We start from the raw sequence: 71,688 nt of genomic DNA, 5'->3' as shown, positions 1-71,688 counted from the left end.
AGCATGTGGGATCTTCCTGGACCAGGGCTCCAACCTGTGTCCCCTGCATTAGCAGGTGGATTCTTAACCACTGTGCCTCCAGGGAAGTCCCAGAGACCTCTCTTAAAGAGTAGCTAGTGGTGGGATTTCAGGAACCACAACAAGCAGGTGGGAGAAAGATAATAGTAGGGATAGGAAGGAAGAGGAGAACTCTTACGACTCCACATGGGCAGCACTACAGCAGCTGTTACTGTGTGGGCACAGACCCAGCCAGAAATGACCGTGGCTCCCATGCACTGAACCGATCCAAGTCCTACTCTTGGCCAAGCTTTCAGCCCTCATTCCCCCTCACCAGTACCCAACAGGCTAATGGTGACACAACAACTGCCTTTCTGTTTTGGGGATCTCACGGTGGAGGAGAAAAAAAAATGGTGCATATAATGTTAGAATCAGAGCACTCAGAATATTAGGATCCCAAATGGAAGATGTTAAGCAGATTCTGGTCCTTAACACCTCCGCTTTTGTAATACCCATCCGCCTCCGAGCATGCCCTTGCCCTCCTTTTCCTTCCTGTTGAAATCTTACTCATCCTTCACGTCCCATTCAAGGTGAAGCTGCCCTGGTCGTTCAGATCCAGCAGAACTCAATGCTCTGGACCCTTGTAGCACTTTGGGTCTTCCACTACCACTAGACCATGAGCATCTTGAAGCAGGGATCATGTTCCCCGGGGACATGGGTGCAGAGAGTGTCTCAGAAAATATTTGCCGGCTGGACCTGGTTAGTGTCCAAGCTGGAATCATGAAAAGCACTCCGTCTCCAAGTTGGGAGGGAGCTTAGAGACCAGGGATGGCTCCTCGCTAAAGATGCCCAGGGTGAGCACACTGACCACTCCCAGCCATATTGTGCACAGAGAGAACCAGGAAGAGCCGGCAAAGACTAGGGACATTGTTTGATTGTTTGTCTTTTTTTTTTTTTTTCAATTATAAAATAACTTCTGCTTATTGCAAAAAAATTCAAATAGACGTAAGACCATAAAACAGAAAGTCCCCTCCTCCCACTCCCAGGAGTCAACAGCTATTAACAGTTTGGTGCAGGTCCTTCCAGGCATTCTTCCTTATGCATAAACAAAAACAGAATTTTCTTTTACAAAACTATGTTCATTCTTTATTTCCTATGAGTTCTGTAAATTCCTACAAATAGAATTTGTTGGTCAAAAGGCTTGCTCATTTTAAATGTGTTGCTTTCCTAAGTAAGTGTTTTTTTCTTATAACATGTTCATCATAGAAAATTTGGAAAATACAGTCAAGACACACAGAGTAAATATTACCCATCAACCCCTGTTCAGAGATAACCACTGCTAGCGTTTGGGTGATAAGGTCTACAGGTTTTTTTTCCATGTGAGTATTATTTACCAAAATCGAACACACTCTCCTATTGTTCCATAGCCTATTTTTTTCTCCACTGAATTTTTTTCCCATGCTGTTAAATAGTCTTCTACAACATCAGTTTAATACAGTAAGGTTGTTTGACCTTGAGGGCCCCCCTAGAAGCCTGCTCTTCCTAAGCCCCATTCTGAGTAGGGAACCTGCTACAACAGTGGGCCAGAACCTGTTGCTCCAGGGTGTAACCTTGGCCTGTCCCTACTTTTAGGAAGGGAAGGCCCAGGAAGGCCTTGAGCACCTGCTGCCTCCACCCCTCCTGAGCGAAGGCCCCAACACCTCACTGATGGGCTCAGAGCCCCCCTGTAACTTCTCCACTGCTGCCCACCGGTGCAGTAAGTAGATACCTGCCTTGCCCTTTCCTCAGCTGCTTTCCTGGACCCTGGGCTCCTCCAATCCTGGGGGGTAGGGGACTTGGGTGATCCTGACCTTGAGGTGGAGAAGGGCCTCTGGAATCAAGTGGGGGGTGAGGGGAGGAGTGCCACTTGCCGTTGCACTTCAGCCAGCTCTTCGGCCAGCTTTCCCTCATACTGACCAGATTGGGGGAGGAACAGGGGCAGATGGAGGTGGGGGGAGGATGGGGGAAGGAGCTGAGCCACTTGAAAGTTTTCCAAAGCAAATACCCAATTTCCCAACCCCAGCCCATGCTCTGCCCCAGGAATTTACCAGCCAAATAGTGTGGAATTAAGTGTTATCTTGCACAAGACGCTTCTCCACTCTGCGGGAAGTTTAGGGGTGGGTCTCAGTCTCCTCACCGACATGCCACAAGGTTCCTAAGGCACATTCCCAGCTCTGAAATTCTGTAACCCAATTCGAACCCATGTTTCCAAATGCTCTCTTTTCTCTCCAAGCCCCTGAACACCCTTATGATTTGTTAAATCTAATTGTACGCCAGGCCTTGAGGGATCATTAACAGAATGCATGTTATTAGCTGTCATCTCGTTTAATCCTCACAACACGCCTGAGAGGAGGTACCATTTTATTCCCATTTTACAGATGAGAACACTAAGTCCAGAGAGTTAAGATGATTTTCCAATTAAGTGGTAAAGCTCAGATTTGAACCCAGGGCTGTGTGACTCCCAAACCCACACTTGTTATTATCCTCCCATACCCATACCACTGTGATGTGTGCAGGGATCATTCTTCCCTAGCTACAGTTGAGGAAACTGAGGCCAGAGAGAGGAGGTGAATTCCTCAAGGTCACACAGCATGTTCATGGCAGAGCTAGGTGAATCCAGGCTTTGTGCCTCCCAGCCCACCCTCACCTCCTACATAGCACTGACCAGTTTTCACAGAGGGAAGCTGGTGAACCAGAAACAGTCCTTGGACTGGAGCCAAATGCCCAGAACTGACTGGGGGTGGGGCAGTCAGGTGGGGAAGGCCGTGTTTGTTCAGCCCAGCCTGGGTCCACCCTCCCCCAGCTCCAGGGAAGTGTTGACTTTGGGCAGGTCCCGAAGGAGAAAAGGTAGCATTACCTGTGGGTGGGGGGAGGGCTGGGCCAGAGGAGCCCCATCCCCACTCTCCTCCTAGAGAGTCCCACTGTCCTCTCCACTCCCTCACTCTCCCATTCAGTCACTTACCTAACAAATCCCTACTGAGTGCCTACGATGTGCTAGCACTGAGATGAGCAAGGACAGGTGCATCTCAGGTCTCCAGCAAAGAGCCAGCAGTGGCCAGGCAGTCACAGCACACGTGCGGAGGGCTGGGCTAGAACAATAGGGGAGGTGCAGGAACTCAGAGAAGAGGGGCCTGCTGCAGGAGGTGCCACAGAAGCTGAAACCTGCAGCATGAGTAACAGCTGGAGAAAGTGTTCCAGGAAGAGGGAACAGCATGTGCTAGGGATAGGAGTCCGGAAATGAGGTCATGTAGTTAAGGGTTGAATATGAGGCAAAGGGGCAGCCCCTGCATCTCACCTTCTCCATCTGGTAAATGGGAATAGCATCTTGCCAACCTGTATAAGTCAAGGTATATAAAGCACCTGGTGTTATTAGCATCACTTCTCTCCCTTTTAGTCCACAAACATGTACCAAGCAACAAGTGCCAAACACTGGGGGAAAAGTACTTTTGGCTGCTTGTCCAAGGTCACTCAATCTTTGCCTCCAAGCCTGTTCTTGCTCTGTACCATGCCTCCTCCAGACCTAGGAGCCCAGTATTGTGTGGGTCACAGCTACTGAGGGCAGGGGCACAGCCTGCCCCTGGGGAGCAGTCTACTACCACTGCCCTGATGCCTCCATCCCTTCGGCCAGATGTGGGTGGCTTGCAGGCTGCGGTGATCATCATCCCAACCCTGCTCTCCTCGTCCACTCTGCTGGTCATAAGCTGCATCTTATGGAAGACCTGCCGTCGGTGGTCTCGGGTCACCCACCCCAGCCTGCCATCCACATAAGGGGCCCAGGTAAGTCACTCAAGGACCATAAGGACAGGGAGGTTCTATTTCAGCTTTATTCTTTGTCTCCCTTAAGAGGAGAAACTCTCCTTACTCTCTTGAGGCAACAGGGGATGATGTGCTGAGCTGGATGAAGCCTCACAGAGGCCACAACCACGTGTGGGACCTCATAGTCTCCTGTGCCCTTGTCCAGGTTCTGCTGGAAATTACTCATCAACCTCTCAGGGCGAGGAAGCCCATTCTGCAGCCCCTGTAACTGTGGCCTTCGGTGACTATGAGACCAAGGCCAAGACCCTTGGCCACACGCTGCCCCCCTACTTCCCTGCGATGCCCCCTGCCTCGTGGGGCCTCCACAGGGAACCTGACCAAGGAGCAGGAAGTCCTCCTCCAAGGACTGGATGAGAGCACTCCTGGTTTCACCCCAGTTGGGGTGTGGCTTATCATATTATCCAAGGCTTGCAGTCCTTAGAACTTTCCACTTCTCATATTTTTAAACACTCACATCACCAGTGCTTTCCTGAGGTCATGGTGTTTCAGCTTGTTACATGGTTCTTAGGGGGAACACAGCCCTTAGGCCCCTGACAGGCAAGGCTTGGATGGCATGGAAATAGCCAGATCCCTGGACCCCTGCCCGGCCTGGAGCCTCCTCTCTCCTTGTCTACCGCCTGAGCCCTGGGATTCAGAGGAGCAACAAAGTGAGGAAATGGGTTTCATGCAGCTAATACAAAAGCCCAGAATTCTCACCACTGCCCTAAGATCTCAGGATATCTGCTCTGTCTGCCAGCCACAGGTTCACGGCTTCTTCCATTCATCCAGTGATACTCAGGTGTGTACCATGTGCCGGGCATGCCAGGTGCTGGGTTTATAACAACAAATGAGACCCAGGCTAGTAATCTAGTGGCCGTAACAGAACAATGACGACAGAGTATGAGAAGCGCTTGGATGGGGTACAGGAGTCTGGGGGAGCATAAAGAAGAGACCACTAACTAGCCAGGGGAGGAGGGTTAAGGAAAGTTTCCAAGAAGTGGCATCTAAACCGAGAACTGAAGGATGACTAGGAGCTTGCTGGAAGGAAGGTGGGAAAGGATAGTACCGGCAGAGGGAACAGAAAGTACAAGGTAAGGTGTTGGCAAACTATGGACCACTTTCTAGCTTTATAAATAAAGTTCTATTGAGATATAGTCATGTCCATTCACTTATGTATTGTCTCTGACTGCTTTCGCTCTACACAGCAGAGTGGAATAGTTGTCAAAGAGATGCTATGGCTCACAAAGCATAAAGCATTTACTATCTGGCCCTTGACAGAAAAAGCTTGCTGACTCCTAGAGGTTAGAGTGCTTATACTACCTTTTAGGAACATAGTAGCTGGAGGGTTGAGGGTGGGAACTGTGCAGTAGGCAGCTCACAATGAGTCCTTCTTTCCTCAGCCACAGTGGATTGATCCAGGAGTAGACACACCTGATTTAAACTGATCTAATCAGATTCTCTCTTCCTAGGAATTTGAAATGTGGAATATGAGACCCAGAAATGGAGCTGAGTTACATCAATGTCTGTGAACCTCTGCTGCTGAGGCCCTTAGAGCTGCCCTGCTCCTTTCCAGACCCACTCATCAATAATCCCTTTGATTCTGAAGCCCCTTGCAATCAATTCCCCAAACTTTTAATTTTCATTTCTTTCAAAGTCAGTTTCTGTTCATTTTAATGAAAAAACTTTAACTAAAATTAACATAGTGCAGAGAGATGAAACTGGTGGGGTATACAGTCAGCATGGTCCACTATATGTATAATATGAGCCACATATGTACTTTTACATTTTCTAGTAGCTACATTTTAAAAGGTAAAAAGAAATTAGTGAAATTAATTTTAATAATATTTTATTTCACCCAATATAGGCAAATATTATCATTTCAGTATGTAGTCAATATTTTAAAATTGCTAATGAGATGTTTTACATTCTTCTCTTTGAACTACACCTTTGAAATCTGGGGTGTATTTTACATTTATGGCACATCTCAAATCAGACTAGCCACATTCTGAGTGCTCCATAGCCACATGAGGCTGGTGGCTAACATAATGGACAGCACAGATTAGGACCTTCAAGGCAGCAAAGGACCTGCTAAGAAATCCTGGCTTCATTCTGAAAGCAGTGGGCATCCCCTGAAGAGATTCAAGCCAGGAAGTAACATGATAAGATATAGATAGATAGATAGATATAGATAGATAGATAGATAGATAATTTTAGGAAGGTCACTCTAACTTCCACTTAAAGAATGGACTGGACAGGAATTGAGGCTAGAGTTAGGGAGATCGGCTAGGAGGAGTTGAAGAGAGAGGAGAGGTAAAGATTATGATGGTAGACTTTGGCAGCAGCAGCAGGAATATTAAGACACAGTTGAACTCAAGAGAGGCTTAGGAGGCAGGAGCAACATGCCTCATCATCATTGCTGCCCCTACACACTAAATCTACTTCCCACCTGCACATCTTTGTGTATCTCCTCCCCATCACTCCATCCCACATATCTTCCCCCTTTCCTCTCTGGTGACCAAAGAGGCAAATCCTCCCCAATCTTCAAGGCATAGTCCAGGGTAGTTATGCATACACAGTGGTCCACAGTAGGAGATCAATTCACAAAAGTTTCTTTCCTCCCTCAATGAAGTCTTCTGTGAATGCTCTTGTCCACACCTCACCTCCAATCCTGAAGTATGAAAGACAGGAATATTGGCCCAATCTAGGGTAAGCTGGAGGTCCTGTCCTGAGAAGTTGCTGGCAACTCTAAGAGGAGCTTTCAGCTGCATGGGTGAAGGTGGAAAGTTATACTTAACCAGAGTTGTGGTTTTGCTAAGAGAGTACACATACAACAAATGAAAAAGAGGCAAGGAAGTAGAGGGTGAATGCAAGGGAGTGATGATAAAGATTAACCATGGAATTTCAGCCAGCATGGGAAACTCTAAGTGCTATTCACAAATATTCCAGTTCTCCAATCCCACCCCTTGCTTCTGGACTTTGGGTAGAAATGCACTTTCCAGTCCACTTGAGGCTAGGTATGGCCATGTGACTGGTTCTGGCCAATCAGATTACAGATTCTTGATGGAGCAGTTAATTGCCAACATGACTCTCCAGAGTTCTCTTTTCCTTCTCCCATAGTGACCAACATTATTTGAGATGGTGGCTTTTCCGTCACCCTGGGTTTCTGACTACGAAAAGCAGAGCCTTCTGTTGACCCACGATGTTCAAGTTGTGCAAGCAAGAAATAAATCTTTCTTCGTTGTATTAAAGCTTAAAATGTAAGCCTTAAATATAAGCCTGAAATGTTGGGAGTATTTGTTGCTGCAGCAGCACCTAGCCTATCCTGACTGATATAACTGGAGGAGAGGACATTAACAGGGAGAGAGATAATGCAAAATGTAGGATTAATAGATTTCACTTCCTGGCATGGAAGGATTGATGGGGTCAGAACAGGAGGGAGAATAATTGGAAAGACATGCGGTATTGTTTAGAGCATTAGATTCATGATAAGGTCTAGGGTATGACCATGGAATGAGTGCCTGAGGTAGAGAGAGGACAAGATCTCTGAAGCAAGAAACTGAGAGAACAATGTTGGAAGGATCATCTCTGTGTATATTGAAATCGTCAAAGATGAAGACAGAAGCAATGTAGGAGAGAGTAAGAACCAGAAGCCAAAAATCTTATTGTTTCTCTTCCTGCAATGAAGATAGGAATGCCATGAAGGCAGAGACTCTTGTGCTCACTTTTACATCCCCAGTGCCTGGGATAGTGCCTGGCGCAGAGAAGGCACTTAATACATATTTGCTGAATGAATGACCAGATGAAGGGGAGAGTAATATACCATACACTTTTTTTTTTTTTTAATGTGGGATCTTCCCGGACCAGGGCTCGAACCCGTGTCCCCTGCATTAGCAGGTGGATTCTTAACCACTGCGCCACCAGGGAAGCCCTACCATACACTTTGACAAGAAAACCTAATTCAGGGAAGAGAGTTCCTTCCAGTTCTTACTCCCTTGATTCTATTTTTCTGCAGTACTTTTTCCCCAGACCACAGTGACTGTTCTCTTTGTCCAACCTAGAGTCTGCTTGCTGATCTATCTTGTTGTTGCCAGAAATCTCAAGGAGCTACTTTTTAAACTCATCCCCAGTGGCCTGCATGCTGGCAACTCTAGCTAACACCACCCCCCGTTTTACCAAACACTGGTGTTGTTCTCTCCTCCGCCTCCTCCCTCATTCCCACATCCAACTCCATTGCCAAATGTCTTTCCTTTGTTTCCAGACCTATCTCAAATCCGTTCCCTGCTCTTTACCCACAGAGCTGCTGCCCCAATCCAGATTCTCATCATCTCTTCCCTGACCTAGAACAAGTGTCCCCTCCTAATCCCCCCCTGCTTTCTCTTTGCTTCTAATCCCTCTCTATTATCTAGTTAACTATTGCTGCATTAAAATTACCTTAAATTTTTGTTAAAACTTAAAACCACAAATATTTATTATCTCAAAGTTTCTGTGGGTCAGAAATCTGGGCATGGCTTAGGGGTGCCTCTGGCTCAGGGTCTCTCACATGGCTGCCACCAAGTGTTGGCCAGGGCTACAGTCATGCCAACGCTCACCTGGAGGAGGATCTACCTCCAAGCTCACTTATGTGGCTATTAGAAGTCCTCAAGTCCTTGCTAGTGGACAGAAACATCAGTTCCTGGACACCTAAACCTCTCCATAGGGCAGCCTGCAACATGGCAGATGTCTTCCCTAAGAGCACGTGAGCAAGAAAGAGAGGGTGTCAAAGACAGAAGTTACGGTCTTTCTGTAATCTCATCTCAGAAATGGTAACCCATCACTTCTAACATATTCTATTCATTAGAATGGAATCAATAAGCCCAGTCCATACTCAAGGAGAGAGAATCATATCAGTATGTGAACACTATTGTTTGGGATCACTGGGGACATCTTAGAGCCTGCCTACCACAACCTCATCACTGCCTCCTAGTGAGCCACCTAAAGTGCAAAGCTGATCTCTTCTCTCCCTTTCTCAGAAACTTCTGTTAACTTGCTGATACTGGGACATAACCCTTCATAATATTCCTCAATCACTATTTCATTCTCATCTTCCATCCTGTACTCCAGTTCCTAAGAAAGAGCTCTGAATTATCGCACTTCTATCCCTTTACACACCACTTCCCTGGTTTGGAATGCTTCCCTCAACCTCCCCAGACTTTTCTACCTGGCCAACTCCTACTCACCCATCAAGGTTTCTGCTTCCATCCATTGCTTCTGCCAAGTCCATCCTAACTTCTAGCAGGCAGTTATGTCTATCCCTAATCAGACTTCCCTTGGCACCCTGTGCTTTCCACTAACACACCACTTAGCACACCAAATTATAATTATCTCCACTTGGATCTCAAAGTCGACATGTTCAGAAGTTCGTTTCTGCTGATTTTTATATCAATGAAATTTAGCAGGAGATGGATCTTGCAGCCTCACCATCTTCAATGGAGATGTATAGGACAAGTTATAGAACCTCACCATCTTAATTGGCATTATTAAATGCCCAGAGAGCAGTCATTTGGTAATAGTGTCCTACTAAATAAATACATGTGCTGCTCTAAAGGCAATTCTGGTCCCCACAGGCTTCCATAGGAAGAGGGCTGGGTGAGTATGACTGAGAGGTTCTTCCAGAGTAGGCAGAGATGCTTCCCAACCTGCCTCCACTAGTTACTATCTATTCTAGACAAGTTACGTCATATCTAAGCCTCAGTTTCCTAATTTATAAATGGAAATAACCTAAGTGGCTCCTATGGTGACCACAGATCAGCTGCTATTCTGAGCATTTTAAATATGTTAATTTATTTAATCCTTAGAATTAGGATATGCGGTAGGTATATTATTCCATTTTACAGATGCAGAAACTGTGGCACAGAAAACACAGGTAATAACTGGCAGAGCCAGGATTCCAACACAGGCACTGAGGAGTCGGAGTCTGTGTCATAAAATCCACTTCACAGGTTAGTGCGGATTAAACGAAAAAGTGCGAGTCAAGAGCGAGGGCAGGGCATGGCACACAGTGAGTACTCTTTATTATTTTAAAACGTAAAACACCTTAGCCTGAAAGTCAGGAATTCTTCCAAAGCCCATGATTTTCTGCGTGAATTCATCGGGTGTCTCCTGTAGGGAATGAAATGGATGAGTGGGGAAGACACTGGGGACGAGCCTCCCAAGATCGATACAGCTCTCTGGTCCCGTTACTCAGGGATGCTCCTACTTTGTAAGGGGAAGCGGAAGTACCGGGTGGGCAGAAGCCCAGTTCCGGTGTTACTGAGGGCCTTTCTAGCCGGGCAGGGGCACGGTCGCCCCCTTGCCTGCCTCCTGTGTGCCAACGGGACCCCTTGCTCGTGGGGGCCCGCCCTCGGCGAAGGTTCGATTTTCCCCTGGTGAAGGCTGCGGACGGCGTCTGTCCGTCCTTCAGCCAACGGACTCGGCTGTCTCTTCTCGCTGTTCGGTGAAGTCCTCCTCCGCTCAAGCAGAGGGCGCCAGAAGACGGGCCTCGAAGCCTGGGAGGCTCTCTGACACGGAAGTGACGTCACGCCGCCGGAAATCCGCGTCCGCCGGGACTCGGGGGTGTGACGGGTAGTTGAAGCGGCTGAAAGCCGAGCGTGTAAGGTTACGCTAGGAGGTGATTAAGGGCATCGTTTCCACTCCGGTTAGGCTCGGAGGCTCAGATGAGACAAGTGAGCTCCTGGAGACCGGGGCTTGTTCATATTCACCCAGCGAGAACCTCTCCCGAGACCAGCGCGCTTCGCACACGACTCCTTTTAGCGGAGGAACGGCCTTGGGGTGGTTTGCTCCGCCTGAGGAGGCCCTGAGGCAAGTGTCACAGGAATACCCGCATTGCACAGATGGGGAAAACGAACCCAGAGAGAGACAGGGACTTGCAGGGTAGGGTTGCCGGATTTAGCAGCTAAAATGCAGGACGCCCAGTTAAAGTTGAAGTTCAGGGGAACAACAGTGTTTTAGTATAAGGATACCCCTAATAGTTATGGGTCATACGTTTACTGAAAAAGTAGCCGTCGTTTTCTGAATTCAGATTTAACTGGGCTTCCCATATTTTGTATGGCAGTCCTACCTCACGGTCACCCAGCTGAGTGGAAGAGCAGGAAGAGCTTTTGAGACATCCTGTATGCCTCCCCACCTAAGGCTCACTAGTATGTGGACCCGCGCTCCTCCTGGGTGCAACCCTGGAAGCCTGCAGCGACCCCAGCCCGTTCCAGTTAGTGGCCTGCCCTTCGCAGGATCTAGGCTGCCGTTCAGGAGCTGAGGAGAAGGGGCCAGATACCCCTGCCTCGAGGTTCAGGGGTAACCCCCCCCCCCGCCATCCTCCAAGACTAGTTTATTCAAAAGACACTAAGCACTTACTCTGTGCTAAGCACAAACCCAGGCTCCAGATGACATTGGCAAGTAGGAGAAATATTCCCTCTCTTTGTGGAATTAACAGATTTGCGGGGAGACGAGTAGAAAGATTACAATACATTGCGATCAACAGTTCTTTAATATGGGTAAATGCAGCACGCTGTGGAAGCACAGAGGTGCAATATCCAGGCAGAGAGTAAGAGAAAAGGGAGATACCCCAGCTGAGACTTGAAAGATTCATTCAACTTATTTGTTGAATATTTGTTTGTGGGCAGTGCTTTAGGCACTAGGAACACGGCAGTAAACAAACACACCTCTGCCCTTAAGAGCCTAATTCTAAGTAAAATGCATGTCAGATGATGAGCTGTGGGGTGCAGGAGTAAAAGGTGAGGCTACGGAGGGGATCATGGGATACTGGGGTGGGAGTATCACAGTTTTAAAGAGTGTGGTCAGGAAGGCCTCACTGAGAAGGTAACATGTGAGCAAAGATCTGAAGGTGTGAGGGAGAAAGATCATGGAGCTATTTGGGGTTATAAGGAAATGTGCCTGGTGTGTTAGAGGAACACAAAGAGAGGAATGATGTACTGCCTCCAGTATGATAGCTTTCTCAGGGATTTTCAGTGACAGCTTTGACAGTGTGTTTCTTGCCTTAAATACTGCCTTTAGAATCTAACTTCTGTAAAATGTGACTCCACGTAATTAGCTGGGGGGGCCACTTTAAATAGGGTGTACAGAAAAGGCCTTTCTGAGAAGGTGACATTTAACGTGAGCCCTTTAAGATAGGGATGAGTCAGCCCTGGAGAAGCTGGAAGAAGAGCTATTTAGGCAGAAGGAACAGCAAGGGCAAAGGTCTGGAAGATAGCTAGTGGGAAGCAACCGCATAGCACAGGGAGATCAGCTCGGTGCTTTGTGACCACCTAGAGGGGTGGGATAGGGAGGGTGGGAGGGAGGGAGATGCAAGAGGGACGAGATATGGGAACATATGTATATGTATAACTGATTCACTTTGTTATAAAGTAGAAACTAACACACTATTGTAAAGCAATTATATTCCAATAAAGATGTTTAAAAAAAAAAGAACTCAGTAGACGTGAGGAACTGAAAAGAGGCCAGTAGGCCGGTGCATGGTGAGAAGAGTGGCAGGAGATGAGGTTGGAAAGTGGGCGGAGATCTAAGGCAATTTAACTTTCATTGGCATCACAGTGGGAATCCACCGGAGGGTTTTCAGCAGAGGATTGACAAGATCGGATTCATGTTTCATAAAGATCCCTCTGACTGTTAGGAGCCTATATCAGATAATTTTGTAGGTTAAGTTTACACAGGCTTAGCTACTCATCCCCTAGGTGCCAGGAAGAGGGTTTAAAATGGAGCAAAGGGTTGACTGGGAACTCACATCCTGTTGCCTTCCGTATGGTCCCTTTACAGCTGGAATGAGTGGCGGGGGGTGGGGGGGACACCCAGAGAGCCACCATCTTCCTCCTGAGCAGGGGTGGACAGAGATGACGACTTGTGTCCCTTGGACCCCCATCAGGCTCCCTGGCTGGACCCGCCTTAAACAGGCTGGGGGGTGAAGGAAGTGCATGCTACCACCAGTGCACTAGGTCTTCCTTGGCCCCTTTTGAATACACTTTCAATTATCCTCTCAAAGGCCCTGTCATGCTTCTCTTCCAGAAGCATATAGGGCTCCCTGCTGCCTGCAGAATTAAGTTCAGACTCCTTGCTCTGTTGTTCAGATTTGTAGGACTGAGCCCTTAACCTGTGGGATCTGATTCTATCTCTTAGGTAGGTAGTGTCAGAATTGAGTGGAGTTGTAGGACGCCCGGCTGGTGTCTGAGAATTGCTTGGTGGTGTGGGAAAAAAAACCACACATTGTACTAGGCTTACCCAGTGAGAAGCTCAAGTGAAGATATAAAAACAATCGCAATGGGGGCTTCCCTTGTGGCGCAGTGGGTGAGAATCTGCCTGCCAATGCGGGGGACACGGGTTCGAGCCCTGGTCTGGGAGGATCCCACATGCCACGGAGCAACTGGGCCCGTGAGCCACAACTACTGAGCCTGAGCGTCTGGAGCCTCTGCTCCGCAACAAGAGAGGCCGCGATAGTGAGAGGCCCGCGCACCGCGATGAAGAGTGGCCCCCACTCGCCGCAACTGGAGAAAGCCCTCACACAGAAACGAAGACCCAACACAGCCAAAAAAAATAAAAATAATAAATAAATAATAAATAAAAAATTAAATAAAAAAAAAAAACAATCGCAATGAAATGTCTAGACCAGGCAAGTCCACAGAGATGGAAAATAGATTCGTGGGTGCCGGGGCTGGGGGAGGGGAGAATGGGGAGTGACTGCTGGTGGATATGGGGTTTCCTTTTGAGGTAATGAACATGTTCTAGAATTAGGTGGTGGTGATGGTTGCACAAACTCTGTGAATATACTAAAAACCACTGAATTCTACACTTTGAAAGGGTGAATTTTAAGGCATGTGAATTATATCTCAAATTTTTTTTAATTGCAGAAGAAGAATCTTTAGGGTCACCAGTAGCAGCTGGGGGAACTCTAAAATCTGAACTTTGCTAAGCGGCTCACACACCCCAGTTGCATAGCTTGAGACCCTAGCAATGTGAAGTCCTGAAGAGAACTGCCAGTATCTGAGGAGACATGAGCATCAGAGCCGTTGGCACTGGATGTGGCAGTAGTCTGTGGCCAACCATGTTCTAACAATTACTGCCTGAATAAGCAAAACCAACCAGCACATATTTGCATTACTCTGATTGCCTTGCTGACCTGCAAGGAGAGGAAGGGTACAGGGTCTCCTCAGAACCTCCCAGGGACCCACCTCTTTGCTCTTTATCTTTGGTATGAATTTCCAAAAGCGGTGTCAAATATTCAGTTTTCCCCACTTTGGGCCGGGACTTAAGCTGGCTGTTGGGTTCACACAGAAGCCCCTCACCAGCCATGAGCTGCAGCCCCGGTGCCGCACGGAGACAACCGTGACCCCGACCCCAGCCCCTGACAGCTCCCCCTTCCTCATGAAGCCAGGCATGGAAGCTTGTGAAGACGAGAGAGATGAGTCAGGAAGCTGGGTGGCAGTGGGAGGTGCCCACACTGCAGCGGGTCAGGACCGAAGCAGAGGGCATGGGGTTATCATAGTAGGGTGGGGAAGTCCTGGCCTCACGCAGGCTGCTTCGTGGATTGAACCGCCGGGTTCCACTGGCGTATTAAACAACCTAAATATTTATTCACTTCATATTTACAAAGGTGGGAAGGAGACCAAGGGAGACCCCAAGAACACCCCCATACCTGGCTGACCGGGCCCCTGGCGCTGCAGAGGAGGCAGACACAGCTGGAAGGGACAGGATTTATGTTGCATACTTGAATTACAGGGAGCGTAAGACTGTTCCTATTTACAGGGCAGAAACACTGCAGGGGGAGCGCGGGGCCGGCAGAGCGAGCGCCGGAGTCCTGGCCAGAGGGTGCTCCTGATTGCCACCTTCCCCTCCGCTCCCGGAGGCATCTCTGCGGCCCCGCTGGGGTTCTCGGGGTGGGGGGGGGACGGGTCCCGCTCACATGATGCTTGCCGGGGTGAAGACAGGGCCCATGCACAAGGTGTCTGTGATCTCCCAGCCACAGGACAGAGGCTTGCACATGCCCTCGGCGTCCTCGTCCTGTTCTGCAGGCAGCAGCTGCCCTCGCAGGGCTTCCCTGCAAGTGAGAGGGGGTCCCTGGAGGCAGCCAGCACGGGGCCCGCAGGCCAGGAACTCCTGATGGCCACTGCACTGGAAGACCTGGCGCCACTGGGGCCGCAGAACCCAGGGGCAGGGGCGGGGGGAGGCCTGCCGCCCCTTCTTCCTCCGCTGCTCCCTTCTCCCCATAGTCTACCCCCACAAGGGAGAGGAACCCACACTCACTGATATGCCCACTATTGTGCCAGGCACTTTACTTACAGTATCTAGTATCCTCCCAAAACCCTGTAAGGGTGACATTATCGTCCCCATTTTACTCTGAGGAAATTGAGACTCAGAAGTTACCTGCCCAAGGTCACATCTTCTACCCTAGAAGGTGGTAGAACTAGGACTCAACCCAACGCTCACTTCAGTGCCCACATTCTTCATATCCCAAGCTTAGTACTTTAAAAAAATCATCTGCCTCCCCTCAAAAACTCTACAGGCTGTTTCTCCTACATCCCCACGCTAATAAACGGCTCCTGCTCTTGCCACAGGTTGTCTTCTTCCCACAGCCAGGAGATCCCTGCTGAGCCTAGTTCCTGAGCATCCTCAACGGTACCTGCTGCTCTCTGTTCCCGCTGAGACCACCATCTCTAGCCGGGAAAGTGCAGTCTCCCTGATCTGCTCTTGCCCCCTCTGGACAATTCTGACCCAGGTTCACTTCCCAAAATGCAAACCCCTGCTCTTGAGTCGCCAGCAGTTTCCCTCCACTCTCAGGCCCCACAAGATCTGGCCCCTGCCAGCCTCTCCCATCACACACAACAGGGCTGCCTGGTTGCCGGCCACAGCAGCCATCTTCTGGGCTCACGTCTCATCCTAGGCCTGTGCACATCCGGCCTCTGCCTGCATCATCAACCGTTCGCTGAGTCCCACAGCCCAGTGTACTCCTTCATAGCAACAAGGGTTCAATGCCTGCTTCCCTGACATTCCTCCAGCTATAGCAGGGTAGGGAATACGTCTGAGTTACTCACTGCCTCGTGGCCCCAACAGCAGGCTGGCACATGGTAAACACTTGGTGAGGAGGGGTGGACGCCGGGTAGGAGGACAGGGAAAGAGCACTGGCTTCAGCGTCAAGAGGCCTGGGGGTAGGGGCAGCATGACAGCCTGTCCTTTACTTCTGCCAAGTTCTGCTTCCCCACAAAACCCTCCCTCTTCCATCTACATCTTCCCTTCCCTCCCTTCATGCTTCCAGCCTATTCCAGTCCCCCACCTGCAGGAAGGCCTCCCTCTTTGCCAATATGTGCAATTCAGCAGCAAATCAGTAGTCAGTATCTTTGCAGAGTCCAGTCAGGCCGTTCCCTTCCAGGTGGGAGGTCCTCTGGGCCAAGCACCCTCTGTCTGAGCCTCTGTCTCCTTATCTTTCAAAATGGGTTTTGAAAGATAAGTTTCTTAGAACCCCTCACTGGCTCCCTACTGCCTTCAAGATCAAGTCCAACCTGGGCCTCCATGGTCCTTCTTGATCCATTCTTCCCCACAGGCCACTCCAACCAGCCAGAGCTACTAAAAATTCTTTGGATGGACTGGACTCTGAAGCCCCTACCCCTTCTGGCCCAGACCACCCTCCTGTCAGCTCGCCTGGCCCTCCATACCCATCAGGCCTCCTGAGAAGCAGCCCTGACCACCCTCCCCAGCCCGCTGGCCCTCCCTCCCTAGTGACCTTGGCACTCTCTATGCCAGGGTCTGTGTATGCCGGTCCGCACCTTGGCTCACCACGTTCTCAGATGCTCTTTTACCCCCCAGGACCCAGCACAGAGCCAGACTCTAAAGTAGGACGTTTTGATGAGGCCCCTTTAATATGGGGAATTTTTTGACATGGCCATTTCAATACATCAAAATTTTGTGTTCCTAAGTAATGAGTGCATCTGACTCCCTGCAACCTCATCCGACTGTGTTTGCTGGTGATGGTGCCAGGATGGGATAAGGAAGTCTGTGTGATTATTGTTTTTTGACTTTGGTTTTTTAGGCCTTGTCAAAACACCCCTGATGTCAAAATGGTGGCATCAGCCTATCCTGTGCCCCTGCAGGGAGTAGAAACAACAGGTTTGTTGACTGGATAAATGACATGCAACTTTGATACTGAGCCCCGTCAGGCCTGGCATTTGGTAGCACTGTTCCGGCGGGGGTGGGCGGGGGTGGGGGGTGCAGGGAAGAGGCTCAGGAACCCAGCATGTCCCTGGGGACACAGGCTGCACTCACTCCTGAGGGCCCAGCATAAAAGCCCCTCCCAACTGCCCCAGCCCCCAAAGAGGGGGCCTCTTCATCACCGACCAGCTGTGCGACCTCAAGCAAGTGACCTCTGTTTGTGTGGGTAAAAGGAAATTGTCAAAAGGTGCCTAATGTAGGGCCTGATAGAAAGTTTCAACAAATGTGAATTTCTTTCCATCTGGCCTCACTGGATCCCACTGCTGGCCTGGCGTGGGCAAGCTCAGTGAGCAGGCGAGTCTTTGTCTTTCCCGGGTCACAAAGCAGCCACCCAAGTGATCAGCTCTATCTACATCTGCCCTTGTCTTCCCTGAATCCACCCAGTAGTTAGAGTGGTCTTTCAGGCTTCGAACCAGTCCCTGCTTGCTGCTGCTCAAAGCTCTCAACTTGCCTTCAAGGCCCTTCCCAGATCCAGCCCTGCTCCTTCTCCAGCCCTGACCAACCTCGTGTAGTTTCCTGAAGTTATGCTCGCTCCCTGTTCCTTCTGCCTGGAACCCCCTTCCCGCCCCTCCTGCCACCTAACTCCCACTCGTCCACCAGGCTTTGGCTTCATCCTTCCTTCCTCAGGGAGGTAGATCTGGGCCTTGGGATGGGGGTGGGGCTCTAAGCCTCCAGAGCCTGCCCCCCTCCCTCCAGCACTGCATTATCAGGAGTGTCTGTCTGCTTCTGTGTCTCTCACGGGACTCTGAGCTCCTCAAGGGAAGCTCAGTCTCATTCACGGCCACAGCCAAGTACAGGCCTCACTTGGAATCAGCAGCCAAGAGCTACTTGTCACATTGGGTTACACAGGAGCAGGGACCCAAACCTGGGGTTCCCCTCATTGCTTCTGCCCAGGCTGCTCCCTTCTCCCCCCACTCCATTTCCCAGCAGGGCCCCCTTACCAGGCCACCCGGGACATGGCATAGGTGATGCGGCAGGTCTGGGCGCCCCCGAGGAGGGAACCCATGCCCACGGTGTAGGCGCCCATGTTCTCAAACACCAGCCAGTCCCCTACATGTAGTTGCGGCAACCACAGGCCCTCAGCTATGCAGTCACAGCCATCGACCACTGGGCCCCATAGGCTGCTGCTGTACAGGGGCTGCTCCATGGATGGTTTCTGCAGGAGAGAGCGATGACAACGGTCAGCTTTCCTGGGCATACGTGCACAGCCTGAGCACCCCCTCCCTCCGAAGCCTGCATGGCTCCCAGAGCCAGTAGAATAAAGACTTGATGGGCCTCCGAGCCTGCAGTTAAGGCCCTCCCACTTCTCTGCATTCATTGCTTCCTACACTCTGAAGCCACAGTGCCTGGTCTTACATCCAGGCTCCAATACTTGCTAGCTGTGTGACCTTGGGCAAGATACTTTATCCCTCTGTGCCTCAGTTTGCTCATTTGTAAAATGGGAATAATAACAGTACCTACCTCACAGGGCTACTGAAAGGATAAATGAGTATAGGTAGAGCATGTAGAACAGTGTCTGGCACGTGGCAAGGGCCCAGTAAGTTAGCACTATCTTTACTATTGTTGGTGTTGCTGTCAGCTCCCAGCTTCGGCCTTCACTGGTGTGTCTTCCGCTTTCCAGACCCTGGGTGGGTCCCCCCCTCTGCAGCCCTTCCCCCTCCCTCAAATCAGAGATTGTCCTCTGGGCCCAGCCCTGGGGCTCCTTCTTCTATGCAGGCCTCCACGATCCCCTCCTTCCATGCCAGACCTGGTAACAGGAGCCAAAAGCACACCAGTGAGTTAGACCCTCCCTCCCTCCCTCCCTCAGGCTCTCAGTCTGGTGAGGAAGACAGGCCTCCCACAGACAGTCACAGGGTGACCTGCCAGAGGTCACAGAGGACCTCACAGGGTAGATAGAATTACTCCCATTTCAGGGAAACTAAGGTTCTGAGAGGTTAAGTGACTTACCCAAAGGCACAACTAACAATGACATAAAATTTTTATTTTTTTTTAAGTGACTTCCAAATCCAGGAAAGAAATCTGTAACATAGGCCATTTGCGGACAACCAAGATATCAGTGCAGTTTGTCACAGTGTAGGGATCCTGCCAGGCAGGTCCTAGAGGAGGAGTCATGACTGAAAGATGGACAGGAGCGAATCCTGGCTGAATCGTGCCCTCGAAAGCCCCTCGTTCCAGTTAGTCCAGCTGCTCTGGGCTCCCCAGGTAAACCCTGCTTCCCTTGCCCCACCCCCAGCCATCCCCATGCTATTCCCTGAGGCTCCAAACCTACCAACTCCTAATTTTCCTTTAGATCTCAGCTTCCTCATGGAAGCTTTCCTAAGGCTCCCCAAGCTTTGTCGTCATAGCATGTACTATGATTTGTGATTAGATATTTATGAAATGTATCACCCAGGCCTATCTTCCCTGTCAGACAATAAATTCCATGAGTCCAGAGATCACGACAGTCTTGTTTACCCCCATCTCCTCCAAGCCTAGCAGTCTGGCATACAGTAGGTGCTTTTGTCAATAATATTTCTTAAGTGAATGAATGAATAAATGAATAGGGAATACATGAGTGATGAGAAAGAGAAAGAGCCAAAAAGAAGGTACGAATGGAAGCCATCAAAGAGCCTAGAAGGAGGCAGCGGAGGAAACCAATGGAGGATGAAGGAAAGGTGTTTCAGTACCTCAGCCAGGAGCAGGAATGAGTCAGACTGAGAAGAGTCATGGGTGCCATAAGCAGAAATAATACTCATAGTTGACAAAAAGTTAATGCATAAGCCATTGTCTCATTAATAAAGAAAAACATGCATGTTATTAAAATCAAACATGAGAACTATCCTATACGCATTAATTCATTCAATAGGTACTTATTAAGCACCTACTATATGCCAGGCTCTGATCTAGGAGCTGCGGATGCATCAGTGAACACACACACAAAAAAACAAAGTTCTTGTGCTCATGAAGCTCACATCCTAGGAAAGCGAGACAAACCAATACATCCTTGTTCATATAACTTAACAAGCTTGTTCACAAGCTTCTTGTTAATGAGTAAAATTCATCTTAGTTGCTCTGAATTATTTCCCTTAGCTCCAGTTGTTAAAAAACAATAAGCTAGGGACTTCCCTGGTGGCGCAGTGGTTAAGAATCCACCTGCCAATGCAGGGGACACGGGTTCGAGCCCTGGTCCGGGAAGATCCCACATGCCGTAGGGCAACTAAGCCCGTGTGCCACAACTACTGAGCCTGCGCTCTAGAGCCCGCGAGCCACAACTACTGAGCCCGCGTGCCACAACTACTGAAGCCCGCGTGCCTAGAGCCTATACTCCGCAACAAGAGAAGCCACCGCAATGAGAAGCCCACGCACCACAACGAAGAGTAGCCACCGCTCGCCCGCGCGCAGGAACAAAGACCCAATGCAGCCAAATAAATAAATAATTTTTAAAAAATTAAAACAATAAAACAAAAAAAAACAAGCTAACTTTTAAAGAATTGTGAGAGGAAATGCTATATAATTGTATCCATGAGGATCCTTAAGAAAATAGGTTCCAAAGATTCTTCCACAATAAAAAAGAAAAGGAACCCTTGAGTTATAATCAGAGTTCTCTCACTTCTTAATAGTGGTATAAATTAAAAATGGATGGAAAAGAAAGATTTTAAAACTTCACAGGAAATAATGCAATTATCATTTAAAACCAAACTTTAAAAAAAAAAAAGGAATATGCAAAATAAATGTTCCAAAAGCATGTGGGGACAGGCTTGTAAGTCTCAGCTCTGTTGATGAGTCAGAACACTGAATGGAAATGGACAGGCACCTATAAAAATGTAAGATGCCCAGTCTGCTACTAGGGCCCCCTCTGAGAGAGAGGGCAGGGGGTTTCTACTTTACAAAGCATGCCCACCGCTACTTCACACCTCATCTGGGAGGCAGTTGCAATTCCCATGTTACAGATGAGAAAACTCAGAAGAAATGACCTGCTCCAGGTTCTGGAGGGGGTTAGCAGCAGAATTCCAGGTGATCCCAGACAAGGTGCCTCCTAGCTGCACCTGAATGGCTGCTTTCCTCAAAGAGGCCCAATAGATGAGCAGACCCACAGATGAAACAAGGTGAAACATTTAGAATGGCACATGGCTCTGATGGAATCCCTAAATAGTTCTCCAACTTTTAAAGAATAAATCAATTAACTCCTATACTGCATAAAGTGTACAGAAATATTTTCAAAGGGAAAAAAAATGGGATGAGCAAGGGCTGCACACAAAAAGGAAAAAGAGGAAACAGAATAAAAGCCTATGATCAAAATCTCACTCGTGGGGGCTTCCCTGGTGGCGCAGCGGTTGGGAGTCTGCCTGCCAATGCAGGGGACACGGGTTCGAGCCCTGGTCTGGGAGGATCCCACATGCCGCGGAGCAACTAGGCCCGTGAGCCACAATTACTGAGCCTGCACATCTGGAGCCTGTGCTCCGCAACAAGAGAGGCCGCGATGGTGAGAGGCCCGCGCACCGCGATGAAGAGTGGCCCCCACTAGCCGCAACTAGAGAAAGCCCTCGCACAGAAACGAAGACCCAACACAGCCATAAATAAATAAATAAATAAATAAATAAAAATAAAAATTTAAAAAAAAAGAGCATTTCTAAAAAAAAAAAAAAGAAGGGATGGATTTAAACAAAAAAAAAAATCTCACTCGTGAACATACAGGCAAAAATCCAAAATGAGGGGCTTCCCTGCTGGCACAGTGGTTGAGAGTCTGCCTGCCAATGCAGGGGACACGGGTTCGAGCCCTGGTCTGGGAGGATCCCACATGCCGCGGAGCAACTAAGCCCGTGCGCCACAACTACTGAGCCTGCGCGTCTGGAGCCTGTGCTCCGCAACAAGAGAGGCCGCGACAGTGAGAGGCCCGCGCACCGCGATGAAGAGTGGCCCCCGCTTGCCACAAATAGAGAAAGCCCTCGCACAGAAACGAAGACCCAACACAGCCAAAACTAAATAAATAAATAAATAATTTTTAAAAAACAAACAACAACAAATCCAAAATGAATCCCTAGCTAATCAAATCCACACTCATATTCAAAGAATCACTTTCAATGATCAGATAATTTGTCTCTAAATGGAAGGCAGGGATGATATGAGCAAGGCAATCACTGGCTTCATCATAATATGGAAAATATAGATCAACAATTCAAATTAAATTTTCCCAATACATGTCAACATGGCGTTCAATAGCCTATAGCATCTCTTCTTGATTAAAACTACAGACAAAACTAAACCCCACAATGATGAGAAACTATTTAAAATAAGGAGCCAACTCTAACTTAATGGAGATACACTAGAATGGCTTCATTTCAGAACTAGAAGCAACCTTAGTAATTAAAGTTAAGCCCCCTCATTTTCCAGATGAAGAAACGAGAGAAACAGGGCCCAGAGAGGTTAAGTAATTTGCCTAATGTTACTCAGCTACTATATGGCAGAGCCAGGACTCAGACCCACATCTTCTGACTCCAAGTCTGAAGCTTTCTGTCATCATTTCTATTTTATATAGCATGAGAAATGCTGGCAATGGCTAGCAGGGAAAAAAGAAACAATATAGAGAAAATGAAGAAATAAAATACCACATTGCAGATAACACTTGCCCACCGGGAAAACAAAGGGGAGAGAGGTAGTTACTAGAGGAGCTCAGTGAGTTTCAGCATGCAAGCCAGTGTCTTAGCTCAAACACACAGGGGACCGTCTTCACTCACGACAGTAATGAAAGCATTACTAAACTCAGGGATGTACTTGGGCCACAATAATACTTATTCAAAGAAAATAATAAAACCTTAAAAGGAGAGATAAAATACAAGAGCTCTACCCTCTCCTAGCTAGAAAAGCTTTGTAAAGCAAAAAAGAGAATTCTCTCCAATGTAATAGGTAGATTAAATATGCTACGACTAATTAAAACTCCCAGGCTATTTTTCGAAACGTTAGAAACAATATGACAAAAAATAAACATGAGGCTATCACAGAATATTAATAAGTAGCAGTGACAGACTCAATTTTTTGTTAAATGTTTAATTCATACAAAAGGACATTTGTATCATGTGTAAAATAAAAAGAATAATGATAAAATGAATATCTGTGTGCCCACTGCCCAGCTAAAGAAATAGAACATTTCCTCTATCTTTGAAATCCCCATCCCAATGACATGTCCCTTCCCAAACCCCTCCAGAGGTAACCATTATCCTGAATTTTGTTTTCATTATTCTTTTGCTTTACTTTCTTTTCCATAAGTATACCTAACCCTAAACAATTTAGAATTTGATTTTGCACTTTTTTAAATGTATATGATTGGAAATATAGGGTATGTAATCTCTGCAACTTGCTTTTTTGTTTATTTGAAACTTACATTCCCAAGATTCATCCAACTGATGCATGTAGATATAATTCACAATAAGCTGCATAGAATTCATTGTATGGAATACACTGTAATTTATTTAATTATTACCCAGCATCAAGACAACATTAAGGTTGTTTCCAACGTTTTGTATTATATAAATTGCTCCTGTGAACATTCTGACATCTCTTCAAATACACATGCCCAGAGTTTCTATGCAATATATACCTACGAACTTGCTGGGAGAGTATACACGTCTAACTTTACCTAAATAATGCCAACTTGTTTCCCAAAGTAGAAATACCAACTCCACCTAGCCAGTATCTAAGAGATCCAACTCTCTATATGCCACCAACACTTGATATTGTCATGCTTTTAATTTTTTTCTAATCTAGTTGGTAGAAGATGTATCTTGTTTTACTTTTACTTTGCGTTTCCTTGATTACCAATGAGGTTGAGCACCTTTGCATTTTCTATTTGGCTTTCCTCTTCTGTGAACTGCCTGTTAAAGTCTTTTGCCCCTATTTCTATTGCTTTCTGCTTCACTTTTTTTCCCTTATTTTCGTAAGATTCTTATTTGTCTCTGTTTCCTTTTTAAGAATCCTTCATATATTCTGTCTACTAATCCCTTATCAATTATATATGTGTTTCAGTATTTTTCTCCCACTTTATGATTGCCTCCTTCCTTTCACTAACAGATGAGCTGAAACTCTTCATTTTAATGTAGACAAATATCAGTCTTTTCCTTTTTGGTTTTAAAGATATTCTTCACTGTTTTTTCCTATTTCAAGGCCAAACTGATACTCTCCTATATTGGTCTCTGGAATTGATATATATGTATGGTGTAAGATAGGGATCCAGTTTCATTTTTTGCATATGGACAATCAGGTGGTCTAGCATCATATATTAAACAATTCCCAACGATATGCTTTGCAAGTGCTGTCAAAATCAAGTTTCCAGATATATGTGGATCTTTTTTGTGCTCTCAACTATGTTTTGCTGGTCTATGTTTTTATGCCACTCTCCAAACCAAACTATTTTAATAAACTTCTACTATTTTAGTGGTTACTCTAGACATTTACATTTTAACATGCATACCTAACATAAAGTCTAAAATTAATCGATATCTTTACCTTCTGCTCAAACAATTCAAAATCTTAGAAGACCAACTTGGTCACTCTGCCTCCCAACTTACATTCTATTGCTATCCAGTGTTTTAGTCTATCTCGTTTGTGACAGAGGCTGCTAGTTGCCTACCCCCAGCAATTCCAACCTTCAATGTTTGCTGGGCACATGTCCACCTAGAATAAAGACTGTATTTCTCAACTTCCCTTGCAGGTAGTTATGGCCATAAGATAAAAGCATAAGTACTTTCAGGAAATTTCCTTGAAAGACAACTGGCAGAGGGACTTCTCTTATTTCCTATAATGGCTGGAGCTTCAAATTGCACCTACCAAGATGGGGGCAACACCTAGAAACAGGTACAACTGAAAGCCATATGGTTCCATGTGAATATGAAACCACTATACCAGCTCTGAATTGCCTGCATCCAGACAGTTGCATAAGAGTAAAATAAACTTCAGTGTCTTGTTCTAGTCACGTAATTGTTGTTGTTGGTGGTGCTCGTACCAGTCAGTGATCCTTTAAATATACCCACATATTTACGTACCTTTGCTCATCATTCCTTCCTGCAACTCAGACCATCCATCTGGATAATTTTCCTTATGTCTGAAATATATCCTTTAGAATTTCCTTTAGTGAAGATCTATCTCTCAGTATTTGCTTGTCAGAAAATGCCTATGTTTCATACTCATTCTTGAAAAACAATTTTGCTGGATATAAAATTCTAGGTTGATAGACTGAAGCTGCTATTCCACTATCTTCTGCCTTCCATTGTTACAGGAAAAAAATAAGCTGTAAGTCTAATTAACATTCTTCTACAGGTATTCTTCTATCTGTCTCATTTCTCTCACTAGTTTTATGATCTTCTCCTTGTCTTTGGTATTCAGTTTCACTAATATGTTGTCTAGGTATGGATTTATTTTTAGGTAACATACTTGGAATTTGTTGGATTTCCCAAATCTAAGAATAAGTGTTCCTCTCTTTCATTTTATTAACTCTCTGCCAGCTATTAATTTTTTTAATTTTAATTTATTTATTTTGCCTCTCAGCTCCAAATCCACTCTTCTTTGCCCTGGTTTGTGATGCTGGAGTAAGACATTTCTTCTTTACTATCCATCTCTATGTTAGGCTTTGTCAATAGAAGTTGCTGGAAAGACACTGCAAGAACAGATCAGGAAGAAGGGACTTTCCTCCTTTTAGCCTGATGTTTTCTGTGTGGCCACCTCTGGCTCAGGGTATGAGGGTCTGGTTGCATTCACTTCAGTGGCCCCCACAGTTCAACTTTGGCCTGCACAGTCCAACAAGCTTCCCTCCACTCCGCAGCAGGCTGCTGCTTCTGTGATGCAGTTGTGTTGGGAACCCTCTGAAAGTTTCTTTGCCACTGGTAGGCTGCATAGCCACAGCCTCTCTTCAAAGGTTTCAATCTCAGCCTTGGAGGGAGAAGCCCTCCTCTAAGTTTCTTCCTTTTTCACTCTCCCTTACCAGGGGTAGTAACTGCTTTTATCCTTTTTAGTAATTAACCATCTTTAAAGTTAGCAATTCTTTATATTAAAATTCCCCTGTTCAAATTACTTGTCTCGTTTCTGTATCCTGATACAATCGCTTCCTGAAACTATGATTAGACATTATGCCTTCTCATTCTATCTACCACTTCCTTTGCCTTTCTTATTTTCTATTCTATCTCTGTCTCTTTGTGCTACATTTGCATAGTTTCTTCAGCTCTATCTTCCCATTCCCTAATTCTCTCTTCAACTGTCTCTAATATCTTTCTTACCCTGTGCATAATTTCAATTTTCATATATTTCATTTCTAGAAGTTCTATTTGGTCCTTTTAAAAATCTGCTAGTTCATGTTTTTATATTTGCTTACTTTTGGGTCATATTTTCAATTTCTTATTTCTTTAAACATTGTAAATATTTTTATTTTTAGCATCTGATAATTCCAGTACATGTAGTAATTGCAGGTTTGAATCTGCTGTCTATTGCTTCTGCTGGTTTCCCCTCATGGTGACTTGTTTCTTTGTGTTTTGTGATTTTTTATTGTGATCTCATGTACCTTGGAACTTTATCTGTGAGAATTTTTAAAAGCCTAGGTTGAGGAGTCCTCCTCCAGAGAGAATTTGTGTTTGCTTCTGCAAGATAAAATGAATTCTAGGCTTGAGGTTTTTCAGACCACACAGTTAATACGAATTTGGGCAACAAACCCAAGAAAAGGCCAGCTTGTGGTTTCAAATTCTCATTTTTTTGCTCTCTTCCAACTACTAATAAGATCAAAACAGACAAGTTTTCTTGCTGTCCTCCTCTGTGGGAGTTTTTCCTAATATTCTCTTACACTAATGATTATGTACTTTTTCAGGGTTCCCAGGTTTATGTGAGGGATCCTATCATATTCTCTATCTTGACTAGTCCCTAGGAACACACACAACTATGAAAACTGAAGATCAGTGCTAAAAGGATTCAGTATACACCTCCCAGAGAGAAAGCCAGTTTCAGAGTTAGGTTTTCTCTCTGGATTAATTAATTCACTTAACACATATTTGAATAGTCACTGTTGTATGTGCTTGGGACACACTAGTGAACAAAATAGACAAAGATCCTTGTCCTCACGGAGTTTATAGTCTAGCAGGAGGGAGGAAAACAAAATAAAGAAGTTATATACTGTGTTATAAAGTAATTTAAAAAAACAGACCAGGTGGGGGGTACAGGTATAATATTAAATAAGGTGTAAGGTGTCAGGGTAGGCCTCCTTTAGGGCAAGGACCTAAAGGAGGTGAGGAGTGAACCAGTGTGGTACCTAGAAGAGAAGTGATCCAGGCAGAGGGGAAAGCTGGTGCAAAGATGCTGAGGCAGGAACATGCTGGGTGAGTTCAAGGAACTGCAAGGAGGCTGGTATGATTAGAGTGGGGTGAGCAAGGTGAAGAGGGTGGGGGAGGTGGTCAGAGAGGAAACAGGGTCAGATCACAAAGGGCTGCGGGAGCTACTGGAAGGGCTCTGGCTTTAATATGGAGTGAGACAGGAGCCAAAGAAGGGTTTTAGGTAGAAAAGAGACATGATTTGACTTTCATTGAAAAAGGATCCCTCAGGCTGGTGAGTTGACTGGCTTTTACTCTAAGTGAAATGGAGATTCCTGCTTTCACTTATTTTTTGACCTCTGAAGATTCCCTGCTATCTCTTAAGTCAGGACACAGTTTTCTTTGTTGTCAGTGGGGAGGCTGTTTGGAGTATCTAGTCTACCACATTGCTGGAAATAGAAGGCACCCTACCAGTTTTCTAAACATAGCACAAAGCTGTTGTCAAAAGAATGGGATAAAAACTAGAGATCATTGAAAAGAAAATAAAATTAATGTACAGTATGGCAAAGCAGAAATAAAACAAAAAAGCGTTAGAAATCATTACTTAAGAATTTTTAAGACAAGAACTAACCAGATCCAGACCTGACAAGTTCTACTGCAATATATTCCATACGGATTCACACTTTTTAAACCAGAAATAATTAGAATAAAATACAATGACAAAATCAATTTTCACTGCAAAGTAAAGGAGCTGTTACAGTGGAGGATTACCGGACTGAATGTCAATATTATGACATAGTATGAGTGTGTTTCGTGTTTGGTAATTGCAATCATTTTTGCTTTTGTTGTGGTCATCCATGTACAATGCTTGGTGTCAGTCTATTTATCTCTTGTAAAAATAAAATACAGTGTGTGTGTGTGTGAAAAAAAAAAAAAAAAAGAACAAAAATGCAGCTCTAGAAGCAATTCAAGCCCACCTGTTGTTTGTACTTATCCCAAGGGAGAAAAGTACCATGCACTGGTTATTAATCCCAGGGGAGGACACTTCTGCCTACTGCATCTTGGTATCAGAGTCACAAAGAAAAACACAATACAGTCAAATACAGATAGAGTCAAAAAGATACAGAGTAAGATCAGCTTCCATAGTAAGCATCAGTCCCCCATGGTCAGTGGGTCTCTCCTGAGAGCCAACACAGGACAGTTGGCCTATGTGCATCCCTCTTGTGCTGCAGTGGAAAAACCCTTTCCCCTCCCAGCAGAGGGAACACCTCAAAAGATTTGCTATCTCTCCTTATAAAAGGGAGATGTTAAACTAATTAGGCCTGTTTGATATGTTAAAGTACTTGAGAAGCATTGTCAAATAAAAAGTGATGCTAAAAAAAAAAAAAAATACAATGACAAGTAAGAAAGCCCAATCTTGGCAAGGGGGCGTGTCTCTGTACAGAGTGGGGCAACTAGAGCTTGTACCCTGAATTTTGCTTCCCAAGATTCTCGTAAAACTCCCATGGTACTTGCCCCCTCTGGGTCCCTCCCCACACCTAACTATACCTTGCATTTATGAAGTGCTAATACCCATTTATTGAACTGCATCTTTATACCCTAAATATACGTCATTTTAGACCACTCAGTGAACATTTAAAATGTTTATAGAGTCCACCTAACATATCAGTAAAGAAAACCATGTCTCATTGTATATAATTTTTTTTAAGTTAAAAACAATGTGCACTATGACACTTAAAAAAACAAAAACAGGAATGAAAGTAAATTTTAACAATTGTTGTCTCTGAATGGTGGGATTAGTGGGTTATTTTACTTTACTGTTTGTGCTAAATTTTTCTCCATAAATATTCTATTTGTTATATATATACACCATATATATGGTAATCTGTAACTCACAGAGCAGTTAGAGACAAATTTCCTTACTATTAATTGCAGCACACTTAGTTAAGATATATGATAGTGTGTTGTGTGTTGAAACTTCTATGAAAGAATAACAAAGAATCACAAAACTAAAATAATAAACCATCAGATTAAGAAAAAATATATGTATCAAATATTATATTAAATACATACACACATGCATATGCAGGCTCATCTTCATTTGCAAGAAAAAAAAAAAAAACTTTAAGACCTCCCAAATTAGGCGAACAGAGGATATAAAAATATATTGACGGGACTTCCCTGGTGGCGCAGTGGTTAAGAATCCGCCTGCCAATGCAGGGGACGTGGGTTCAATCCCTGGTCTGGGAAGATCCCACATGCCGCGGAGCGACTAGGCCCGTGAGCCACAACTACCGAGCCTGCGCTCTAGAGCCTGCAAACCACAACTACTGAGCCCATGTGTCACAACTACTGAAGCCCGCGCACCTAGAGCCCATGCTCTGCAACAAGAGAAGCCACCACAATGAGAAGCTCACGTGCCGCAATGAAGAGTAACCCCCGCTCGCCACAACTAGAGAAATCTCGCGCAGCAAGGAAGACCCAACACAGCCAAAAATAAATAGATAAATAAATTTATTTATTTTTTAAAAAAAAGGATCACTTAAAAAAAGAAAAAAGACATTGACATCAAAGGGAATAAAATAAACCAAAAAAAAAAAAAAGCTTTATCCTCGTCAAAGAAACAAGAATGAAAGAAATATTGAGGTATACCATTTCAGATAAATTAGCCAACAAGAAAAAGGTCATGGACTTCCCTGGTGGCGCAGTGCTTAAGAATCCGCCTGCCAATGCAGGGGACACGGGTTCGATCCCTGGTCCGGGAAGATCCCACATGCCATGAAGCAACCAAACCCGTGCGCCACAACTACTGAGCCTGCACTCTACAGCCCACAAGCCACAGCTACCAAACCCACGCACCACAACTACTGAAGCCCGCATGCCCTAGAGCCCACGTGCTGCAACTACTGAGCCCAAGTGCTGCAACTACTGAAGCCTGCACGCCTAGAGCCCGTGCTCCGCAGCAAGAGAAGCCGCCACAATTAGAAGCCTGCACACCGCAGCGAAGAGTAGCCCCCGCTCGCCACAACTAGAGAAAGCCCGCACAGCAACAAAGACCCAACACAGCCAAATAAATTTTAAATTTTTTAAATATAAAGGAAAAATAGAAAAAAGAAAATGGTCACAGCACATAATGCTGGTGAGCTTATTGTGAAATGGTACAAATGGTAGCAATACATACTGGTCCAAGCTTTGAGGAAAACAATCTGACAATACGTATCAAGAGGCATAAAAATGCTCAAATCATTTTACCCGGTAGTCCTATACAAGAGACGGGGGTGGCGGAGGGGAAAGCTGGGGCGAAGTGAGAGAAGCACTGACATATGCACACTACCAAATGTAAAATAGATAGCTAGTGGGAAGCAGCCGCATAGCACAGGGAGATGAGCTTGGTGCTTTGCGACAACCTAGAGGGGTGGGATAGGGAGAGTGGGAGGGAAGCTCAAGAGGGAGGGGACATGGGGATATATGTATGCATATGGCTGATTCACTTCATTGTACAACAGAAACTAACACAGTATTGTGAAGCAATTATACTCCAATAAAGATGTATAAAAAAAGAAAACAAAATAGTTTTTAAAAGGGAACATACTTTAAGCATGTGCATTGAGCCAGCATACAAAGAGACTAACAAAGAGCATTCTAGGCAGAGGGAGTACTCATAGAAACATGAATAAGAATAACCAAAAATTAGCAACGCCCAAATGCCCAATGATGGTGAGATTTTACAAGGAGGCGGTGATTTTATAGAGAGGCCATCATTTTATAGGAAAGTATCAATAGTCAAGAGCTTGCTCTTTGGCAGCAGACAGGTAATCAAAGATGAATAAGACATGAACTCTGCCCCCAAGGGTCTACAGTTTATTCCTTTATCAACTGTGTGACTTTTGAGTCAGTTGCTTCACCACCCTATGCCTCAGTTTTCTCATCTGCAAAATCAACTATAAAAACCATTTATGACGGGAGATGTGAACACTAACTAGATGACAGGGGATACTATGGAACTGCTCATTTTTTAGTTTGGTGATGTAACTGTGTTCTTTTTTTAAGTCCTTATCTTTTAGTGACAACTACTAAAATATTTTTGAAAAAAGTTCAATAACATTTGTTCTGTAGTTTTTGTACTTTTCTCATGACACTGTTGTAGTTTATGTACTACTCTCTCTCTCTCTCTCTCTCTCACACACACACACACACACACACACACACACACACACGTTTCTACCCAGCAGGATTGTATTTCCAAGACACAGGCAATTCTTCCTCACCTACTGTCTTCTGAAGACCTCGGCACAATGCCTTGCATGTGGAGGGTACTCAAATATTTGCTGAATTTTTAAAAAAGAAAAGAAAAGAAACAAAAAGGAGCCATGCATATTCCAATGATGAGAAGAAAACCCTGAACCAAGGATTATGTTTAATATGAGTTTTTCTACCTGAGGTCCAAAAACAAAGTGTCTGGGCATGAAGAGCAGGGTACAAAGCTGCCATCCTAGCTAGTGAGGGGCACCTTCCTTGGGGAAGAACGTGCAGATACCCCTGGCCAGGCTGGGTCCCTCTGACACACTCCCAGCACAACTGTAGCTAACTGACCATGTGTGCTGTCATCTACCCAGTGTCTGTCTCCACGGCCACACCGCGGGCCCCACCCTGGGTGTGGTCAAGTGGCAGGACTCCTAAGTGGTTGACAGCCTGAAGAAGAAACCTCAGCACCCACCAGAGGAGGAGCAGCACAGACCACAGAGAGGGTCAGTAACATCCTGGAGCCCAAGTCAGGAACACCAGCTAGAGACTGATCAGCCAGAGCGCCTGGAGCAGGTGTGGGGCTGGGCTGGGACTACAGCCCCGCTCGCATCATCTGCGGAGCTGATGAAGGGAATGGGGAGAGGGCCAGGGACGGCCTGCCACAGAAAGAAGGGAGCAGAACCAGGACTGGGAGGGGGACTGGAAGGGAGAGTAACCAGGAAGCAGCTGCTGCCTGCTGTGTAGCCCGGGGGCTTGGCTGGCCTAGGCCTGGTGCTTCCTCTGTGTGGTAGGATGTGGGAGACCACAGGAATGCAGGCAATGCTAGTGCATCACCGTAGAAAACTGAATTCCTGAGCACATCGTGAAGGCTTACTCAGACAAGGCAGCTATGGAATGAATATCCATCGAGTCGCGGGCGGGGTAGGGGCGCCTGGAGGAGAGAGGGGCTCCCTCTGCCAGCAGTAGAGGAGGGGCAGGAAGAGCTACAAAGAGGAGCTAACATCTGATTGCCTCTGGAAAAACTAGTCAGCATGGAAACGGAAAGAAAAACAAAAACACATATTGAAAGCTCACGATGGTCTAGATGCTAGTTAGGCACTTAAGTTTCCTTCCCAAAGCAAGACCACACAAAGGCCTGGAGATGTGAAAATCTTACAAGTGTGTCTGATTTTCTTTCCCCTCTTAACAACGCCCGCTAAAGCTGCCAGAGGCCCTGGGCTGGATTCTGCAGGCTAGAAGGAATGTTCTGTCTATTCCTATTCCCTTGTTAACACGGAAAACTCATTAAAGATGAATTTTTACTTCTAGGAATTTACCCCAGAGCAGTGATCAGAGATGGATGTCAAGATAGACCGACAAAGCTCAAAAACAGGAAACCAAATGGACAATCACTAGAGTTAGATTGGCTAAAATATTACGTAGTCATCAAGAAGCGTGTTGTCAAAGATTGGTTAATGGCAATGCAAAGAGCTACACCCCATATTAAGTGGGAAAAAAATCAGGTTACAAATTGATATGATCCCAACTTTATGGGAAAAAAGTATAATACATTTTTTAAAAGATTGAAAAGAAATCTAATGTTCAAAGAGTCTATCTCTGTGGTGGAATTATGGGTGATAACGTTCTTCATTCTTATTGTCTGTTTTCCACAATGAATGTGTTACTTTTTAAAAATTAGATAACAATACACACACACAAATGTTATTTAAATGCACCCACCCAATTGAAAACAGGCCCAGTGGGGTAGGCTTACCTTCTGCAGGATGGGGGTAGGGCAGGTGTTGTCAAACAGGACTGAGTTGAAGATTCCATACTCGCCCTCACCGAGTTGGTACAGGATGGTCTTGGGGGCGGAACCGTTTTCCTCTGCAGGGAGGGGAGGGGAGCGGGAGGGGAGGGGAGCGGGAGCGGGAGGGGAGGGGGCGGGGCGGCACAAGCAGCACATGAGGGGTTGGAACAATGGCGGGCTCAGCAAGGGGACAAGCTACTGAAGCAAGAGGGCTGCCCCTTCCTCGGCTATGAGGTGGCCAGCCTCCTCCTGTGAGAGGAGGTTCACTACTGTGTTGGAAACACCTTGCAGCTGAGCAACCCTGCCCAGGACACACTCCCTGCCTGCATCTGAGCGCCTCAATGCCCCAGCAAAGGCAGGAGAGCAGCCCACCCAAACTCAGGACCCCAAGAGGTTAAGCCACCTGCTCAGAGGCACACGATGGGGCAGTGCATGAGCTGGAATGAGAAGCCAGGTCTCCCGGCTGGACTAGAAAGTATAATCCCCCAGATGTGTAAAGGAGGCCAGAATTCCATCCCTACACACACACACACAGAAGACCTTCCACCTGGAGCCCACCACCCCTCTCCGAGGAAGAGCACACTGACCTCAGCCTCTCCTGCCTGGGGGTCCCAGAGCAGAGAAAAAAGCCCCAAGATCAGAGTCAGACCTCTCACTCAAGAGGCTGCTGGGAGGACTGATCTATCTGGAAGGTCAGGGAAGAGCGCTGATGTTGGCAGTGTGGACAGAAGAGCCTTGAGTCAGCCCAGCCTGGACTTGAACCCTGGCACTGCCCCTTATCAGCTGTGTGACCTTGGGCTAGTGACTCAACCTCTCCGTGCCTACGTTCTGTCGTCTATAAAGTGGGCTTAGACAAATATAAGTTGTCATTAATTACTTTCAAAATGTTGTGAGAAGCAGTAGGGTGGGTAAGAGCCTGTACTTTGGAGAGAAGACAAACATGGGGTGAAATGCAGGCTTTACCACTTACTAGCAATTAAGCAATTCACTTGTATTCTCTCTGGCTCTCAATTTCTTCATTTGTACAATAGGGTTAATAAAGCATCTGTTCTCCCTAAGGTTGCTCTGATCTCAATCTTCACAAAATATAAACATGCATAGGAAAAAAAAAGATGCTAAAGAGTGTCCTGGGGTGAGGAGACTTGATTGTAAATTTCCCTAAAGCAAGGACCCATTTTCCAGATTCCCCCACCCCTTAAAATCAGACCCGGCTCAGCCAGCCACTGTCCCTGGCTTTAGGGAAGAATGGGGCTCTGCTGCCCACCTGGCACCTACCCTCCCTGCCAGGCTGTTCCAGAAGAACCTCCTTCTTGGCGATGATGCTGGCTGCCAAGGTGAAGGCCGAGGTCACATAGTAGCGCCCCAGCTTGGCAAGGATGTCCACACCACAGCCCTCCGGGAAGTACAGGTCCAAGGCTGAGTTGACCACAGAAGAAATCTGAGAGGATGGGGGACAATTACATGTTTGAAATGTGGGATTTATGCTGAAGACTTGCTGCAGCTCCAAGTCTATTTCTTGAAAGCCTCTCTGATTTCAGGTTACCCCAGCTGGTAACCACGGACAGCTGGAGAAGAAGGTAGGCAGAGACAGAGCTGGGTCAAGACCCTCACACTTGTGTAAATCACCCTTCAATGACCCTACAATGGGAAAAGACACTCTTAATCTAACACTTGGTACTCAGATTCCAGAAGCCCTGACGTGGATTTTTCTTTCCTAAATAACCAATATGCTAAATAACACATTTTTTAAATAGAAACTACAGAGAAGGAAAAAGAAGATCAAAGTCACCCCTAATTCTATTACCCAGATTAACCTAATCAGTGTTAACTTTTTGGAGTAGCTCCTTTAATTCCTTTTTATACAAACCTAAAAACCTGATTTTTATACAAACCTAAAAACATGATAGAGCTATAATTATATGTTTTTATAAACTGTTTCACTCAATAAACTGAATGACCTCCCCATGTGTGTAAATGTTTTCACCATAAGAATATACCATAATTTAACCAATCCCTGAGTGCTATATGGACCAAGGAAGTCCACTGGACTTCTGTTATGAAGAATGCTGCAATGCTCATCTTTGAAGCTAATTCTTAGTGTCCATCACGTATTATTTTCTTAAATTCAGTTCCAAGATGTGAGTATTCCAGGACAAGGCACTTACTAAGGAAAAGCGACCCCTAGTGGTTCCAGTCGGGATTGCAATGACACGTTTTTCCTGATTTCACCTTCCAGATGGGAAGGAGACAGACGGACTAGGAGTGGACAGAAGGTTGGCTTTTCCTTCCCCTGCCCACTTGACTTCTCATCAGTCCGCCGGAGGGTGAATAGGGCACACCCAGACCCTCAGAAAGCCTTATGACTTATGCAAATATGGCCTGGTTAAGCCTCAAATAGGTGCATGGACGGAGTCAGGCAGAGCTGGGTACGCAGCCGGCTCTGCCGTGGACTCAGGAAGTGAAGTAACGTCTGCGAGCCTCAATTTGCTCAGCTGTAACATAGGGTTAATAATAATATAATCCAGGTAAAGCACTAAGCACAGCACGTAGCACATGGGACCCACTCCCAGTGGGCTTCCTGGGATCATTATAACCCTCCCCGCCCCCATCCCCACCCCCACCAAGCCCAGTGTGACACTTGCGATCCCAGGGTTACCTCTTCGAATCTCACTTTGGCCCCCTCCACTCCAGGGAAGCCGCCGCCAAGGTCCAGGATGTGCATCCTGTGGCCCAGCTCAGCACCCATTTCAAATACAAGCCGGGCGTCTGCGATGGACTGAGTGTAGGCCTGAGGGTCAGGACAGCCACTGCCAATGTGAAAACTGGGAAGGGAGGAAGAGCTTCGGCTTACACACAGGGGCCCAAGTACCACCACCTCAGTCCCAGCCAGGAGCAACCTTGGCCGAGCACACTGGATGCTGTGCCCATTTTCCAGATATAGTGACTGTGGGCATAAAAGGTTAAATGGGCTGCCAAGGGCCATGTGGCAAGTGAGGAGTGGACAGGAGACTAGATCCAAGGTCCCTTGGCACTTGGCGCCCCCCCCCCCATCCCTCCATGCTGCCCCCGGGGCTGAGCCTTCTGGGGTGAGGGCTAGGGCCCCAGATTCAGCCACATCTGATGTATATCTCACTCAGCAGTCTGACATGCTGTGCTTCAGTTTCCCTGTCTATAAAGTGGGGATAAGATCCCACAATTATGGGATAGTGTCCATGAAGCATTTAGCAGAGTGCCTGGCCAACCTAAGTGCAAAAAAAAGGAAAGCTATATTGTTAGGTCATAGTTCTTGCTTCTTCCATATCCCCTACCAGAAAAGAGGCAGAGCCAAGGTGTGCCTGGACGACATTTGGCCTCAGGCTGGGAAAACTCCTGCAAAGCCAGGTCCCTCCTGGAACCTCCTGGGACAGGACCTTCTGCAGACTGTGGGGTTGGGGCAGTGGGACACTCCAAACCTTCTTTCCAAAGGGAGGAAGCTCTCAAATGGCAGAATTCTAGGCCCAGGGACAGGCCCTCCTTGGAGACACTGAGGGAGGTCTCACACAGAGTTGATTAAGTCCTGGGAAAGAGGCAGTGGGCAGCGGGCGTGGGTGGTGATGGCGGGGCTCCTGGGCACTCACCTCACACCCACCACCTCTACGTGGTTCCTCTTGGCATCTTCAAGCAGGTGTCTGCAGGATTGCAGCGACACTCCGAACTTGAGGCTCAGGCGGCTCCGGGAGTGGGAGTCATCGGTGGCAATGCACAGAACCATCCTGAGGAGACACGCAGCACCTCTGCGGGGGGCGCCAGGCCTCACCCCCCCACCCCGCCCCCGACCAAGCCTTCTCCAAGTCAAGGGGCGTGAACCCTCACGGCTCAGAGCTACCCAACCCCACAAGCCCCTGGACCCCTTCCTCTACCTGCACAGCCAGTCAGCCTCTGAGTCCTGTCCAGTCCATTCCCTAAATGTCCCTGGGCCCTTCCCTGGGGCCCTGCCTTGGTCCCAACCTCACCAGTTCTCCTCTGGGCAGCCCCACTTCTCCGAATCAGCCTTAACACCAGCCAGGCTTTTCCAACTTCTCTTCTATCGGGGGGACCATTTTTTAAACACAGTCTTATTGAGAACCCCGATATCCCCAATATGTAAAACAGACAAAATGGAAGCTGCTTTGGGTGAACTAGAGTGGCCCGCCATCTGGCTCCCCAGGGTGTCCAGTGACCAGGTGAGAGGCACAGCCTGAGCAAGATGTCCAGCCCTGACCCCTCCCAAAGCCCACGTGCGTTGGGGTCCCTGCCCTGTGACAAGCGTCATTCACTTCTCCTTCTCCCCTTGCACATGGTCTGTTCCAGCCACACCAAATTTCTGCTTATCCCTCAAATGCCCCATGCTGCTTCTGGCCTCCATGCGTTTGCTCACGCAGTTCACTCTGACACACTGTTTATGCCCTCCCCAGATGCTGGTCACTCCTCAAGGCCCTCCTTAAATGCCACCTCCTCTGTGAAACTTCCCCAACCACCCCCTCTTGCTTCCTCTGCCGTGACTTTGACCTCCGTAGTACCGTGGGCTTTGCTCTGCCTGGCCTGTAATCCATCATTTCTACCTCTGTCCTAGTCAGGCTCTACATCCTGGGTCCAGTCCAGGAGTGCCTGCCCCAACCTCCTGTGACTCTGGCCGGGTCCAAGGCAGGGTCCTCAGCCCTGGCCCCATTCCTCCCACTCCCTCTGCCCTCACACGCAGCCCAGCCTCCCACATGAGTGCTTCTCAGCTTACTTGGCACTGGGGTGGCTTTTTACCACCTTTGCCAGCTCCATCTCGTTGTCAAAGCTCAGCAGCCGGACCCCATGCTTGGCAGCATACTTGATGTGTGCAATTTGCTTACAGGGGTTGGCGTAGATGATCTTACTGGCGGGGACACCAATATGCTGGACCAACTCCATCTCTGCCTGTGGGATCCCAAAGGTGGTGGTGAGGAAGCACCAAAGCCTGCTGGGCCCACAGAGGGCAAGGAAGCACAGATGAGGCGCAAAGTCATGGCTGTGCCTGGGGAGGTCCATAAAAAGTGGGCCTCACTTTTAGACAACAGGTATACAAAAATCAGGACGCACGCTGGTTCACCATTGACAGGCAGGGCTGCCATGTACAGCTGTGTGGGTGGTTTACTGCACAATCCTAGGGAGGGAGGGGTCCCGTTCAGAGAATACATGGTAGATTTGTATGTTTATTACGACTTCCTAACAGTAAAGCATCTTGCTCTAACAAAATCAGTATATTTATTTACAACGATTAAGTGTCTTAAGGAAAGGATACATTTTCTAATTCACACAAAGGCACTCTACAGATTCATGGTAGCCCTGAAAACAGGTTTCTGACACATTTTCCTGGCAGATTTAAATGTTTAGAGACTATCACTTGATGTATTAGAAAGTTCACCAGACCAATAGTCTTTTTGACACAGGTCATCCAACATCCACACACCTGCTCTGTGCATGGCATGGTGCTGGGTGGCTCCAGCAAGGCCCTCTCCCCACAGGGCCTCCTCTTCCTCACCTTTCCAGAACAGTGCTCCACCTGATTGCTGCATTAATGATCCAGACAATGATGATGATGATGGTGAAAGCAACCATGGTCACAGAGCACCTACCACAAGCAGGCACTGAATGAGAGGCTTTACATCAGGTGTTGGCAAACTTTTTCCATGAAGGGCCAGAAAGTAAATATTTTAGGCTTTGTGAGCCATATAGTTTCTGTACAACTACTCAAATGTCTTTGTAGCACCAAAGCAGCCACAGATAATGCATAAGAGAATGAGCATGGCTGTGGTCCAATAAAACTCTACAAGTCCCACCATCCATTGTTTGCCAACCCTTGCTTTACTTATTTATTTATGTATGTATGTATTTATTTATTTATTTATTTGGCCTCGCCGCACACCTTGTGGGATCTTAGCTCCCTGACCAGGGATCAAACCCGTGCCCCCTGCAGTGGAAGCACAGGGTCCTAGCCACTGGACTGCCAGTGAAGTCCCCAACCCTTGCTTTAGATTCACTCTTTTATTTACTCCTTACAATACGCCACCAGATGTTATTAGCTCCATTCTATAGAGAAGGAAACATGCTCAGAGAGGCTATGCAGCAAGTAGGAGGCAGAACCAACTTTCAAACTCAAGCCTGACCCTCCATGATTAAGAAGGTGGCAGTTCGGAAGCACGGTAGGAGACACAGGGCCATCTTTAGCCATCCCAAGTTTGTAATAAGACTGTAATTTTAATGCAGCAACTTTTCAGCAGGAGGTATTTATGTGCATTATCTCATGCAATGCCTATAACTATCCTATGAAATATTTATCAGCCACGTTTTACGGAGGACAAATTGAGTTCAAAGAAGCCCACTTGCCTTGGTGACATAGCCAGTGAGTAGCAGAGGGAGACACAAAGGTCCACCTCCAGAGCTGGAACTGCTGTCATCACAGCTTGCTTCCAAAGACCCCACGTCTGAGCAGTTATGAAAATGTGCTTTTGCTCCCTGCTTCACCCAAGAGGTGAGAGGAAGCAGCAATGGTAATACTTTGGGGACCTGTGGTTTAGCTTTGATTAAAATTATTTAAATAATAACCATTGTCATTCATTAAAGGATTACTGTATGCCAGCCATTGCATTAAATATTTTATAGACATTCTCATTTCATCGCCATATTAATCTTATGAGGCAGGAAACAGAGGCTCAGAGAGGCCTTAAGTGACTTGTCCAAAGTCACATGGCTTACAAGTGGCACTGCTAGAATTCTAACCCAGGACCGTACGACTTTAGCACACCAGCTCTTAACCACAGCACTTCAGTGGAGAAGACACCTTGATGCTGAATTGGCAAGTGTGTCTCGAGCATCTATTGAGTTGCCAGGCTTTGAGACAGGTGCTAATGAAAACAAGTGGTGAGTAAAGCAGACAGGGTCTCTGACCCTGTGGAGGTTTCAGGCAGATGGGAAAGAAGGGGAGGAATGAATGAACACTGAATAATAATAGGATTACAAATGGATAAGAGCCATGGAGAAAAAGTACGGGATACTAGAGAATGTGGGATGGGGAAACCTGGATGTGAGGGGGTGACGGACAGCTTTCTGAAGGTCAGAAATTTAAGCTGAGGAGGAGGTGTGGAGAAAAGGGAACCCTCCTACACTGTTGGTAGGAATGTAAATTGGTGCAGCCACTATGGAAAACAGTATGGAGGTTCCTTAACAAACTGGAAATAGAGTTACCATATGATCTAGCAATCTCACTCCTGGGCATATATCTGGAAAGGACAAAAGCTCTAATTTGAAAAGATACATGCACTCCAATGTTCATAGCAGCACCATTACAATAGCCAAGACATGGAAGCAACCTAAGTGTCTATCAACAGATGAATGGATAAAGAGGATGTGGTGTGTATATATATATATATATATATATACACACACACACATACACACACACAATGGAATATTACTCAGCCATAAAAAAATGAAATTCTGTCATTTGCAGCAATGTGGATGGACCTAGAGATTATCATACTAAGTGAAATAAGTGAGGGAAAGACAAATACCATATGATATCACTTATATGTAGAATCTAAAATATGATACAAATGAATTTATTTGTAAAACAGAAACAGACTCACAGATATAGAAAACAAACTTATGGCTTCCAAAGGGGAAGGAAGGGAGGGAGGAATAAACTGGGAGTATGGGATTGACAGATGCATACTTCTGCATATAAAACAGGTAAACAATAAGGATTTACTGTATAGCACAGGGAATTATATTCACTATCTTATAATAAACTATAATAGAAAAGAATTGAAAAAAGAATATAGATATATACATATATATGTATAACTGAACCACTTTGCTGTACACCTGAAACTAACACAGTACTGTAAATCAACTATACTTCAATTTAAAAAAAAAAAGAAAGAAAGAAATTTAAGCTGAGCCCCATAGGAGGCCTGGGCCAGGCTGAAAGGGAAGGAAAGAATGTTTCTGGTAGGAGAAGTGGCCTGTGCAGAGGTTCTGAGGCAAGAATGTACTCAGCCTGAGGGAGGAACAGAGAACGCTGGGGTGGCCTGGGCAGGGTGACCACCGTGGGGGACGATGAGCTTGGAGGGATGCAGGCGGAGCCAACAGGGAGACCAAGAAGGCTGCTGTGATTTATATTTGACCCTGCCAGTGGTGGGAAACAGCTTGAGGGGTCTCAAGAGGGAAAAGGACATGATCAGATGGGCATTTTGAATGCAAGGTCTAAATGCATGTCACTGTGGCTACCGTGTGAAAATGGACCAAGGAAGGGCCTAGGAGAATTCTGGGAGACACTCACAACCTCCCTGGGAAACAGGACAGGCTGCATAGAAAGGGGGGTGGTGTCATCTGTAGGCATGGCTGGCAAACTTGGTGAGGGACTGCACGTGGGGATGTGGGGTTAGATGTCTGAGGGGGACTCCTTGCCCAGCAGGCCCAGGGGCCCCTCTCAAGGGGAAGATCATGAGTGCATTTGAACACACTGGGTTCCAGGCATCCTGTGGCAACAAGTCAGCACCTGGATACGTAGGGTCTGGGCTGGAGATCAAAACAGGGGAGGTGGTGGCATATTAGGGGTATTTGAAGCCATGGGAGGAGATGAAATCCCCTACAAAGACAGAGAGTTTATAAGAGAAGGGAGCCTGAGCCGGAATCCAGAGGAACTCTCCCAGTTAGAGAGCAGGAAGAGCCAGCACAGGACCGGCAGAGAGGGGAGGAGAGAGCATCTCCAGAAGAGGCAGAAGGACGCAGAGGTTTCTTATGCCATTCCTGTCAAAGCAAACCCTGTCTTGCAATCCACATCTGTGCAGAAGGAGACCTCTCCACTGTCAGAGGCACCCCAGGAGGGTGGAGCAGGCTTCCAGCAGCGTCCACTTTCACTAGATATGCTTCTAAAATCTTTAAAACCAAGAGCACGTGTTGTTGTTGAGTACAAGCATACCTCGTTTTATTTCGCCTCACTCTGTTGTGCTTTGCAGATATTGCAATTTTTACAAATTGAAGGTTTGTGGCAACCCTGCATCAAGCAAGTCTATTGGCACCATTTTTCCAGCAGTGTTTGCTCACTTCACGTCTCTGTGTCACATTTTGGTAATTCTTGCGATATTTCAGACGTTTTCAGTGTTACTGTATTTGTTATGGTGATCTGTGATCAGTGATCTTTGATGTTACTATTGCCACTGTTTCGGGGTCACGAACCACGCCCATATGCCCATACAGTGAACTTAATGGATAAATGTGTGTTCTGACTGCTCCACCCCTCAGCCATTCTCCATCTCCCTCCCGCTCGCTGGGCCTCCCTATTCCCTGACATACAACAACACAACCATATTGAAATTAGGCCAGCTGATAACCCTACAATGACCTCTAGGTATTCAAGTGAAACGAAGAGTCTTCTCTTAAGAAACTGCCACCCTACACTTCAGCAACCACCGCCCTGAGCAGTCAGCAGCCATCAACATTGAGGCAAGACCCTCCACCAGCAAAAAAGATTACGACTCGCTGATGGTTCAGATGATGGTTAGCATTTTTTAGCAAGAAAATATTTTTTACTTAAGGTATGTACATTTTACTTAAAGTATTTTTTTAGACATAATGCTATTGCACACTTAATAGACTACAGTATAGTGTAAGCATAACTTTTATATGCACTGGGAAACCAAAAAATTCATGTGACTCACTTTATTGTGATCTTCACTTTACTGTAGTGGTCTGGAACCCAACCAACAATATCCTAGGCTAGGCCTGTGTTTTTAAAAAGAATGTGTTTCAATGGATGCAACTAGAGATTATCATACCAAGTGAAGTAAGTCAGAAAGAGAAAGACAAATACCATATGATTATCACTTATATGTGGAATCTAAAATATGACACAAATGAACCTATCTATGAAACAGAAATAGAATCGGGGACATAGAGGATAGACTGGTGGTTGCCAAGGGGGAGGGTGGGTAGGAGAGCGATAGATTGGGAGTTTGGGATTAGCAGATAGAAACTGGTATATATAGAATGGATAAACAAGGTCCTGCTATATAGCACAGGAACTCTATTCAGTATCCTGTGATAAACCATAACGGAAAAGAATATGAAAAAGAATGTATATATATGTATAACTGAGTCACTTTGCTGTTCAGCAGTAATTAACACAAAATTGTAATTCAACTATACTTCAATAAAAAATAAATTTAAAACCTAAATTTAAAAAATACTAAAAAAACAAAAAAAGAATGTTTCAAATGGGGAGTTGTTACTCAATGGGTATAAAGTGTCAGTTCTGCAAGAGGAATCAGTTCTAGAGATCTGCTATACAACATGGTGCCTATACTTAACAATTCCTTATTAAACACTTAAAAATTTGTGAGGGTAGATCTCACTTTAAGTGTTCCCACCACACACACACACACACACACACACACACACACACACTTTTCATGGTGAGATCAAAAGCTAGGAGGACCAAGGACTGTCCCCTACAAGGTCTAAAAGCATCAACATGGACAGATCTCCAAAATCTGCTGAGCTTAAAGCTATTGTAAGGGACTTCCCTGGTGGCACAGTGGTTAAGAATCCACCTGCCAATGCAAGGCACATGGGTTCGAGCCCTGGTCCGGGAAGATCCCACATGCCGTGGAGCAACTAAGCCCGTGCAGTGCACCACAACTACTTAGCATGCGCTCTAGAGCCCACGCGCCACAACTACTGAAGCCCGCGCTCCTAGAGCTCGTGCTCCGCAACAAGAGAAGCCACCCCAAGGAGAAGCCTGCACACCGCAACAAACAGTAGCCCCACTCGCCACAACTAGAGATAGCCCACGCACAGCAATGAATACCAAACGCAGCCAATAAATAAATAAATAAATAAATAATTTATTAAAAAAATGAAAATAAATCTATGTGGCACAATACCTACCACGTGAACATCTTATATTTTGTTACAAAATCACAAGATATTTTCTATGTTTCCTATGGATCATATTTGTAAGTATTTTTCAAATACCATGTAGCCACCAAACTCAAACTCAGAATGTTGATTATCTCTGGAGACATAAAGCTGACGTTCTACTTTTTTTTTGCAGATGAATCAACGTATTGTTTGAATAATTCAAAATGAATGTTTAGAATAAAGTGCTCACTGGATCCTGGAGATTGCTGGGGACGCTGGCAAGAGGAGATTCCTTGGAATGATGAGTGGAGGTCGGGAAGCAGTGGCTTAAGGAGTGGGTGCTAAGGGAAAGAGACAAGTGACTGCAGACAGGCAAGTGTAGACAACTCAGTTTGGCCATGAAGAGAGAGCAAGGGATTGGGCTGGGGGACGATGTGGTGTCCAGAGAAGGCATTTTAAGATGGGAGGATGCTGAGGGAGACAGCCAGAGAGGGCAAGGGATGGGGTAGGAGAGATGACATAAGGTCCTTGGGAAGGTGGGTGGGTGGACCAGAGCCCCGTGTAAGGCGTGGCTGGTTCCCTTGACCCTGGAGCCTGTCTGATGCATATCTGTACACCCAGCCCCAGCTCATGCCTGACCCTAGGTCAGTGGCCGCCAAAGCATGGTGCTGTACAGCGTGGCCACCAGCTCCAGCCAACCAGAAGAGGGCAGCCTCGGCCTTCCAAGAAAAGCTGTGCCACCTCTCAGGAAATGCACCCAAGGGCCACATGATCCCACCTACCGGGAGGGGTCTCAGCTCTGCCATCCCCTCCCCGGGGATCTTGGCAAAGACAGCAGTGATAAAGTCAGAGACCCCTTGCCATACTCAAGCGGCCCCTTCCCAGGGCATCCCACAAACCTCTGTGCCTCCTTTCCTTATACACTAACTGCTTCCTCATGGGGCTGTTGTCAAAATCACGGTGATAATAATTACCTCACAGGGTTGTTTCAAGAGTCAAATGAGATCATGTACAGAAAATGCTTGGCAAAGCACCTGACACAACAGGAGCCCTCAGCAAACGACCCCCACCCGACTTCTAAGCCCTACACCCCACAACTCTGCCCTTTGGAGGCCAGTCCTGAGTCTTGAGGGACAGCACAGGGCCCCACCTCTGGGTTTCCAGAAGCAGAGGACTCTAGTCAGTGAGGTTTGGTCCTGTTCTTCACCCGTAGACCAAGGGGGCTGGAAAAGGGTCCCCTTCCTCCTCGGTCAGAGCAGAGACCCGGCATGCTGCAGGGGGCAAGTCTTGGCTCTGCTACCAGCAAGCTGTGTGAAGCTGACCCCCAGTTCCTCAACTGCAAAATGGCACTCTCTTCCCCTAGGCACCCCATGGGGCTTTATGTGGGGCATGCATGAAACCAGGTGTGCAAAACAAGAGCTGATGCAAAGGGGCTTCACAGGTGACATGAGGGAGACTCATCTACCACTAAGGACACTAACATGCGTCTCTGATAAAGGTGAACCTGCTCGTTCCAACCGTCCACCATGGTGTGCACCTCTCTCCCACCTGGAATCCCTCCAGCCTCCTACCCAGATGAGCTCTCCTCCTGTCTCCTCCAGATCCCTTTCTAGAATCCTCCTCACAACACCCAGCTATATTGCTGACCAGGGTTTAAAAGGGATTCCCCCTCAAAACAATCATTACTAAACATTTAAAAATAACTGTAATAACAATATCACAAACCAATGCCCACAGGCTTGCTCCCACCTCAGGACCTTTGCACTTGCTGGTCCCTCTGCCTGGAATGCTCTTCCCCTGGTTATCCACCTGGCTTGGATCCTTTGCTTCCTTCAGATCTGTGTTCAAATTTCAGTGATGCCCTCCCTGGCCAAACCATCTAAAAGTACAATCCTCTTTCCTGACATCCAGGTCTCTTCCCTACTTCCCTTTCCCTCTTTAATTTTCTCCACAACATTTACCATCTAAAATACCATAGACTTTCATTGTTTAACTTGTTTGTTCTTTAGAAAGCAAGCTCCATGAAGGGACCTTTTTTGTTTTGTTCACTTGCTAAATCCCCACCTAGAAAAGTACTTGACTTTAAAAAAAGAAAAGTACTTGACTCCCTAGTAGGTGCTCAATAAGTGTTGCTGAATGAATAACTATGTCCAAAGCTGTATTCTGAGGAAACTCTATAGCTAAAAGACTTATCAAGTAAGAATAGAATGGAAATAGATAAGCTGTGTATTCAACTCAAGGACAACAAAGTCTGTTTTACTCAACACTGTATTGCCAGCCCTACCTAGCACAGTGTCTAGCACACTGCAAGAGTTCAATGAATAGAGAATGACAGTAATAAACAAATCTAAAGAGAGCAGGAGGGAATTAAGACAACAGCATTAATCAAATCAGAAAGGCAGCAGAACTGGCAACAACAAAACTCTACAAGCATTAGTTAAGAAAATGTACAGTCACACGTTATTAATATTATAAAAGAAAAAAATAAAACCAATGATAAAACGGTGTTTTTGTTTTGTTTTAATTAGAAGAATACCACATATAGCTCTATGCCAAGAAGTTTGAAAATCTCCATTAAAAAGGTGACCCACCTACCCAGTGTCACACGTGGTTCCAATGTGGAACTTCAAGGCTGGCAAATTCCACCCTCATCCCTTACACCCCTTGCATGTGGGTGGCCCCTCCCAGACGGCAGGGGCCAATTACAGGTCACTCCTGCTTCCCCAGGTCCACCCACAGCAGCTGCAGCCGGGCCATGCGGGTGTTCAGTAGGCAGTGAGGGTCAGTGTGCAGGTGGGGGGCAGGAGCTCACCTTGTTGGCACAGCTGAAGCCCAGTCCTAGCTCAGCCAGGACCTTCAGCACGCCCGGGCTGCTGTTGCACTTGACAGCGTAAAAGGGTCGGACTCGCGGCAGGCACTTCAGAAAGCAGAAGTGCTTTCTCACTACAGCACCCAGGTCGGCCACAAAGAAGGCAGCGACCTCTTCCTGCACAACAAGAAGGGTGAATATGAGACCCCACCCAGCTTCCTCCTAGTGCGTGCCATCCACGGTCCTCCCAAGTACCCTGCTCTAAAATTCTCTGGGGATCCCCAAGCCTACAGGACATTCGAGGCTCTGTGATCCAGCTCCAGTCCCTTTCCTCATTTCAGCTCAAACTCCAGCTCTATCCTAGATCATTTTCCACCTCCCAGCCTTTACTCCCACCATGTCCTCCATGTAGAATATCCTTGCCCCACATGTGTCTGGCAAGTTCCTAATCCACCTTCAGGTTTCAACTGAAATGCCACCTTCCCCCAAACCAATAAGGCAACTCCACCTTTAATGCTCCCACTGCATTTTGCACATGCTTCCAAAGTATCAGAGCTCTGTGTATATAGACATCTGTCTTCTCCAGAAAAAAAATAAATTCCTTGAAGACCCACAGCCTACAGCCACTGCCTTTCACATTTAGGTGTTCAATGAAGCCTTGAAGTAGTCCCACTGCCACTGCAACCCATGCCTGAGGACAACTGTTTACTGAGGGTTGAACACATATGAGGCCATTGGTGAGACCACATTAATTAAACCTTTTCTGGGACTCAGTTTCCCTTTTATGCAACACTTTTTTACGATGCCCACTTGGTGTCTGACCAAGCATACCTATGCAAGTATGCTAAGTATGCTTGGGTCTGCAAAAGAACCCCTTAAGCAATTACAAGCCCATTCAATAAATGCTAAGCAGGAGTTTCTACAAAATGCAGAGAAGGAGAAAATCCATGGAGAAGCAAAGTACAAAATCTGCCTGGGGCAATCAGGAAAAGGTGACAGGGATGAGTAATAAGTAATGAGTAGAAATAGGTAAGAGGCAAGAGAGGCTGGGAGAAGGGAAGAGGGAACAGCCTGGGCAAAGGAGTGATAATGGAGCACATGGAATCCTCGGGAAATATGAGCAGAGTAGTTCAGCTGTGATGGAGCATAATATATACCGTGGGAAAAGCCAGAAATGGGGCTATGAAGGCAGAGGTATTCTGACCTGGATCCTGTAGGGAGTGAGAAACTGCCAAAGAATTCTGATTTTGAGCAGGGCTGTGATAAAGTTGGAAGGGGTGGGATGAGGCAGGGAAAAGGTTAGGGGGGTTTTAGAGAGATGAGACCTAAACTACACAGTGAGGTCCCAGAAGAACACACTGAAGGGTAATTTAAGGAGGCTGGATTCACAGAGCTTAGGGGTGCCCAGGTGTGGGAGGGGAAGTGAGGACTCCCAGGTTTCTGACCTAGAGGGCTGTGTAGATGATGGTAGTGTTGTTCATGAAGGCAGGGAACACAGGAGGGGCAGGTTTGGGGGCAAGGACCAGGAATTTGGAGAAAAAAAGAGACGTCTCTCACAAATAGAAAGGAATGAATACCAAATAAATGAAAGAATCAGATGAGGGCCCTAGGAGGCACCTGAGCCTGCTGGGAGAACAGAAGACCCATCCCCACTCCACTCCCAGGTCCTCACCGTGGTGGACTGTGAGGCCCCCAGAGTGAGCTGCTCCAGCAGGTCTCGGGTGCTGAAGCCCTCCTCCACCATCACGAAGTCCGCTTCACTCAGGTAGCCAGCCATGCCGAGGAGGAGCCGATGGGCTGGATGGAGCTGCCGCTGCCTCAGGCGCCTTAGAAAGTATGCAACACACTGCGGGAGGAGAGTGAGGGGGCCTCTGGGGGGCTGGCGTCAGCCGCACCCCTCACCTCCCCAGGCCAGGGCGCCCACTCCTGTCACACCCTGCCCCCAGCACAAGCCTGGGGAGCTTAGGTTCACTGGGAGGAGTGGGGACGATCAGGAATCCTGGACTGGGCCAAGTCATTATCTGCCTAGATGTCACTGCCTCTCCGAGCCTCAGTTTCCACATCTGTAAAATGGATGCATTGTTTTGGAAATCCTTTCCAGTTCTGAAATTAGGGTTTTGGTTTAAAGGGAAAGAATGAGAGAGAAGGAGCAGGAAAGCCGAGTGGGGAAGTTTCCAGGTGACCCCCCATCCTGACCACGCCCACCTAAAGTGGCTGCAGGTGGTCCCACCAAGGAGTCTCAGCCTGAGAGTTGAGGTTCAAGTCCGCTCTCTGCTGCGTGACCCTGGGTACGCCCCGTCCCCTCGCGGAGCCTCAGTTTCACCGTTTGTAAAGAGGGGCCGGGCTGGTCCTGACTTGCTAGGATGGTAAGCGTGCATGGGGGCTCCACATGGTGGGTGATGGCCGCGGGCTCTCGGGCAAGAACTGAAGGCTGAGGTTCTGTCCGGGTGAGCCCTCCTGAGTGCAGGGCCGAGGTCCCGCCCCCCCAAACCCCCTTACCAAGCCCCGTGCTCCTTCGCGGGGGCCAGAGCCAGGCGCGCTGCTAGGGGGGGTCGCCGGTGACCTCGAAACTTGTGCAGCACCCCGAGGAGGAGTGGCAATTGCGGAGCCGAGGCCCCTGCTGAGAGGAGACAAGAGGGGCCAGGGAGCAGGTCAGCACTGGAGCCGAGAGCGCCCGCTCCCGAGGCTCCGCAAGCCTTTCCCCCGCACTCGCCTTAAAACGCATTTACACGGCTTCGGCCCATAGGTCTCCCCAACAAGTGAAACTGCTCCTCCGCGCCTCCACTCGCTAGCTTTCCCCGGCTTGGGGCCCGCGGCCTGCTGCCGCCCGCCCAGCAGCCAGCGACCCCACACCCCGCCTTCCGCCCGCCGCTCACTTATATAAGCCCCGCCCAGACCCCGCCCCTGCGCTCAGGCCCCTCCTCCGCTCGGCCCCCCTCCGTAGCCCTGGCAACTGGGTGCCACCATCCCATTGGTCGATTCCGACATAAAGCATTCAACCCTGCTAGCCGGCTCTGCAAACGTGATGCTCAGTCCTACCGAGACCCTTCCGCCGCTACCCTACGCTGGGAAATAGGAACTGCAGGCCCGCTAGCTCAGAATCCCGAGCGTCTACGCGGTGGGACGCTTAGCTCCTGGATATTGGATCTTGGAGAGTGGGCAGGAAGCCAGGAGGTTTTTTATTTGCTCTGGAAAGCCTTTTCTGTGACTACTTCAGCTCGACGGTGCCTCTCCTCTCCGATCTGGTGAATTGCCCACTCATCCCGGAAAGCCCAGGTCAAATGTCATCTCCTTGTTTTACTTTTCTAATAAAATCATTTTTATTTAATTGCCTCTTCCAGCATCCTCCAACTCAAAACCCAGATGAAATGTCTTCAGAGATCCTTCTTGCGACTTTCCCAGCTCAGGGCAATCCCTCCCTTCATCCCATCTTCTGGATCAGGCAAACTCTTACCTCTCAAATAAAATGTCTCCCTCTCCAAAAAGCATTCTCTGACTTCCTCAACTCAAAGCGTTTCTTCTCTTTTATACCTATTGAACTCCTGCTCCTGCACATTCATCAAAGTCCAGTATGTCATCTCCCCTGTTGAGCTTCCCATGACTTCCCTAGCCAGAGGAACAATGGAACTCACAGCAGTTACATCCGTGTGGACTCCTCACTCTTTTGGCTTTTGTTACCCATAGCGTGAGATTCCTGTTGTTGCTTTACACTTCTTGCTTGGTTACACTTCCCAGCTAGTCTGTGAGCTCCCAAGGGCAGCAGCTGAGTGCCTGGCTCCTCAGAACACCCAGGGCCTGGCATAAACAAGAGTACTGGAACTTCTCTGGTGGCACAGTGGTTAAGAATCCGCCTGCCAATGCAGGGGACACGGGTTCGAGCCCTGGTCCCAGAATATCCCACATGCCGCGGAGCAACTAAGCCCGCATGCCACAACTACTGAAGGCCACATGCCTAGAGCCCATGCTCTGCAACAAGAGAAGCCACCCAATGAGAAGCCCGTGCACCACAACAAAGAGTAGCCCCCCGCTCGCCACAACTAGAGAAAGACCGCATGCAGCAACGAAGACCCAACGCAGCCAAAAATAAATAAATAAATTTTTTTTAAAAAAAGAGTGCTGAGGAAGATTCAATATCTATGCTACTCAAAAGCTAATTCAAAAGTTCATCTGAAACATTAATTGTACAAGAACAGCCAAGACATTCTTGAAAAAGAAGAGGACGTCTTCTACAATACATCAAGATATGTTATAAAGCTATGGTCTTTAAAACAGCATGGTGCTGGTACAGGAAAAGACAGTGGTAGAACAGAACAGAGTTTAGAACAGTCTTGTGCATATTGGAGAATTTGGTCACAGTGAAGGCAGCATTTCAAATCAGTGGGGCCAAAGAGCTTTTGGCCTTACATATGTGCTCATGTCCCCTGTCAGGCTGTAGGCTTCTTGAAAGCCAGAGGCACTTCTTGTTCTGCATCAGTATCTCCCTAGGGCACCCTGCACAACCTAATCAAAGCATCCTCAGCACACAGATGGTATAGAGCAGTGACCACGGAGTCTGCAAGAGCCATTTTCTGCTCCCCACCCAGCCTGGCCACATAACTGCTGGAAGTCCTTGGTTGGATCATCCTGCTGAGACCAGGGTCACATCTGCCTGGCCTGATTTCCCCCTGTGAACTGAGAGAGCTCAGACTGAATGATTTATCTGGGCTCTTCTGCCTTGAACACTCTTGCTTTCTATGCTAGGAACAGACTTTCAGTAGGCAGTCACCTTCACAGGAGGAGTCATTTGAGATCCATTCTTTGAGAGATCTGTAGTCATTTGCACCATAGTGTGAATTAATGACTGAAGTCCTCCTAAGAATAAGTATCTACTGAATGGGAAGGGGTAGATAAGGATGACCATGGCAGAAACCTCAAAGGGAGCCCTCAAGAAAAGATGACAGTAAGAGGATGGGAGAGGCACCCAAACAAAATGGCTCTACTTTTTTTTAAGTCATTCTTTGAGCTGACTTTATTTGGATGTCATGGTCTAAGTCTGCCTCACTAGCTCTTTTCATTACCTGGTACATAGTAGGCACATAATAGGCACATTCAGTATGCTAACTGAATGAATTGATAAAGGTAAAAAGAAACAAACCATAATCCAATCTGTCCATTTGTAATTTGTCAAGGGTTGGTAGTCAGAGCAGAAAAATCTGTCTCCTGGACTGGATACAAATAAGCTGTGGATTTATCTTTTTCCCTACTGGGTATGTGATGTCACTGAATCTCCATGACAACCCTATGTCATAGGGCTATAATTATCCCCATTTTACAGATAAGGAATCTGAGATTCAGAGAAGTTCAGTACCTTACCCAGGGTCACACAGCAAGTAAGGGTGGAGCTCAGATTTAAACCCATCTGCCCTGACCCTTAACCTTCATGCTTAACTGCCAACCACTAACTGAGCATTAAGGCCCCAGCTCAAAAAAAGTCATCCTGTTGGCATCCAGCCCAAAGTCTGGTGGCTCCTCTCCTGCTGGTCTCTCATGCCACTGTTATCGATGGATGCTATGCAGAGCCCTCAAAAACATGTTGCTGAAGGAGGACAAAGAGCCTTTGATCTTTGACCAGGATCATATCTGTCAATTTCAACCTATTCTTAAATTAATCATAAGTGTAGTCACAAACACTGCAATAGCAAAAATGCCTTACGTGTGCATAGAACTGGAGAGTTTGTAAAATACTTTCCTGTTCATCATTTATTTGGGCTTCACAGTACTTTGTAAGGTTGGATATCAGTTAAATTTAGGTTTGGCTGAGGAAAACAGAAAAGTCAAAAGTAATAGAGCCATAAACAAACAGGTTTACTCTACTATGTATGTAGCATAACACTGGAGGTAGGCTGTCCAAATCTGGCATGGCAGCTCCACAAGGTCATCAGGAACCAAGGTGCCTCCTCTCTTTCAACTCTGCCATCCTCACTGACTGGCTTCTAGCCTCATAGTCCAAAATAGCTGCAAGAGCTCCAGCCACATTCCTAGGGCTAATATTTAACCAGTACACACAAGTGTGACCAGAAAAATTGTTCACGGCCATTGTCCTTTCTGATTGATCAGTGCCCATCTTCATATTGATTGCTAAATATTTTAAACACCAACCCTGCACGTTCCAGGCAGGAGAAAGCAGCCACCCCCAAATTCCACATGTGTTAATTTCCCAGGGCTGCCATAACAAAGTACCAAACACTAGGTGGCTTAAAACAATATTATTTATTGTCTCACAGTGCTGGAGGCTAGAATTCCAAAATCAAGGTGTTGGCAGTGCCATGCTCTCTCTGATAATTCTAGGGGAGAATCCTTCCTTGCCCCTTCTAGCTTCTGGTGTCCACTGGCAATCCTTGGCATTCCTTGGCTTGTAGATGTATCATTCCAGTCACATGGCCATCTTCTTCATCCTGTGTCTTCACATCATCTTCTCTGTATACATGTCGGTCCCTGTGACCAAATTACCCCTTTTAATAAGGACTTCAGTCATATTGGATTAGGGCCCACCCGAATGACCTCATTTTAACTAGATTACCTGCATAAAGACCTTATTTCCAAATAGAGTCATATTCTGTGATACTGGGGGTTAGAACTTTAACTAATCTTTTGGGGGGACACAATTCACACCATACCAGCACCCAATACTTCCTTTCATATCATTGGCCAAAACGTAGATACATGGCGCCACCTAGCTGCAACGGAGACAGGAAGATGTCTTTAGTCTGGTACCTTGTTGCTTCCTCCCACCCCCAGTAAAGTCAAAATAGTAAAGAAGAAAGTAACCAGTTCAGAAGGATTATGGGATTTACTCCATAGGGAGAGGTGACAGAGAAGTAAACAAACATTTATTGACCACCCCATTGTATGACAGGCATCATGCTGAATGCATGATTGCAATTAATCTTTAGACAACCCTGCAAGATAGGCATTATTAGTTCCATTTTACAGATGAGAAAATTGTGATTAAATCCTTTCTCTGGTGAGTAACAGAGCTGGGACTTAACTCCGGTCTGACTGACATTATGCTTGTGAGATGGGTCCCAGGAAGAGGGCATGACTCCAGAACAAAGAATGCTGAGATTGATCTCAGAGAGGCAGCAGTGAGTGGTGGCATGAAGCAAGGTCTTAATTCCCTGCCCAGGAATTGAACCTGGGTAGCCTGGATGAGAACCAGGAATCCTAGCTACCACACCCACTGGCTCTTGCCCCCAGTGAAAAATGCATTTCTCACGGAGGCAAAAACTGTAAAAACAGGTACAAAGTTTATCGTTAGACACATAGCGCAACAACAAGTGGGAGAGCACAGTTTGTTTAGTTACGACAGAAGCAAGGCAGAGATGCACACCCGGAGAGCAAGGGTGTGGGCGTCCTCCCTAATGAGGAGTAGTGCAGTAAAGAGGTGGTGAAGTCATTTATATAGGGCAGGTCTTCCGGACCTTTGTTTACCTTTGGCCAATTATCTGGTTTCTTTTTCCACACCTGACCTGCCTTAGGACCCTCTCCAACATGTGTGCGCAGCTTTTTTCCAAGATGGATTACAGCCCAGAGGCCTGTGGGATGGCCTTAGCGTCACATGTTATGGGGTGGTGCCCCCTCCTTTATGACCCCCAAAGAGCCTTTCTGCGCATGTGCAATGTTTCCCTTGCCCCAAGGGTGGGGAATGTATGACCTCTTGATCTTTTAGCCGGGTTTAGTCCCACTCTATGCCTGCCATAAAAGTGTCCAACGTCTGGTTATTTACCCTATTTCTGTTGCTGGTTTTTATATCGAGGTGCAGATCTCGAAATATAGACACAAGTCCGGTCATAAATATGTAGTCCTGGAGCCCGTTTGTCTCTTGCTTCAGGAAATGTAAACAGGTGGCTGATAATGAATGTCCAGCCTGGAGCCCATCTTCTTCTCATCCCAGGAAGTGTGAACAGGAGGCCAGTTGTAAATGTCTAGCCTGGAGCCCATCTACCTCCTTGCTCAAGATCAAACCAAGCGCAAACAGCAGGAGACCTGAGAGAGGCTGGAATTCAGAGTCAGACACAAGATGGATTGGCAGAAAAGGCAGCAACCCCAAGTCAGCACTGCAAACTCCCTGAAGGCATCAGTGAGATGGAGACCCTGAAGTAACCAGAAACCAGAAGCTGAAAGCAGCATTAGGCACTGTTAGGTCAGACCTGTCTTCACATTAAGATGGAAACTAAGTACTAACAGCAGCCGCCGTTTATTGAGCATCTACTGTGCTCCAGGCACTGTACTGTGTGCTTAATAATAACAATAGCAGCTAACATTGCCAGAGTACTTACTATCCTGCAGCCTTGATTTATATAACCTTTAACCTCACAACAACGCTGTGAGGTTCGTGCTATTGGTATTACAGAGCAGGAAGCAAGGTAGAGAGACTAACAAACCTGCTCAAGGTTACACAGCTAGTGAGTGGCACCATTATGCTACATACATTTCCTCCATCCTCACAGCAAGCCTGCAAGGTGGGAATTATTACTCTCGTTTCACAGTAGAAGAACCTGAGGCCCAGGGAGGCCGAGTGATTTGCCCAAAATCACACAGCTGGTAAGTGGTAGAGCCTGGACCCAAACTCAGGGCTGTGCGCTGGTGAGGAACTTGAAATGCTGCAGTCCAGAGTCGTGTTGGAGCAGACCCTGAACCACAACCCTTGGAACCCCCCAATTCTAGTTATTAGTGAGGTGTCTGTGTCCCTTGACACAAAAGCAGGCAGGACAGAGGCCCAGTCTGTGCCTCAGAGCCCAGCCCGGGACCCGGCACCAAGGAGGCAAAGCTTGAGTGTGTCGACTGAGTGTGGAATTATAGTTGCAACCCTTCCCTAGACAGACAGGATGCTAAGATACTGAATTTGGTACTTTGGATTTCTTTATGTTTATTTTCACTCTCTTTTAGGCTGAACACAAATGTGAAAAAATAATAATAAGGTGCGACAATTAAGGAATTCACACACTATCTCTCGCCAACCCTGAGTCATCTCTGACAAATGTGTTGAGAAAACAACAACAACAACAACCGAATAAAAAAATAAAAAATACTCGAATGAAAATTCTCACTTTGGCCAGCTGCTGTCGCCAGAGCCACCTGGGAGCAGAATGGAAAAGCGTGTTGATTCTTCTGCATTCTCCAATGATTCTCAAATGAGTGTGCATCAGAAGCACCTGGAAGGCTTGCTAAATGACAGATTTCTGGACCCCACCCTAGAGTTTCTGATTCAGTAAGTCTGGGTGGGCCTGAGAATATGCATTCTGACAAGTTCCCAGGTGATGCTGATGCTCTGGCCCAGGAACCCCGCTTTGAGAACCCTTGCCCTACACGAACCTGAAGCACAGCAGGTAAAGAGGTCAAAGCTGCGTACCCCTGAAAAAGGGCGTCAGGCTCTTCCGCCCATCCCCTCTCTGGCAGGGAAGTAGAGTGGGGCAAAAACCAACCTGGGCTAGCCGAATGGCTGTACGGTTTCTAGATAACAAGAGAACAAACTTCATGGGTATATAAGCTTTACTCCATCTCCTGGGGCCACACTCACTGGCTGTGTGACCTTGGCAAAGTTACTTATCTTGTGTGAGCCTCACTTTATTCATCTGTAAAATGGACATAATAAGAGTACCTACTTCCTAGAATTGGTGTAAGGAATTCATGAGCATGTAAAAGCTCTTGCCTAGTGCCTGGCACATAACATTAGTAAATGCATTCTAAGTAGTAGCTGCTAGTATTATGACCCTGAGCCGGGGGTGCAGGGGCCCAGAGGAGAAAATTCAGAAATGTGTCAGAGTGATACTGCTGGGACAGGATGGGAGAAGCAGCCCCACAGGGAGGTTTTGGGACCTGAACTGAGGAACACCCAGCAGGAGGCAGAGGCTCAGGAAGAGAGTCCACGCAGTGCGAGGGGATGGGTGGTGGAATTCCATTCCAACCCCATGGGATTTTACGGGGGCAGAGCCAGTGTGCTGAGCACTGAGTCATGGAAGCCCGCCCCAAGCTGGGCCTCTTTCTAAACTGCTGTAGTGTCATGTTCTCCCTTTGAAAACTGCTCACTCACCCCAGGGTGGAGTGGAGACAGGCAGCCATGTCTGTACCTCAGGGAGCCTGCTCCCCTGCCCCACTGCCAATAGAACCACACAGCATCCATATGCCTCCAGTTAACTGACCAATCAGAGACACAGAGACTGTGGTCAGGTGACAGGTCAGAGCCAGGGTCAGTGGAGTCTTCTCCAGAGGGAGCCAGAGAGTGTTTGCCTCTGTCTCTGAGGGTTCCTGCCCTGCCTGGTGTCCATGAGAGGCCCTGTGTCCTTTGGCTAAACCCCTTCACAGAGACCACATAGCAGAGTCCTCTATAGCATGGACACCAGACCTCCTGCCTTTGAAAGGCACAGTGTCACTTTCTCTGCATTCTATTGGTCAAAGTGGGTCACAGAGCTATCCCAGATTCAATGTGGGGTGCGACTACACAAGGCATGACTATTGGGAGGCATGGTTCATTGGGGACATCTTTGGGGACTAGCACCACAAAATCCAACCAATCTCTGTATAGCCATAGCCCCACTCTAAATTGTCATCATCTCTAGCCTGGAGGTCTGCAATAATTTTCTAAGGGATCCCCCTGCATTACTTTTACCTCTTGCCAATCTAGTCCCACACTGCCACCAGTGTTCTTATTAAAATACAAACAATGTCAAATGCAAATTAAGTCAATCCCCATTTTAAACTCTGCAATGGCTTCCCGTGGCTCTTGGGAGAAAGTCCCAGATCCTTAACAAAACCTGTGAGGCCCTCCATCAGGGACCAAGTTCCAGGCTCCTCACTCTACCTGCCACCACCATCCGGACCTTTCTGCAGCTCCTCAAACCTTCACTGCCCTTTCCTTTCCTGGGGCCTTTGCATTTGCCGGTCCCTCTTCCTGGAATGCTTTCCCTGCCTCTTCATCCGACCAACTGCTGCTCATCCTTCAGGTCTCTGCCTAAATGTCCATTCCTCAGAGAGGCTGACCCTAACACTTGGGATCAGTCAACACGTTTTTTGTTGCGAGTAAGAGAAAATCCAACTCAAACTGGCTCAAGCAAAAAGGGAATTTGTTGCCTCATGTAACTAAGCCACCAAGGGATAAAAGTTCAGACACAGACTTTGCTTCAAGTCTCAGCTGGGCCTTCCGTGGAGTTGGCTTCCTCCTCAGGCAGGCTCTCACCACATCCGCCAGCCCTGGACCCCGGGAATTCTGTCTCCTTGGCCCTCTTGCTTGATGTGCACATCTCTGATCGGCCGGACCTGCATCTCCAGCCAAGCTGGGAGATGGGATGAGTACGGAAGGAGAGTGGGGAAGGGGAAGTTCCTCAAAGGAAAAGTGGGTGTTGTTACCTGAAGAATGAGGATGCATTCTAGGCAGGTAATAAACACCAAACACCCTTTACAGCTCTTCCTCAACTTAGGATGGGTTACATTCCAATAAACCCATCATAAGGTGAAAATATCATAAGCTGAAAATGCATTTAATACACCCAACCCACCAAACATCATAGTTTAGCCCAGCCTACCTTAAACATGCTCAGAACACTGACATTAGCCTACAGTTGGGCAAAACCATCTAACACAAGTGTTGAATACCTCATGTAATTTATTGAACACTGTACTGAAAGGGAAAAACAGAATGGTTGTGTGGGTACAGAATGGTTGTAAGTGTATGTATGGTTTACCCTTGTGACCGCGCGGCTGACCTGGAGCTGCAGCTGCCACTGCCCAGCATCACAAGAGAGTATTGTACCACATATTGATAGCCTGGGAAAAGACCAAAATTCAAAATTCAAAGTACCGTTTCTACTGAATGCGTATCGTTTTCACACCATCATAAAGTTGAAAAATTGTAAGTCGAACCATCATAAGTTGGGCTCCATCTGTATTTCCTTTGCCAGTGCCCTGAGTGTCTCCTTCACAAACCAGGCACCCTCTCGTCTAAGGGTCTTTGCACAAGCTGCTCCCTCTACCTGGAATGCTTTTTTTTCCTCTTTAAATAATATAAATCTTTTAAACAAATATTTTATTTTGGAATTTCATAGAGAAAATTCCAAAAATTGTATATGCTCTTCACCCAGATTCCCCAAATGTTAACATTTTAACACTGCTTTATCATTCTTTTTCTCTAAATACAACTATATTTACATATGTAAATACACACATACATATTATATATCTATTTCTATCTATCCATATAATTAATTTTCTTGGAACTGTCTTAAGTTGCAGACATGATTCCCCCTCACCCCAAATACATCAGGGTGTATTTCGCCTGGAATGTGTTTCCTCCCGATATCCAGATGGTTCACTCTGGATATGGCACACCCTCACCCCCTTCAAGTTTTTGAAAGTTCAGATGAAACCTTCTCAAGGAGGCCTCCCTGATCACCCTTTTAAAGATTTCAACCCACCCCCTCCATACACACTGTTGTCACTCTTGGTCCTCTTACCCCTCCTTACTTTTTCTTCTTTTACACACCTTTCACTTTCTAGAATATACTTTAGAATTTATATATTAAGTCTGTGTACTTTAAGCTTCCTAAGGGCAAGGATCTTGTGTTCACTGAAATATCCCAAGCTCCTAAAACAGAACTTAGCCCAAAGCAGATAGTTGATAAATATTTATTGAATGAATGAATGAATGAATGAGGCGACTCAGGGTCACAGCAAATGATGGCGCAGTGCTTTTCATCAGGTGCTGCCACGGGCCAGGCTCTGTCCTTGGAGCTTTTCTGTGATGTCCTCAGGGGCTGCCTAGGCTCTCAATGAGTCCATCTGTGATGCTGGTTAATGTAGACCCTAGCCACGGTGGGGATGACCCAAGACAAAATTATGAGATCTCCATTTTGTTGTTGTTACCTTGGCTTCCCTTTTTCTCTCCTTCCCCCACCCCAAAGCTACCCTTTACCCCAATGTGCTTCCCCCATGTGGCAACCATTCCCCTCCTGTGTGGCAGGGACAGGGCAGTTCGGTGCAAAGAGCACTGGGCAGCGGGCTTCCCTGGTGGTGCAATGGTTAAGAATCCGCCTGCCAATGCAGGGGACACGGGTTCGAGCCCTGGTCCGGGAAGATCCCACATGCCGCAGAGCAACTAAGCCCGCGCACCACAACTACTGAGCCTGTGCTCTAGGGCCCGTGTGCCACAACTACTGAGCCCACATGCTACAACTACTGAAGTCCGTGTGCCTAGAGCCCGTGCTCCACAACAAGAGAAGCCACCACAGTGAGAAGCCCGGGCACCGCAACGAAGACTAGCTCCCGCTCGCCACAACTAGAGAAAGCCTGCGGGCAGCAACAAAGACCCATTGCAGCCAAAACAAATAAATAAAATAAATTTATTTAAAAAAAAAAAAAAAAGAGCACTGGGCAGGAGCCCTTGGAAAAGTCACTTTCCTCTCTGGGTCTCCATTCCCTCCTCTGTGACTCCCACGACCTCTGAGACTCTTGGTGACTCAGATATCCTCCGCAGTCTCTTTACATCATTGCCCTGGGGAATCTGGGTTGAGATTGTGCCCTTTCCTCTGATGGAAGAATGTGTGGCTTGTTCTTACAGGCAATAGATGAGAAAAGTATTTTCAGATCGGGGGCTGCTGCTTTCCAGCCTCCCAGTTTGGGAACTAGACAAATCTGGATTTAAATCTAGAGCTGCCACACCCTAGTAGCTCTATGACCCTGGCAATTTGCTTGAGTGTTCTGAACCTCCGTTTTCTCCACTGTAAAATAGGTTTAGTAATATCTTCTTCAGAAGGTTGTTGGGAAGAGTAAGTTAAAAGATGCTCACAAAATGCTTTGCATATCACCTGACACATAGGAAGTGTTCTAAAAATTGTAGCTGTTATTAGCTTCTGAGCCCCGAGTGGATTCCTGCAGGTGCACATGGGCGGGGTGGGGGGAGCATTTCTGGAGTCCTCTCTGCTCTGCAGTTGTGGGCCTGGGCGCTGTGTGCAGCTGGCTCCTGCTGTGGGCATGGGTGGAGGCTGTGGCTATTTCGGAGACGCCAGTTCCTGACATCTAGACAGAGCTCAGCCCTCTCATTTCCCCATCGTGGAGATGGAGCCCAGAAGTCTGAGTCACAGAAAGCACTTGAAGGTCTCTGGGAAAGCCATCTGGGTCAGGCGCCCTTAGAAGATGTATTCCCCACGTTTAGTTTATCAAAATATTGCATTTGTCATTTACGCCTGCAAAACAAAAAACTCCCAAAACATAATGGTTTCAAACGACAAGGATTTATTATTTCACACAGTTCCTGAGGCTCAGGAATCAGGAGGCAGCCTAGCTGGGTGGCCTGGCTCAGGTCTTTCATGAGTTTGTGGTCAGCCAAGGCTGCAGACATCTGAAGGCTTTAACCAAGGCTGAAGGATCCACTTACTGGAAGCTCCCTCACAGAGCCAGGAAGCTTTGGATCGTTGCCTGGTGCATTTCTCCACAGGGATGCTCAACACTTGGCAGATTAAGTGATTTGAGAGAGAGAGCCCAAAACAGAATCTTAGCATCTTTTGTAATCTAATCTCAAAAGTGGCACGCCATCATTTCTGCCATATTCTATTCGCCACACAGACCAACCTGCTACAATGTGGCAGGTTGTGTGCATACCCAAGGTGGGGGTCACTGGGAGCTACTTTGAATGCCGCTCATCACAGGTATAATTTCCATATAAGGAAACTCACAGGCCTTAGGTATACAGTTAGATCAGTTTTAACAATCGAATATTCTCATGAAACTCACACTCCTGTCAAGGTGTAGAACATTTCCATCACCGCACATTGCCCCTCATCCTCAGAACATTCCTCACAACAGCCATCACCCCATGCCTCTTCCCAGTCGATCCCCCCTCCTCGCAAGCAACTGCTGATCTTATTTCTATCAACACGTAATCCACAGTTGTGCCTGGTCTAGAACTTCATAACATGGAATCGGGCAGTCTGTACTCTGTGTCTGGCTTCTTGTGTTCCACGTGATGATTGTGTGATGCGTCCCTGTTGTTGTGTGTATCAATATTTCATTCCTTTTTGTTGCTGAGTGAAGCACTCTCACCTCGGTATGAGTCTTACCCTTCTTCGGTGTGCCCTGTAAACTGTGTGGGCAAAGAATGTCACCTGCCATTTCAATAAACAAAGGATGTTGTGGCCATCAAGCCATCAGCCACTACAACTGCCCCAACCATGTACCCTGAGGGGATTCAGGATGGAGAAAAACAGGATCCTGGCCCTAGATAGCTAAGATGCATACCAAGAGAATGATTCCAATAAGCCCAGACTCTTGCCTCTTCCCATGCATAGAAAAGTGTTAAATTCATTAACCTGAGATGTCTGGTTTTTCTTTAATTAACAGTAATCTTGGGACTTCCCTGGTGGTCCAGGGGCTAAGACTCGGTGCACCCAGTGCAGGGGGCCTGGGTTTGATCCCTGGTCAGGGAACTAGATCCCGCATGCTGCAACTAAGACCCGGCACAGCCAAATAAATAAATAAATATTTTTTTAAAAAAGGAAACAGTAATCTTTCGACGTTCTGACTACCTGGGGTTTTTTTTGCAAAACTCCTATATATCTTGTCTCCTCCCTTGCCTCTTCAACACAGTCCCTCAGGGCTGTCTGAGAGGCTGTCTCCTGGGCTTTAGTCCTCAGTATGTCCACTGAATAAAACATAATTCTCAATTTTTAGGTTGTGCTTTTTTTTTTTAGCTGACACCTGACATCTGCCAGTTAACTCTGCATGTTTCTCCTTCTACTGGACTCTGACCTGCCCAAGGACAGAAGCTGTATCTCACTTATTTTTGGGTCCCCAACATGAGCTCAGTGCCTGGCAGGCAGTAAGTGCGGGGAAATGTCACATCCGGGGACTTGGAAGTGGGGCATAACGGGAAGTAGGGGTCGGCAGGGAGAGAAGTGTTGGGGTAGGGCAGGCCGGACACTGGCCGGAGACCTGTTCACTGAGGCCAGAAATCACTCTAAGACCCAGAATCCACAGGGCCCATAAGCTCAGAAGGATCTCCACCCAGAGGTTCCAGGACAGAGAGGGGCTTCTTGTCCAACAAACACAGAGGGGCCTTAGGCTAGGGCTGTCACCTCTGGCCACTAAAAAGCTCACTGGCTGAGGACAGGCCCAAGAAGAAAGTAAAAGCCGATTCTCCTTCTCTCGTTTCCTCCCTTTTCATCCGAACAGTGCACCTGACAACTAGCCCCCCACCCTTAGGCAAGGGTTTGAAGCCAAGCCTCTCTGAACACCTCCCAGCAGCCCTTCCGTCTCACACTGCGCACACCTGCCTCATCCTTGGCAGGGCCCTGAGGAGACCAGGGCTAAGGCTCCAACACCCAGTAAGCTTTTTGGAATCCCAGGGTCCCTAAAGCAGGGACTTAGGGGTCAGGGTGCTGAGTCCCTGCTCTACCACCCTCCGGCTACATGACCTTGGCCAGATGAATCCCTCCTCTGTAAAATGGGGTCATAGCTAGTAGGATGAGTGCGGGACAGACTGAGGCAAAATGCTAAGTGCAGGTACTTCCCTGGTGGTCCAGTGGCTAAGACTCCATGCTCCCAATGCAGCGGGCCGGGGTTCGATCCCTGGTCAGGGAACTAGATCCCACATGACTCAAGTAAAAAAAATAAATAAATAAAATATCCTGCATGCCACAACTAAGACCCTGTGCAGCCAAATAAACAAATAAATGAATATTTTTTTTAAAATGCTAATTGCAGTGGCTGGCAAAGAAACGGTAGTGCAACTTGGTGGGACAAGGTGCCAGGTGGGACCTTCTCTGTTTATCCAGAAAGGTAGAATTAACACCAGAATCCAGAGATGAGAACAAAAAGCTGGAAGTACTCCACCTTCCAAGCTCAGAGGATTGCTGGCTCCCCTCAGGGCTCGGTAGGAAGTGCCTTTTAAGCAGAGCCAGCACTACTCACAGGACACAGGCTGTGTCTCTCTCTCCCTGAGGGGCAGAGCAGGGAGCGATAGATTGGTTCCTCTCGGGCTGCTATGCCCAACTATGGCCACCATAGTATCCGTTGTCCCACTTGGTCTTCTGCAGTGTAATCTGATCACTCCTCCATCAGGAGGACCAGTCACATCCCCTCCCCTTGAATGTGGGCTGGTCTTGGTGACTCACTTGTAACAACAGAATGCAGCAGAAGGTGACCCATGTGACTTCTGAGACAAGATCAAAAAGAACCTTGCAACTTCTTCCTTAGTCTCTTGGAAAGCTCACTCTGTAGACTCTCCCTCTTGAGACATTCCCTCTCGGAGCCCAGCTACTTTGCTGTGAGAAGCCAAGCCACGTGGACAGAGCACATGTCGGCCCTCCAGGTGACAGTGCCAGCTGAGCCTTCAAGTCATCCCTTCTCAGGCACCAGCCCCGTGAATGAAGCAGCCTTCACGTCAGCCCACAGCTATTTGAGTCTTCCCAGCTAAGGGCCCCAGACATCATGGAGCAATGTATTAGTTATATATCACTGTATAACAAATTACCCCCAAAGTGTAACAGCTTAAAACAACAAACATTTATCATCTCACACAGTTTCTGACAGTTAGGAATCCGAGAGCAGCCCCTCTGGGTGGTTCTGACTCAGGGTCTCTCATGAAGTTGCAGTCAAGTGGTCTGCCTAGGACTGCAGTCATCTAAGTCTTCCTCTGGGGCTAGCCGGAGGCCTCAGTTCCTCTCCGGATGGGCCTCTCCATATATGAGTGTCGTCACAACGTGGCAGCTGGCTTCCCCCAGAGTGAGTGATCCAAAAGAGAGGCCAAGCCTCAGAGTGTGTTCAACACTATTACCAGGTTTCCCCAGGGAGAAAAGTGTGCCAAGTTCAAAGTAATTTCTACTGGCCTTATTGGGATGTGCTGGGAAATGCTCTGTATTATAATTCATTGGGGGAAATAGTAGGAGTTTTACTTGAGATTTTTAAATCTGGGAAAAGGTCAATCAAAATTTTTAAAAGAGAGAGAGGGAGAGGGAGGGAGAAGGAGAGGGAGAGAGAGAGAGGGAGGGATGGAGAGAGAGAGGGAGAGAGAGAGAGGGAGAGAGAGGGAGAGAGAGGGGGAGAGAGAGGGAGAGAGAGGGAGAGAGAGGGAGGGAGAGAGAGAGAGAGAGAGAGGGAGAGAGAGAGAGAGAGAGAGAGGGAGAGAGAGAGAGAGAGAGAGAGGGAGAGAGAGAGAGAGAGAGAGAGAGGGAGAGAGAGAGAGAGAGAGAGAGAGAGAGAGAGAGAGAGAGATGGACTTCCCTGGCGGCGCAGTGGTTAAGAATCTGCTTGCCAATTCGGGGGACACGGGTTCGAGCCCTGGTCCGGGAAGATCCCACATGCCGCGGAGCAACTAAGCCCGTGTGCCACAACCATTGAGCCTGAGCTCTAGAGCCAGCAAGCCACAACTACTGAAGCCCGCGCACCTGGAGCCTGTGCTCCGCAACAAGAGAAGCCACCGCAATGAGAAGCCCGTGCACCGCAACGAAGAGTAGCCCCTGCTCACGGCAACTAGAGAAAGCCGGTGCACAGCAACGAAGACCCAACGCAGCCAAAAATAAAAATTAAATTAAATTAATTAATTTTAAAAAGAGAGAGAGAGAGGCAGAAACCACAGTATCTTTTATAACCTAGATTCCAAAGTGACATACTATCACTTCTGCCATATGCTATTGGGCACACAGACCAACCTGATGCAAAGTGGGAGGGGACTACACAAGGGCTTGAAGACCCAGAGGCAGGGGTCATTGGGAATCATCTTGGAGGCTGCCTACAGCAAGCAGAGCCCAAGCATTCCACCACCCTCCCCCCACCCCGCACCCCAGGTGCCCTGTTAAATTCCTGACCCACAGAATCCATGAGCATGATCAAGTGCTGATTGCTTATGCCGGGAAGTTTGGGGTGCTTTATTACACAGTGGTAGATAATGAGAACAGAGCCAAGGGAATTATTCATCCGGTTCGGAGTGCCACCAGAGGGCGTCTCACCGCTCATTCCCCGTGGTTGTCAGCTCAGCCCTGCCGACCCGCCCTGGTGCTACCGAGATAGGGGAAAGGGCACTGGAGAGACAAGGCCAAGGAGGTGACCGGGTGGCAGTTGGGCAAGAAGAGGAAGAAAGACTGATTCTGCGCATGTCCACGGGTCCCGGGACTGGGGCTGCACAGGGTAGAAACTCCGCGGGCGGGAGGCCGGCGGGGGCTACGAGGTGAGCCGTGAGGCGGGAGCCCGAGGCTGCCAGCAGAGAAAGCTGTTTGACACAGAGCCCTTTAGCCGAACGGCTTGGTCATAAGCAGTCATGGAGGGGTCGGCCAAGGGCCAGCTGGGGACACCTAAGGAAACAAGTCTTTTTTTCCTTCTTGTTCCTCCACCGGAGGGCAGGACACAGCACGCCCATCTCCTCTCCCGACACCAGTCCTGCCTGCTGCGACTTTGAATCCAACAGAGATTGATCTTTGAAAAAGGAAAAACCAAGTTAATGCCCCCAAACAAGAGACTGCACGAAAAACTAGGAAATTCCCTGGCGCTCCAGTGGTTAGGACTCCACGCTTCCACTGCAGGGGGCGCGGGTTCGATCCCTGGTTGGAGGACTGGGATCCCCCATGCCGTGAGGGGCGGCCAAAAAAAAGAGGGAAAAAACAGAGAGAGAGAGAGAAACTGCACTAAAAACTAAAAATGACTGAAAGTTTTGGAACCAGCTGGAGACATCACGGTGGGGGGGGGGGAGTGCCCATCAGGAAAGGGGGAGTGACAGATTACAACTGGTATGTTATTTTTTAAACTGTTTGATATTTACCTTTAAATGTTGATATTCCTCAAACTAGTTCCTGAAGCCATTATTATTACTGTTGTTCTTGACTCCTCCTATTTCACCTCATTCATTCACTTAGTCATTCACTCCCCTTTCACCTCATATATTCATTCACTCATAAGCACTTAGTGGGTGCCAGGCACTGTGCTAGGCACAGTACTATCATAAGTACAGTAAATTAAAAGTATAGTCAACTGGTCACCAGATCCTGTCCATTCAACTTCCAAATATCTCCTAGGCCTTTTTTGTCCACATCCCCCACCCCAGATGTCTCTGCCTTGGTTCAAGCCTCAGTAGCTACCATTTGGATTATACCCTTGGCTCTGACCTCTTACCATCTAGTCCATTCTCCACCCATGAGACACCTTTCCAAAAGGCAAATAGGATTAACACTCCCTGTTGAAGACAGCTAGTTGTCCCCCAGCATCCATCCTTCCTTTAGTAACAGAGCCTCTACATTTTAGATAAGCACATGTCTGTCCAGAATAAAAACTATGTTTCCCAGCACCGTGGCTGCCAGTGGTGGTCATGTGACTACATTCTGGATTGAGCAATGTGAATGACAGTGATGTGTGCAAGTTCTAGGTTATGCCTTTCAAGGGAAGGGGTGTGTCTTCCACATTCCCTTTACTCTTCCCTGCTGGCTGAAATGCAGATGTGATGGTAGGAGCTGGAGCCGCCCTCTTGGACCACTAGAAGGAAGCTGTATATTAAAGGGTGTCCGGGCAGCGGGCGGGAAGGAGCCAGGGTCCCTGAGGATTGTGGAGCCACCATGCCCACTCTGGCTTACCTACCCGGGTTTTTACATAAGTGACAAGTAAGCTTCTATCTTGTTTAAGCCATTGTTATTTTGGAGTCTTTGTTATAGTAGCTGAGCCTGTTTCCTAACTAATAAACACTCCAACTTAAAACTCTTCCAGTGTCTCCTACTATCTTCAGGCTGAGTCCAAGCAAGTGAACCCAGAACTCAGGACCCTTTGAGATAAATAGTGCCTGTCAGACTAGCTTCTCACCTTATCTCTTGCCCCTGTTTAGTTTAAACTCTATGTTTTAGTCATACCAAACTACTTGCACTTACCAAATGCACTAAGCTGATTCATGCTTCGAGGCCTTTGCTTAAACAGTTCCCTCTGCCTGGAACACCCTTCCTGCTTCTTCTTTGCTGCCTCCTTCCTGCTCATCCGTCAGGACTCAGTTCTGGAGTCATGTCCTTTGTAAAGTTATCCCAGAACCCCCATCCCCATCCCAGATTAGTTTATTCACCTCTACTAAATGCTTCCTTAGTACATTGTGTATATCTCTCATGTCTGGTAGACTATAAACTTCAGCAGGGCAGTGAGAATCCCTGTCTGGTTTACACTAAATGCCCAGTCCTCAGCATATCAGGAGAGCGCAATAAATACGCATCAGATGAATGAATGACTAAATTAGCCAACCCACCTCATTTATCACACTGTACTATCATCCTCTGCTCACTCTCTTGTCTGTGTCCACCACCATCTGAGGTCCCTGACACAGGCACCACAGAGTTCTGAGTGCCAGAAATAATAGGTGCTCAATAACTGTTGTTCTAGGAGCACTTCCAACCCAGTGCCCTCTGCTGTGTCATCATTTTCCAATAGAACTTCTGGCTCATTCCACAAGGGTTTCCTCACAGGCAGTGTCCAATGTGCAGCATTCCCCCCAAAGCATGTATTTGTTGCTGTTAACAACATAAGCCTTTTCTTGGGAGGCTTGCAGCATTTATGGAAATTAGCATTTGGCCACAGTGACCTCAAAACACTGTGAGCTGAAAGGCTTTGCTTGTTTAGGTCTCTTGGCCTTAGCCAGTTCTTTTTTTTTTTTTTTTTTTTTAATTTTTCTTTATTTATATTTTATTTTTGGCTGTGTTGGGTCTTCGTTTCTGTGCGAGGGTTTTCTCTAGTAGCGGCAAGCGGGGGCCACTCTTCATCGCAGTGCGCGGACCTCTCACTGTCGCGGCCTCTCTTGTTGTGGAGCACGGGCTCCAGATGCGCAGGCCCAGTAGTTGTGGCTCACGGGCCTAGTTGCTCCGCGGCATGTGGGATCTTCCCCGACCAGGGCTTGAACCCATGTCCCCTGCATTGGTAGGCAGATTCTCAACCGCTGCGCCACCAGGGAAGGCTTAGCCAGTTCTTTAGACAACCACATCTCAGCATTGTGGTTTGGGTGGCAAAGGGACAGCAAGCATGCTGCAGAGGTTGGGAAGTGGTGCCAGGTCAGGAGAGGTTATGGAGCCCCAGAAGGGCACAGAAGAAGGGGTGCACTCTGGCAGGTGGGAGATGTGTGTTTTGTACCAGTTGCTTATACCAGGTAAGCATATAACCAGCTCCTGCCTGAGCAGTCAGGAGGAGCCAGGAGGGAACCAGACTCCTGAGAATGGGAGATGGGAGCTTCTCACACCCAGAAGACCCCTCTTTCTGTGCAGCAACAGCAGCTTACATCTTGATGTGGAACTTTGGGTGTCCTGAGCTACCCGTACCTCCATCTGGGAACATGCACGTCGTCTCCTGCTTAGTGGACTCCAAACAGATATTTCCAGGGACTTCCCTGGCAGTCCAGTGGTTAAGACTTCGCCTTCCAATGCAGGGGGTTCGGGTTCAATCCCTGGTCGGGGAGCTGGAATCCCACATGCCTCTCCGCCAAAAAAAACAAAAACAAAAAACAGAGGCAAGGGGCTTCCCTGGTGGCGAAGTGGTTAAGAATCTGCCTGCCAATGCAGGGGACACGGGTTCGAGCCCTGGTCTGGGAAGATCCCACATGCCGCGGAGCAACTAGGCCCGTGAGCCACAATTACTGAGCCTGCGCGTCTGGAGCCTGTGCTCCGCAACGGGAGAGGCCGCGACAGTGAGAGACCCACGCACCGCGATGAAGAGTGGTCCCTGCTCGCCACAGTTGGAGAAAACCCTCGCACAGAAACGAAGACCCAACACAGCCATAAATAAATTAATTAATTAATTAAAAAAAAAAAAAAACAGAGGTAATATTGTAACAAATTCAGTAAAGACTTAAAAAAAAAAACCAGAAAAACAGATGTTTCCATACCCAGGGCCATTAAAGAAAAGTTGACATTCTTTAGTTCTGCTGGTATTTTTCATTAATCATTTCACTCTCCTGATGGAACACCCCAGCCAGGCCAAAAGTTTGCATTCTAGATCAGCTCGTCTGAGGGCAATATGGGAGAGAAACTGGAGGTTGTAGGAGGTCAGCCAGGGGGGTAGCTGCGATAATCCTGGTGAGAGGGGAAGGTGGCCTGAGCCAGGAGGTAGCAGGAGAGATGGAAGGAAGGAGACAGACACGAGAGGTGTTAAGGAGATAGGACAGACGCAACTTGCCGACCACTTGGATCTGGGGGAGGGGGAGGAGGGAAAGGAAGGAATCGGGCCGACTTCCAGGACTGCTCTAGGAAAGACTTTGAAAATTTGGCACCAGAAGTAACTTGACCGCAAAATCTGACCTGAAAGACAGTCTGGTTTGAAGGATATGAGACTCTGTAATCTTTAGGCATCCCATACATTTTACTGAAGAAATATGAATGTATTTCATTACATGGGGCTGCCCCGGACCACACTAACTGTGTTACATCACGCACTGCTGTGCCCCGTGTCACCTTTGTCTAAAGTCCCAAAGAACTCCAAATTCTGAATCACATCTGGTTTTAGATAAGGGACTGTGGGCCTGTTCAACTAGCAGTGGCGGCAGCTCACCACTACACTAGGCTCCTCCTAAGAGGGCATGCAGGGCTGTCCTTGTCCCCATTTGCTTTCCAGTCATCAGTCCACAGAGGTCCCTACTGCGAGCTGCTTGTAACCCCCTCAAGGCCTCTTCTAGTCTACTGGTCACCCGTGCCCACCACTCCCCAACCCACAAAGGGCAACTACACATCCTGATGCCCTGCAGCACACTGGGTCAGGAGGGGGCCCATGGGGGTGTCTCAGGTCCCTGGTCTTGCCCTGAATTGGGGGTGGGGGTGGGACTCTGAGATCCTATGCTTTCTTTGCCCCCCTCCCACCCCACAATCCTGCCGCCAGAAAAGTGATAGATCCTCATCTGCTCTAGGATTTCCCACACCTGTCTGGGAATCCTATTATTGCCACTCCCCACACCACCTACCCCCAGGGTTCCCCATATTTATGAAAATGCTTGGTTCTGGCAGTGGGGAACAGATTCTGTTTCTTCTGTTTTTCTTTTTCCTTAGGCCGGGACCTCAACTTTTAGCATCCTCAAATGAGACTCTTTCTCTTTCATTCTTTGCCTTCCCCAGTGTCACCCCTGGCACGAAGCATGAAGGTGGAAAAACCATAGTTGCAGAAAGAGATTGGTTGATACTAAAAATGACAGGCTGATAAAGAGCCTGCCTCTTTCTAGAAGACACCTTGCCTTCCACTTGGCTACTCCTCAGGTTATCAGCTCCCCACTGCCTCTGTCCTTTCCCCGCCCAGCCTCAAGGATGTGGAATCTTAACTCACACCTCCCCCACCTCAATCTACCTTCCACTCCAAACTCTAACTGAAAGTGCTCCCTTGTTGAAGGTCATGGACAAACTCTTTGAGGCCAGTTCCAAGGAGCTTTTCTCAGTCCTCATTTCGACTCCTTCACGAAGGCAGATTATATTATTGTTCATGAATACTCACTGCTCCTTCTACTGGGGTCCTCCCAGTGGGAGAAGTATATTCCTGTTCTCATTGCCTGCAGTATGGCCATGAGACTTGCTTTGGCAAGTAAAATGTGAGTGCATGTGACCTGTGCCATTTCTGGGCAGAAGCTTTAAGACCCAACATCATTGTCCTTT

At 47.3% G+C, this 71,688-nt stretch overlaps 1 protein-coding gene across 5 annotated transcripts; it reads right to left on the bottom strand.

Annotated features, from left to right (window-relative positions):
• Nucleotides 1–14,422: 14,422 nt before the first annotated feature.
• AZIN2 (antizyme inhibitor 2) lies at nt 14,423–49,926 on the bottom strand. 5 transcript variants are annotated; one of them, XM_068539443.1, is made up of 12 exons: nt 49,797–49,926; nt 49,583–49,703; nt 48,756–48,929; nt 47,087–47,260; nt 38,117–38,289; nt 36,984–37,139; nt 36,023–36,188; nt 34,642–34,804; nt 33,331–33,443; nt 18,015–18,229; nt 15,903–16,010; nt 14,423–14,908 (listed from the first exon to the last, which is right to left on the bottom strand). In XM_068539443.1, the coding sequence occupies exons 3-12, from the start codon at nt 48,858–48,860 to the stop codon at nt 14,770–14,772; spliced, it is 1,512 nt and encodes a 503-aa protein (XP_068395544.1). In that variant the 5' UTR covers nt 48,861–48,929; nt 49,583–49,703; nt 49,797–49,926; the 3' UTR covers nt 14,423–14,769. The 5 variants fall into 5 exon arrangements, with proteins under 5 accessions (XP_068395544.1, XP_068395546.1, XP_068395545.1 ...); XM_068539445.1 differs by having other exon boundaries at nt 36,984–37,118; XM_068539444.1 differs by having other exon boundaries at nt 49,583–49,700.
• Nucleotides 49,927–71,688: the final 21,762 nt, after the last annotated feature.

The sequence above is a fragment of the Eschrichtius robustus genome, chromosome 3 (genome assembly GCF_028021215.1).
Source record: "Eschrichtius robustus isolate mEscRob2 chromosome 3, mEscRob2.pri, whole genome shotgun sequence".
In the NCBI taxonomy this organism is placed as follows: domain Eukaryota; kingdom Metazoa; phylum Chordata; class Mammalia; order Artiodactyla; family Eschrichtiidae; genus Eschrichtius; species Eschrichtius robustus.
This window is presented reverse-complemented; position numbering and strand designations above follow the sequence as displayed.

Bases quoted from the DNA above. Each gene is read 5' to 3' on its own strand.
- AZIN2 (XM_068539443.1), bottom strand. From the start codon at position 48,860: ATGGCTGGCTACCTGAGTGAAGCGGACTTCGTGATGGTGGAGGAGGGC. The intron at 38,290-47,086 runs GTGAGCTCCTGC...GGGATCCCACAG, and splicing joins GCTTCAGCTGTGCCAACAAG to GCAGAGATGGAGTTGGTCCA. The intron at 36,189-36,983 runs GTGAGTGCCCAG...CTCCCTTCCCAG, and splicing joins GTAGAGGTGGTGGGTGTGAG to TTTTCACATTGGCAGTGGCT.